The sequence below is a fragment of the Vitis riparia genome, chromosome 12 (assembly GCF_004353265.1).
Source record: "Vitis riparia cultivar Riparia Gloire de Montpellier isolate 1030 chromosome 12, EGFV_Vit.rip_1.0, whole genome shotgun sequence".
Lineage (NCBI taxonomy): Eukaryota > Viridiplantae > Streptophyta > Magnoliopsida > Vitales > Vitaceae > Vitis > Vitis riparia.
The window spans coordinates 9,026,341-9,098,429 of NC_048442.1; the positions used below are offsets into that span (position 1 = coordinate 9,026,341).

The following is a 72,089-nucleotide window of genomic DNA, read 5'->3' on the forward strand; positions in this document are numbered from 1 at the left end:
GACATGCTCAAAAGATGCTCAGCAATATGCTTCCATTAGAGATGAATTTCGCCTCTATGAATTCTTGATGTCACTTCACAAGGACTTTGAGCCCATTCGTGGTCAGCTACTCAATCGTAGTCCTGCTCCCTCTCTTGATACTACTGTAAATGAGTTGGTTAGAGAAGAAGCTCGTCTTGCAACCCTTCAAGCCCAGAATAAGCTCAATGTTTTGGCTATTACTCCATCTACTCCACTCATAGAGCAACCCCAGCAATCAGGTGATTCTTATGGCTCTAGCAATCGTCGCAAGCAAACCAACAAAAAGTTCTGCAACTATTGCAAGCGTCCTGGCCACACCATTGAGACTTGTTACCGTCGTAACAAATCTACTGCTGCTGTTGCTAATATTGAGCCTACTCCGCCAATGGCTTCCACCTTAGTTGAGTCCAAGTCTTCTGGATGTACTATCAACCTCTCCTCCACTGAACTACAGGAGATCATAGTTCAAGTTGTTCGTATGGCTGGTAATGCATCTCTTTCCACTGCCTTATCTGTTCTATCTGATAAGTCTCAAACTTGGCTTTTTGATTCTGCCTGCTGCAATCACATGACACCTCACTCATCCCTATTCTCCAAACTTGACCCTGCACCACATCCTCTAAATATTCATATAGCTACTGGTTCCACCATGCATGGGAATAGTCTAGGTTTTGTTTCAACCTCTAATCTTTCTATTCCTGGAGTCTTCCATGTTCCTGACCTATCCTATAATTTGTGCTCTGTGGGACAATTAGCTGAACTAGGTTATCGCCTTATTTTTTACTATTCTGGGTGTATTGTGCAGGATCCGAGGACCGGGCAGGAGCTTGGGACCGGTCCTAGAGTTGGGCGTATGTTTCCCGTGAGCAATCTTCATCTTCCACCTGTTGCTCCTGTTTCTATTGCTAATGCAGCTGCTGCAGTTTCTTCCTTACCTTCTCTTGCACTTTGACATTCTCATCTTGGTCATGCATCATCTTCTCGGGTACAACAGTTAGTGTCTAGGGGTCTGTTGGGTTCTGTGTCTAAAGACATTTTGTATTGTACTTCTTGTCAGTTAGGAAAACAGCCAGCTTTGCCTTTTAATAACAGTGAATCCATTTCTAATAGTATTTTTGAGTTAATTCATTCTGATGTTTGGGGACCTTCTCCTGTTGCTAGTATTGGTGGATCTCGATACTTTGTTGTTTTTATTGATGATTATTCTCGTTATAGTTGGATTTTCCCTATGAAATCTCGTTCCGAAATTTTATCAATATATAGCAATTTTGCAAAAATGATTGAAACACAATTCTCCAAATGTATCAAAACTTTTCGATCTGATAATGCTCTTGAATATACTCAACATGCGTTTCAAGCTCTGTTACATTCCTATGGCACTATACATCATCTAACTTGTCCAGGTACCTCTCAGCAAAATGGTCGAGCCGAAAGAAAACTTCGTCATATTCTTGACACTGTTCGTGCTCTGCTTCTTTCTGCCAAAATTCCTGCCCCATTTTAGGGTGAAGCGGCTCTTCATGCTGTTCATGCAATTAACCGTATTCCAAGTGTTGTTATCCATAATCAAACTCCGTATGAGCGTCTCTTTGGGTCACCCCCTGTCTATCATCACCTTCGCTCATTTGGATCTGCTTGTTTTGTTCTTCTTCAGTCTCATGAGCACAACAAACTTGAGCCTCGCTCTAAACTCTGTTGTTTCCTTGGTTGTGGTGAAACTCAAAAGGGGTATAGGTGTTATGATCCTGTCTCTCATCGTCTTCGTGTTTCTCGTAATGTTGTCTTTTGGGAACATCGATTGTTTGTTGAACTCTCTCACTTTCGTTCTTCCTTGACTAACTCCTTTGGTTTAGAAATCTTTCCAGATGAGTCTCTTGTTCATTCTACAAATACTTTTGATCCTCCTTTGGACTTCTCTCCAGATATTTTTTATGCTTCTCCTAGACAGGTTGCAGATGAACAGATTGATGACGAGCTACCCCACTTTGAGACTGGGTCCCCTGCTCCTACTCTGCCTAAAGATCCTCCACAAGACATTCCACCTCGCCACTCAACCCAGGTAAGATCCATTCCTCCACACCTACTTGACTATCATTGTTACACTGCCCTTGCTACACTTCACGAGCCTCAAACCTATCGTGAGGCCTCTACTGACCCTTTATGGCAGATTGCTATGAAAGAGGAACTTGATGCATTAACCAAAAACCATACTTGGGACCTGGTTCCTCTCCCTCCTGGACAGTCTGTGGTTGGTTGTAAGTGGATCTATAAGATCAAGACTCGCTCTGATGGATCCGTTGAGTGCTACGAGGCTCGTCTTGTTGCCAAAGGCTTTACACAGGAATATGGGATTGATTATGAAGAGACTTTTGCTCCAGTTGCTCGTATTTCATCTGTTCGTGCTCTCTTAGCTGTTGCTGCTGCTCGTCAATGGGACCTTTTTCAGATGGATGTTAAAAATGCCTTCCTTAATGGGGATTTGAGTGAAACAGTCTATATGCAACCTCCTCCTGGTCTCTCTGTTGAATCAAACAAGGTTTGTCATCTTCGACGTGCACTTTATGGTCTTAAACAAGCCCCACGAGCTTGGTTTGCCAAGTTCAGCTCCACTATTTTTCGCTTGGGTTACACTGCCAGTCCGTATGATTCTGCCTTATTTCTTCGTCGTACTGATAAAGACACTATTTTGCTTCTTCTATATGTGGATGATATGATCATAACTGGTAATGACCTTAGTGGCATTCAAGAACTCAAGGATTTTCTCAGTCAGCAATTTGAGATGAAAGATCTTGGACATCTCAGCTATTTCCTAGGTCTTAAAATTACTCATTCCACAGATGGTCTTTATATTACTCAAGCCAGGTATGCTTCTGATCTACTGTCTCAAGCCGGACTCACTGACAGTAAAAATGTTGACACTCCAGTCGAACTTAATGCGCATCTGACACCCTCCGAGGGGAAACCATTGTCCAATCCTTCTCTTTACAGACGATTGGTTGGCAGCTTAGTTTATCTCACAGTTACTCGTCCAAACACTTCCTATGCTGTTCATCAGGTGAGCCAGTATTTGTCTGCTCCACGATCAACTCACTATGCTGTTGTTCTGCGCATTCTTCGATACCTGAAGGGTACCATTTTTCATGGCCTTTTCTACTCAGCTCAATCTCCTCTTGTACTCCGTGCATTCTCTGATGCTGATTGGGCAGGAGATCCTACTGATCACAGGTCCACTACAGGTTACTGCTTCTTTCTTGGTTCTTCTTTGATTTCTTGGAGAAGTAAGAAACAAACTTTTGTGGCCCGCTCCAGTACTGAAGCAAAATATCGTGCCCTTGCTGATACCACATCTGAGCTTATTTGGCTAAGATGGCTTCTTAAGGATTTGAGTGTGTCCACCTCCTCTGCTACTCCCCTTTATTGTGACAACCAGAGTGCCATTCATATTGCTCACAATGATGTCTTTCATGAACGGACTAAACACATCGAGATTGATTGTCATTTTATCCGTTATCATCTTGTCCATGGTGCTCTTAAGCTTTTCTCCGTCTCCTCCAAAGATCAGCTTGTAGATATCTTCACCAAGTCACTTCCTACAAGACGCACTTGTGATTTAATTGACAACCTCAAGTTGGTCTCACATCCACCTTGAGTTTGAGGGGGGCTGTTAATGTATATTATGGGTATATTATATGGGTATATTATGTTATGGGCTTTAGGCCCAGTTAGGTTACTTGTACCTCACACATATGCCTCCTATATAAAGGCACTGGTGTATATTCTTTTTCCCAGGAAATACAATACAATCTTTCAGTATTTCTAACACACAACATCACATTGGATTTAGGTACACTTCCGATTTATTTTTCTTAATGACCTAATATGATCTTAATTTTGGGATAAAACACATCATCTTGATTTTGGGTTATAACTTGATCTTGTTGTAGTTGGACTATTAATATGAGATTTTGAATAGGTTATAACATGAGATATAATGTTTAGGTATTCTTATAAGTAATTTGGGTAATCCCTACACATTTTTCTATATATTTTCAAATTAGTGATCAAAACTCACTTTTTTTACTTTTTTTTTCTTGTAAAATTAAAATTTACACATAAATAATCATAATATTGGAGAACATTTATATTAAAAATTAATTACTTTCAAATTCAAATATACGAAAAGTTAAATTTACAAATTTAGGATAAGTTGGCCCTCTTAATTGATTAATTCTTTCTTTTGGACCTTTCCATTCCAGTTTCTTTTACCTTTTCTTTGTCTTTTTCCTTCCATTTTTATTGTATGTTGTAACAATATTTAAAATTTATATAATTGAATTTTTAATGTTCTTTTAAATTTTTAAAGTGTTAAAAATGTTAGAAACATTTCCTAAAATTACTAGCAAACAGACTCTAAAACCATTGATACAAACACCATCAGACACACTTAAAATCCAAACTTTTGCAATTATGTTACAACATTAGAAAAAGAAATAGAGATAGAAATTTCATTTCATTTCATTTCATATTCATTATTGTGGTTATTGGAAATGAGAATATATATATATATATATATATATATATATATATATATATATATATATATATAAGTAATGTTTATGTAAACTAAAATGATTTTTATCAAAATTATGAGGTTATTTAGCTATATGAGTAACAAATAATTTTTTACTATTTGGGAAAAATTGTTTTTAAAAATTCATAAGACTATTTGTATTTTGTTTTTGTTTTTGTTTATAGTTTTTAAAGATAAAATGAAATAGAGAAAATTTTTAGAGAATAAGTAGAAATTGTTTTCAGTAATTTTTAAAAACAATAGGAAAACATAGAGAAATTTATAAAAAAAAAACATCAAAAAGCAAATAAAATTGAATATGATATCATTCTTCTTCTCTTTCCATGATCCTATATTGAAAATCTTCAAATATGATATTCATTTAAATTACATTTGTTTTTATGTATTTCCTTTTAACTTAATAAAAAAATTTATTAATCAAATAAATTTCAAAATTAAATCATACTTTATATATAAAATTGTAGACCACTTTTTTTGGACCAGTAGACACTTGTTTTTTTTTTATTATTATTTATTGTATTTTATTATATTTTTTCTATCTCTTACCACTTTCTTGCCACTTGGAAGTTTTATTTACTTTTGCAGGATAGTGGAGACCTTCTCTACAGAGGGGAGTGGCGACCAAAAAGCAAAGAGGAGTGGCGACCTTACAAGGAGGATTCCTTTTTAGTTTAGTTAGGGAGAGAGAATGAGGACCATGGAGAGGAGGACACGTGGAAAAGTTTTAGTGAGTCATTTCTTTAGAGAGAAAGAGTGAGGTGCAAAGTAGGGGTATCAATGGGTGTTCGTAGTAGGAAAATGAGAAAAAAAAAAAACAGAAAAAGAGAGGAAGGGAGACCATTTTTTTTAAGGAGAGGGGATTGTCTTTTTTTTGGGAATAGGGATTTTGGGCTGAGTATGGTGAATGAGAGTAAGCAGGGCACATGAGAAAATTTTTAGAAAAAGAAACTGATAGAAAGCTAGAGAAGAAGATACAAAGGCATATTTTGGGTTTTAGAGAGTAGAGAGGGCTTGCATTTAAGGGTCGAAGAACAACATAAGAATAGCAAAGGAGGATGGTTTAGCTAGCTCACTAGTTTTGTTGGTTTTTGGAAGAGGACACAAGATGTTTGAAGCCCAGTAGAACCTTGTTGGAGATAAGCTCTCCCAGGTATGAATGTAATAGATTCATTTGTTCATTTGGATTTTTATTGTTCTTTTATATTTCTTGTTGATGTTTGAATATTATTGGCTTGCTTGGGAGTGGATAGTGAAGACCACTTGTTGTTTGTTGAAATATGATCCTAAATCCTTATTTGTCATTGTTATTCTCATTCTGTTTTGCCTTTACTGTGAAATGCTTGAGAATCATGTCAATATTTATATTTGACATGGTCTTTCCCACCTAGTCAACAGGCTCACTGATGACCCATGAAGTGGAGCCTCATTTGATGATATCTTTATTTGTTTTCTTTTATGCTCTATTTCCATCGTTTCTTCCTTGTTGTGGTTTCCCTTTGTTCTTGGCTTTTATCCAAATGCATGAGCTATGAGGAAGAAGACCTGAGTTTGGTTGTGAACTCCTACAAGGATAAGATGTCATCAAAGAGCAAGTTGGGTTTCTATGTAAGCTCCATAAGAAACCCTTGAGAAATGGTCTGAGAAGATCTCTTGTGAAGTTGTACAAAATTGGTTAGAAGAGCCTTAAGATATTTCAACAACTCTAGGCCTTATCATTGTTAGTTTTGAAGGAGGCTATTATGGTGGGAATGTACTAAGATTTGGTAACTAGGATTCTACTATCAGAGGTTAAGAGGGGCTCGGTTGATTCAATGGCACCTTTCAGAATTTGTTGATGCCCCACTTGTGTGTAGAAGGGTTGTCCAATGGGTCATCTTATTAGATAACACCATTACAGAACACTTGGTTGCTCGACAGTTTGAATGGTGGCACCCAGATTCCAACTACACTTCTTTTTTCCTTGGCTCCCTTAATTACTCTTGGTCGTGCATGCCAATCATAGCCTCTTCATGGGCTTGAGGCAATGACAATTTTGATACTCTTCTTGGCCACAAATTTTGTTCTCATTATTCTAGAGATGTGTCTCCAATCGTCCTTGAAATCCTCTACCTAAGAATGCATCGGGGTGTTAAGAGATGTCACATTAATGACATGAGGTTGTCATCTCTCTTCTAATGCAGTCTATTAGAGATTTTGCCAACTATGGGCTATTTAAGGATGAGACTGTGAAGATTTAGAACTATCAATCTAGTCAGTACACAAGTGTGATTATCTTAATGGAAAAATTGGTTGTATGTTTAGTAAAGGTTCATGGTTGCTTATGGGTATACCAAATGTTGTTGAAGTAAGGCACACTTAAGTTTGATGATGATGAGTTCAAACTTTGAATGGTTAAGGCAATAATTGTGAGATTAATATACTGTAAGATGGGCTAGATGAATCAAGTTGTAATTTGTGAGTCTCTATATTGAACTTGTATTTGGGTAGTAGTGGTGACAAAACTTTCAGTTGAAGTTGTTGACCTGAAGGTGAATAATTTTCTAAGATGTTTTCCCTCAGAATAATGTTTACCCTAGGATGTTTATGGTTTGAGATATCAACATCCCCAATCTTTGTGGGCAATTATTTAGATTTCCAAAAGACACCCATTGAAAATCCCATAAAGACAAACGAAACCTCTTGGCAAGTATTAGAATAAGCAGGAAAAGGAGTTAGAAAATGGAAAGGGATTCACTCTTCAGTCTTGCATAGGTAGTATTGTAATGACTGGGTATTTTAGGTCATGTTGGAATTTCAAGTTTGAAAAGTCTTCTATTAGAAGATGGTTGAAAAGTCAAAAAGACAATTTGAGAACACGTGTCAATTTTGGATTGAAGGAATTCGAAATAATTTATAGGTCAATTAAGCGAGTTGAATTTTTTTTGTGCCATGTCAACTTTATGGTAGAAAATTTCTTAGGATCGTAGAAATTGAAAATTTTTGAAAACGAAAAGTGAAAAAAAAAAACGGAAACGAAAAATGAAAAATGAATTAATTAAAATTAATTAGAATTAATTAAGTGAAAATTAAATTAAATTGCTTAATAATACATTTGAGAAATTAAAATTTTTGTGTTGGTGTTTGATAATTTATTTTATGTGTTTTTAAAAAAATGAATTAAGAAAGAAAAACAAATTGAATTGAAGAAAAAAAATAATAATATAACATAATATGTTATATTAGTGGTCATTTGGTCTATGGAGGGATTAAAAAACAAGGAAAAGAAAAATAAATAAAAAATGAGAGAGGAAGCTTGCAGATTGCGTCGACGACTATGAGAGGAGAACATGTCGTTGTTCTATGATCGACCATTTTGACGGCCAAACGTGCTCCTTTTTGCGTGAAATTTTGAGGGAACACTCTACTCGACACAAAAAACATTCATACGATGTCAGATTTCGTTTTCAACAATTGGATTGTTAGATCTGTGGTAGAAAGACTTAATCCTAAAACTTTTATTTTTAATATCTTTTTCTTTAAAAAAATATATATATAAATCTCGTTGTTGGAAGTTAAATATGCAATATTTATGATACAAGAATTTTTATTGGGTGATTTAGGAATTTTCCTTAGAATTTTTGTGTGATAATGGAAGTGTTTAATTGTGGAAAAATAATTGCATTTGGTTGTTGACTTTATTGAGGTTGTTGAGAAATAATGGAATTTTGGTATAAATTATGTTTAATTGATATTTGAATTATGGAGAATTTATTTGGTTGTTTTTGGTAATTTAATTGTGGAGAAATAATTATATTTGATTATTGGAATTATTGGGATTGTTGAGAAATAATGGAATTTTGGTACACATTATGTTTAATTGATATTTGAATTATTGAGAATTTATTTGGTTGTTTTTGGTAATTTAATTGTGGATAATAATTGTATTTGGTTGTTGAAATTGTTGGGATTGTTGAGGAACAATGAAATCATGGTATAAATTATAATTTTATTGATATTTGGATTAATGAAAATTTTATTTGATATTTATGGTACTTGTGAATGAGGATAATTAATCTCATTGTATTTCATATGCATCATGGTTGTGAGAAGGGGAAAAAAAACAGTGAAAGGTGCATGAAATGGAAAAATAAAATAAAATAGTAATGAAAATTAAAGGTCCGTGAGAGGCAAATCAAGAAGATAGTGAGATCACTAGGGTGAAAGACCCAAAAATCTTCCCCAAAAAGACTCTGAATGGAGAGTGTATTTGGGTACAAATGCGTATCATTTGGTGAAACCCCGATAACAACAGTGCATTGTATGACTGTGTCATATTCTCATATGCATTTTATTTAATTGTTGAGAATTGTTGAAGTGGTGTAATGTGACTAAATGAAATGTTTAGAGTTATTTATTCTATGGTTGAATGCTTAGTTTGTGTTTTTGTTTTCCTTTTTTAAACTTAGTAATCCTAATTGACCCCCTTTGATGTAAGGCACCCTATTGAGCAATGTGGAATATTCATCCCTTCATTCTTAAATCTTTTTAGAGGCATATGTAGCTCTTGATGATCAGTAGATGAGACAGGAAGGACTTGAGGATGCCCCAAGAGATTTTGGAGCAACTTAGAGGATTTTGTTATCCTTGGTTGTGTTGGATTAGTGGAACATGTTCTAATAGATTTTTAAATTATGTAATCGTTTATGGATTGTATTTTGAATTAAATTCGCTCTATTGTGGACACTTTTGTTAGACTTTGGTTAGATCTTATTGATATTAAATTGCTTGTTGCTCTTGAGTAGTTGTTGTATTTTGATAAGTTAGAATGTTAGTTGGAGGAAGCTTTGCTGTGATTTATGTTTAGAAAAAAAAAATTCAAGGCATTTTAGTTAACTACCAATTTGGATTAGGAGGAACCCTTAGGGTCAAACCTTTGACTTGGGGTCATGGGTTAGATTCTAGGTCCCCCAGAATTTGGGTCATGACAATGTGGTATTAGAACTCAAGGTTGTGATAGTACCTGAGCTTGTGTGTTATGTGTGCTTACTTTCTTATGTTTTCCTCATTTGATGCTTGATATTGTATATTAGTTGTTAGTGGATTCCAATTTATTTGTTGAAGAAATAGTGTTAGAATAAGTATTAAAAAAAGCTTAAGCATGCAAATTACATGTTATGGATGCGTAAATTGCTTGTAATTAATATTGTTGATAATGATTGAATAGAGCATGGATTGATGTTGTTATTATTTGTTGAAATTAAATTGCAATCATATTGCTATGTCTTATTGCAATTTTGATTATATTATGGTAGATTGGTCTAAATATTTCATTAATCTTAAGTAGAATGATTGAAGTAAGTGAATTGTTTGGACATGGGATTGGGATGTCTCGAAGACTTAGATGAAGTGATATGATGTGAGAAAAAAAAAAGAGTAAAATTGCATCTCAAAACCTTTGAATGATTTTGGAGTTTTCCAAATATGAGTAGTATTGTAATTGCTTACATAGTTGTTCTTATATGCTCCAGATTATAGTTGTTACGATTTTAGTACTATTTATTGGGTTAATGGTTGTTGAATTCAAAAGCGACACATATTATGTATTAATCGGGAAGCATGTTTGTACATGATATAAATAGTTGCTTCGGTTGAAGTGAGATGTGATTGGATTCGAGATGGAGTTGAAGATGGAGTTTCTTTCGATCCCTGAGTAGTCAACTAGTAGGCCAACTAGTTTACCAGCTAGGGATTGTGAGACCTTGTTTTTGTTTAATCTCGTTTATCACATCTCTCTTGCCTTATTATTGTGACATTTAGTGTGATTGTTTATATTATATGCATCTTAGAGAGATGTATGGTGTGTTGTTGAATGACAAGGAAATTTTTTTATAAAAATGAAGTGTTGAAGGTGACATAGGGGATTTAATTGACTGAGAGTATTGAAATGATATAATGCATTTGAACTAAGGGGTTCTAATAGGAAAAAAATAAAATAAAATCAAACGATATTATAATTATTAGGACATTTGGGATTGCATAACTGGAATATTTAAAAATATTAGTGCATTTAAGTTATAAGATATGCGACAATAGTAAATTATGAGTCCATCGAATGCAAGAAAAACAAAAAGAAAACGAATAAACTCTGTAAGTATTAGTGAGAAATCTTTTTAGAGAATGATCTTGTTAGTAAATTGAGTAGGAAACATGCATCTTGCTAAAGGGAAAAACGACGACAATTAGAAAAAGAAACTATAAACTTTTTTTAGAGAAATTATGATAATATTTTGTTTGCCAGATGAATTTGAAATTTGTTTTGGTTGGAGGGGAGTGTGTTAGTTTATTTTTTTCACAATTCAATCTATGGTATCAATCTATGTTGAGGAAGGGATCGATAAAGTTCCTAGCTTGCCTTCACAATAAAGAAGAAGCCTAGAAAGGACATTATAGAAATCCTAATGGTGAGGAAGTTTCAAGATGTATTTCCAGATGAGCTATCAATTTTATTACCACATAAAGAGTTTGATTTCTCTATTGAAGTATATTCAGGAACAAATCCTATTTCAGTAGCCCCCTATAGGATGACCCCTCTTGAGTTGAAGGAGTTGAAAACCCCAGTTGGAAGAATTGTTAGGTAAGGGTTTTATTTGTCCCAATATATCGTCATGGGAAGCCTCAGTGTTGTTTGTGAAGAAAAATGATGACACGTTAAGTTTGTTTATTGACTATAGGAATTTGAATAGAGTTACTATGAAGAATAAGTATCATCTTCCAAGGATAGATGACTTGTTTGATCAGTTGAAGGGTGCGAAGTATTTTAGTAAGATTGACTTGAGAACTAGGTATCATCAATTGAGGGCTAGAGAATAAGATATCCTTAAGATTGCTTTTAGAACGAGATATGGGCATTATGCATTCTTAGTCATGCCTTTTGGGTTAACTAATGTACTCGTTACTTTCATGGATTTAATTAACAAAATATTTTGTGGTTACTTGGATCAGTTTGTGATTGTGTTTGTGGATGATATCTTGATTTACTCAAGGAGTTTGGATGAACATAAACAACATTTGGTGACCGTCCTTAAAACTTTAAGAGGACACCAGTTGTATGGAAAGTTGGACAAAAATGAGTTTTGGCTTACTAAAGTGAATTTTTTAGGCCATGTGGTTTCTGAGGCAGGAATAGCAATGGACCATTCGAAGGTGGAAGCTGTGCAAGAGTGGCAAATGCCTATTAATGTGTTCAAAGTTAGAAGTTTCTTGCGTTTGGTTAGATGCTATAGGAGGCTTGTGGAAGACTTCTCTAGAATTGCGGTATTGATGACTTGATTGACTAGAAAAATAGTGAAGTTCGAATGGAATGAGGAGTGTCAGAATGCTTTCCAAGAGTTGAAGCAAAAATTGACCAGCGCTCCAATGTTAACTACTTTTATTAGTAGAGAGTTGTTTACGGTTTATTGTGATGCTTCTACAGTGGGGCTAAAGTGTGTGCTAATGTAGCAAGGCCATGTGATAGCTTATGCCTAAGCAATTAAAGTCGCATGAGCGGAACTATCCAGCACATGATTTGGAGCTTGTAGCAGTGGTGTTTACCCTTAAGACTTGGAGACACTATTTGTATGGAGAGAAGTTTGAGGTGTACTCTGATCATAAGAATTTGAAATACATTTTCACTCAAAAGGATTTGAACTCTAGGCATAGAAGATGGATGGAGACATTGGAAGATTATGATTTTGCTCTTTATTACCATCTTGGAAAGGCGAATATTGTAGCAGATGCCTTAAGTAGGAAGCGATATGGCCAGTTGTCTAGCTTGTGGTTAAGAGAGTTTGATATGCATATAGTTATTGAGGATTTTTGAGTTATGTATTGGTTAGGAAGGACATGGTCCATGCTTGTACAATATATTGGCTAGACCAGTGATTATCCAAAGAATAGTGGAGGGTCAAATTCATTATGAGGTTTTAGAAAAGGTTAAAACCCAGTTGGTATAAGGTGAAGTAGATGAAAATTGGTCTATGCATGTAGATGGGAGTGGGAGATTTAAAGGAAGATTGTGTGTGCCAAGGGATGTGAAGTTAAGGAATGAACTTCTAGTAGATACTCATAGGGCAAAGTATACCATCCACCATAGGAGTACCAAAATGTATCAAGACTTAAAGAAATGATTCTAATGGAGTGGGATGAAGAGAGACATTGTTCAATTTGTAGCAAATTGTTAAACTTATCAACAAGTAAAAACTAAACACCAGAAGCCTGCAAGGATGTTGCAACCTTTACCTATACCTGAGTGGAAGTGGGATCATATCACTATGGACTTTGTGGTAGGGTTGCCAAGAACTAGAAGCAAGAAAAATGGAGTTTGGGTAATTGTGGAACGCTTAACCAAGTCAACCCATTTTCTAGCCATGAAGACTATTGACTCCATGAACTCTCTTGCTAAGTTGTATAAATAAGAGATTGCGGGGTTGCATGTGATACCTTTGTCTATAATGTCTGACAAGGACCTTAAGTTTACTTCTTAGTTTTGCCAGTGTTTACAAAAGGCTATGGGCACTCAATTGAATTTTAACACTGTTTTTCACCCTTAGACAGATGGTCAATCAGAAAGAGTAATCTAGATTTTAGATGACATGTTAAGGGCTTGTGTTTTGGACTTTTGAGGGAATTGGGCAGACTACTTACCTTTGTCAGAGTTTGCTTATAACACTAGTTACCAATCTAGCATTGACATGACACCTTATAAAGCACTGTATGGGAGACCTTGTAGATCGCCCTTGTGTTGGACAGAGTTGGGTGAGAGTCATTTGTCAGGACCTAAGATTGTCTAATAGACTACAAAAAAGAAACAACTCATCAAAGAAAAGCCTAAGATTGCTTAAGATAAACAGAAAAGTTATGCATACCAAAGAAGAAAGGCTTTGGAGTTTGAAGAAGGGGATTGGGTTTTTATTAAGGTGTCCCTCGAAGAGGCATATTTCGATTTGGGAAAAAAGGGAAGTTAGCCCCTAGATTTGTGTGACTGTTTTAGATCGATAAGAGAGTTGGCCTAGTGGCATACAAGTTAATATTGCCTCAACAGTTGTCCCACGTTCATGATGCCTTCCATGTGTCGATGCCTGGTGTACTCCAGATCCAAGTTGGGTAGTTGACTTGCAAGATGTTCAGATTAGCAAAGATACTTCTTATGTGGAGGAACCTTTTCAAATTCTAGAAGTTGGAGAGCATAGGTTCAGGAACAAGGTGATTCCCGCAATCAAAGTGTGGTGGCAACACCATGGGATGAAATAAGCCACTTAGGAACCTGAGGAAAAATGAGGCAACACTATCCGCAACTCTTTTATAATTTTTTAGCTAAACTCGTTTAAATTTCGGGACGAATTTTATTTTAAGGGGGTAGGATGTAATGACCGAGTATTTTAGGTCACATTGGAATTTAAAGTTTGAAAAGTCTTCTATTAGACAGTGGTTGAAAAGTAAAAAAAAAAAAAAAACAATTTGAAAACTCATGTCAATTTTGGATTGAAGGAATTCAAAATATTTTATTTGTCAATTAAGTGAGTTGAATTTTTTTGTGCCATGTCAGCTTTATGATAGAAAATTTCTTAGGATCATAGAAATTGAAAATTTCCGAAAACGAAAAGCGAAAAAAAACGAAAAACAAAATAATTAAAATTAATTAGAACTAATTAAGTAAAAATTAAATTAAATTACTTAATAATAAATTTGAGAAAATTAAAATTTTTGTGTTGGTGTTTGATAATTTATTTTGTGCATTGTTAAAAAAAATGAACTAAGAAAGAAAAACGAATTGAATTGAAGAAAAAAAAAACAATATAATATAATATGTTATATTTGTGGTCGTTTGGTTTCTCGAGGGATTAAAAAGCAAGAAAAAGAAAAGGAAATAAAAAAATGAGAGAGCAAGCTTGTAGAGGGCATCGGCGATTGTGAGAAGAGAACACACTGTCGTTCTTTGACTAACCATTTCGACAACCAAACATGGTCCTTTTTGTGTGAAATTTTGAGAGAACACTCTACTCAACACAAAAAACATTCGTACAGTGTCAGATTTCGTTTTCAATAGTTGGATTGTTAGATTTGTGGTAGGGAGACGTAAACCTAAAACTTTTATTTTTAATGTCTTTTTCTTTAAAAAAAAAAAACTACGAATCTCGTTATTGGAAGTTAAATAGGTAATACTTATAATACGATAATTTTTATTGGGTGATTTAGGCATTTTTCTTAGAATTTTTGTGTGATAATGGAAGTGTTTAATTGTGGAAAAATAATTGCATTTAGTTGTTGACTTTATTGGGGTTGTTGAGAAATAATGGAATTTTGGTAGAAATTATGTTTAATTGATATTTGAATTATGGAGAATTTATTTGGTTGTTTTTGGTAATTTAATTGTGGAGAAATAATTATATTTGATTATTAGAATTATTGGGATTGTTGAGAAATAATGAAATTTTGATATACATTATGTTTAATTGATATTTGAATTATTGAGAATTTATTTGGTTTTTTTTGTAATTTAATTGTGGATAATAATTGTATTTGGTTGTTGAAATTGTTGGGATTGTAGAGGAATAATGAAATCATGGTATAAATTATAATTTTATTGATATTTGGATTAATGGAAATTTTATTTGATAATTGTAATACTTGTGAATGAGGATAATTAATCTCAATGCATTTCATATACATCATGGTTGTGTGAAAGAAAAAAAAAAACAATGAAAGGTGTCTGAAATGGAAAAAAAAAATAAAATAGTAATGAAAAGTAAAGGTCCGTGAGAGGCAAATCAAGAAGAGAGTGAGATCCCTAGGGTGAAAGACCCAAAAATCTACCCGGGGAAAACTCCGAATGGATAGTTTATTTGGGTACGAATGCATATCCTTCGGTGAAAGCCCGAGAATAACAGTACATTGTATGACTGTATGTCACATCCTCATATGCATTTTATTTAATTGTTGAAAATTGTTGAAGTGATGTAATATGACTACATGAAATGCTTGGAGTTGTTTATTCTATGGTTGAATGCTTAGTTTGTGTATGTTTTTTTTTTTTTAACCTTAGTAATCCTAATTAACCCTCTTGGGCATAAGGCACCCTACTGAGTAATGTGGAATGCTCACCCATTCTTTCTTAAATCTTTTTAGATGCAGATGTAGCTTCTGATGATTAGTAGACGGGATAGGGAAGGCTTGAGGATGCCCCAAGAGATTTTGGAGCAGTCTAGAGGATTTTGTTGTCCTTGGTTGTGTTAGGTTATTGGAACATGTTCTAATAGATTTTTAAATTATGTAATCGTTTATGGATTGTATTTTGAATTAAACTTGCTCTATTGTGGACACTTTTGTTAGACTTTGGTTAAAGATCTTATTGATATTAAATTGTTTGTTACTCTTGAGTAGTTGTTGTATTTTGATAAGTTGGAATGTTAGTTGGAGGAAGCTTTGATGTGATTTATGTTTAGAAAAAAAAAAATTAAGGCATTTTAGTTAACTACCAGTTTGGATTAGGAGGAACCCTTAGGGTCAAACCTTTGACTTGGGGTCATAAGTCAGATTCTGGGTCACCGAGAATTTGGGTCATGACAATATGCTCAAGATCATCAATGGTCTTCGTCTAAGAAATCAATGGAGACTTTGAAATCTAAGCAAGTGAGGATTGGGACACATCAATTGACAACATCGCCCAAGTTCAAAGAGGTTGTTTTGAAGCTGAGCAAGTCGTTGTGTTTAAGCGAAGAGAAATAATGTCCTTGGACCATGTCATCATGAATCAGAATTACTTACTATCGGCAACAACTCTCTTTCAGAGTTTGGTGCCTTCAAATTTGAATTGGGTTTTTCAGTGGCAAATCCAAATGCTTTGGTAATGTGGCTACTTAGAGCTGGAAACTATAGATCATTAAAGCTAATGATCTTGATATTCTTTTTCAGGTGTTGAAGTCAGGAAATCTCCATCATGGGTTATTGCTTTTTTAGGGATAAGTTGTCTCATTTATGAGCTTTTCTTTGGCATGAGATTAAATAAATAAATAAATAACACCAAGCTAAAGAGCTATGTAACATTGTTTCCATTCCAAAGTTCTTATCTCCAGATTATGCAGAGTCTATTGTGAGGGCATGCATAACTTCAAAAGTTAACCACAATGACTGATGAGCAAGATGCATTAGGGCTCATTTCTCCCATTACTCGACCACTCACTTCCTCACAACTTTTTTTCTATCCTACCCATGTGCATGTGACCCATGCGTGCATGGCTACCCAAGGCCTTTGCAAAGTCCTCCATCAAAAATTGTCATCTATCAAATCCAATCTCAAGCAAACAATTCCATGCATAAAACCTTAAGACAAACCCACCATTTTCTTAACCTTCACACCCACTAAGCTCATAACCATACCACCACCATCAGTTGGTCCCTCATCACCATGCCCACCAAGCACTCCTCATTCCTACACGATATTGACCACTGTTTGACATGTGCTCAATCTGAGTTTTGAAGGTTTGCTTGAGAATACATCAACGGAGATGGATGCATACTTAGTCAGTCTAATTGAGTACACATCTGCAATGAAGAATGTTACAACGCCAGCTGTATGGAGATTTTTGTCAATGGCAAGAGGGTCTCTATTTGTTTCATTTGATCTGGGAGTACATTCAAAGTCTTCAACAACCAATTCTGATAAGTAAGTGCCCATAAATGAGTATCTTGATGGGTATTTAATGGCAAGAAGAAGCAAATATGGGAGAATGATGAAAAAATCGAGTACCAATTTCTTCTCCAAGTTATGACAAAGTTGAATTGAATCCTCACCTCATGGCTACCTTTGTAGCACTAAGCGATCTGATGACACCATTGTGAAACTATCATAGTATTTCCTGAACATGCTTATAGAGGTCATTTAACACTCGTGTTTTAATGAAACATCAGATTCAAGGATTAGAAAAGTTTTCATAAAATTGCTAGTCAAATGGTAAAAAAGAATGGTGAAGATCCACGTATTAATATTTAATTGGGAGAGATTTTGGAAAAGTTGGTCAAAAGTTAATAGTTTGAAAATTTGTCACGTCGGATGCAAAGAGTAGGAATTTCAAAAATTAAATTTAAATTTGGAGAAAAATTTAACCATCAAATAATTGAAATTATATTTTGAAAAATTGAATATTAAATATATTATGAGCATTAATTTAATTATTATTGGATAATTATTAGAGAATCATAGTGAGAAAAACTTGGTAAAAATGTATGTTATATCAAATTGTTATAATGGATAATTAAAAAGGAATTGAATTTAAATTTATAACGAATCAATTTAATTTTTATAATTGGAATTAAACCTTATAGAATTACAAAACATCAAACAAAATTGAATTGAAATTAAATTAAGAGTAAATTATGATATGTGAATTTAAAAAGATACACAAAAAGGTAAATTAATTAAATGTGAATTTTGTGAATTTAACTTTTGAAAGTTTGATGCAATCGAAGAATTTGATAAATGAAGTAAATTAAATAAAAGTTATACTAAAGCGTTGAGAATTTGAGTATTATAAATTGAATGACTAAATAATTGATGGAATTAAATTTTAGAATAATGCTTAAATTTTTGTTGGTAAATAAATATTGCTAAAATTAACAGGTTAAATGTTATTATGAATTTCAATTTCTTGGATGCCGAAAAAATTATTTTATGTTTCAAACATTTTATGAAATTGATTTTTTTTAATAGTTAATTAAATCATATCCTAAATGAATTTCAGAGTAAAAATATTTCAGGTAATTACAGTCAAATTATATTTTTTTGAAGAGCATGTTTGTAATAAACTTAATTAAGACTACGATGGTATTTTTTGTAATGTAGAAAAACATAAGTTGAGTTTGATTTATAATTGTATAATGTGAATTAAAGAATAATGGTTTTAATTTATTGAGAAAGGGACGTACGTGGTATTTTAGAATTTATATATATAATTGACCTACCAAACGAATTCCATTTTGCGTGAGATTTTAGGAGGATACTCTATTCAATACGAGAAACATTCCTACGGAGCCTATTTTTGTTTTAATGGTTAGATTTTTGGATATGAGGTGGTTTAATCCTAAAACTTTGATTTAATATTTTTCTCTGGAAAAAAAAAATTATATATTGTGTTTTTAGGATATAACAAGTGTTATTTATATTATTTGGAGTGTGATTATGGTTATTGATAATTTTATTTTGTAATTTATGAATTGTTTTGAAATTTTGGTAATTTTTTAGATGATTTAAATATAGAAAAAAGTTGTATTGAGTGTTAGGAATTATTGAGATTGTTGTATATAAGTAAAACTATGGTATAAATTGTGTTTTTATTGATATTTGAATTATTTAAAATTTTCTTGAATTTTTTGGTAATTTAAATGTGGAAAAATAATTGTATTGTGTGTTAAAAAGATTATTGAGATTGTTGGGAATAAATAAAATTAACATATAAATTATGTTTTGTTGATATTTGGATTATTATGAATTTTCTTTAATAATTGGGATGATATTGTTGAAGAAAAATTGTTATATTGGTGAAGAAAAATTGTTATATCGATGGTTGGAAATTATTAAGCATGTTGGAAATAAATAAAATTCATGTGGCTAAGGTTTAAAATATGTTTTGATGATATACAAATTATTGGTGAATTTTCTTTGATGTTTGTGGTGATTAAAGTGAAGAAGAAATCGTTGTGTGAATTGTTGGAAATCATGAAACATAACGGGAATAAACAGAATTATGTCTTGGAAAATTGTGGATGTTAAAATATGATTTTGATTGCACTTCATATGCATCATGGTTGTGTGAAGAAAAAGAAAAATAGGAGAAATGGTTGTGTGAAATGGAAATGAGAATGAAAAGCCCTCGAAAATAGCAAAAATGAAAAGAAAAGAGAAATAAAAGGGCCTTAGAGATGACAAATTAAAAAGGGAGTGAGATCCTTAGGGTGAAAGACTCAAAAGTTTACCTCGGGAAGACTCCGAATGGAAGTGTATTTGGGTACGGACGCATATCCTTCGATGAGCCCATGAACAATAGTGCATTACGTGATTGTGTGTAAGCATTTGCATCATATTGTATTTGGAAGAAGGATTTGTATTATTTATCAATTGTATATTTGAATATATTATTCGAGACTAAAATGACTTGTTTATTTTGTAAATTTAGAATTGTTGATACACTAGGCATATGATTGAATAAGAGAAGTGATAATTTTGATTGGTTTAAATATGTAAGTTGTAGTTGATTTAATGTATACAATGTAGATGTAATATTATATTTTGACATGTGATTGTATTTTATTGACCTAAAATTTCAAAACCATTTGGGGTGTAAAACACCTTACTAAACAATGTGGAAATGCTCACCCCTTTATTTTCTAAAATTTTTAGATGCGGATGTAGTTTGTGGAACTACAGGAAGATCGGAAAGTTTTCTAGAAAGTCCTAGAGAGTAAAATAACCATAATGATGGTTGTTTTTCAGTTGTATTACGTTTTGGCATGTAATAATTTGAATTGCAAGGACTTTTGTAACTTAAATTATATTTTATTAGTTTGTTAAACTTTTTTTCTAAATATTTGGGTTATCACCTTGGGTGGTGAGCGGACGGATTTATTATACTTGTGAACATGTGATAGTGTGATGGTTGTTTTTTGGAAAAAATAAAATAAAATAATATGATATGGTAAATCTTAGCTCGATAAATTTATTGGGGGAAAAAAAAAGGTTATTAGGTTTCACTGCCAGCTTGGATAGGTGTAACCCTTAGGGTTAAACCTTTGACTTGAGGTCATTAGTCAAGTTCTGGGTTGCCCAGAATTTGGGTAATGACAGGTCATAGGTTCGATCGTAATATTGTTGATTACCATTCACTTACTAGAAAGTCTACCCAACTCTACATTAGTGATATTGGTGACTTTGGATTCCTATCCGAAAGCTTCAAGTCATTTAAGCCTAATGCAGTCAGACTCAATGCTATCATTATTGGGGTTGTTCTACACACCATGAAGAAATCCAATAACTTGCAAAGTGGACTCACTATTGAGTGGTTACATCTCTCATGTGGCCTTGTAATACTATGGCTTCTCGATACATCAATGGTTAGAAGCAAGATGATTTATGCAAGCTCCAAGGACAAATTTAAGAGAGAGGTCAATGGGAATAAAGTTTCATAATTAATTTTCTTCAAGATGATCTAGACCAGATTTTAATAAATTTTCCTGCTATTTTTCTGCATCTTTTACAAATTTCCTTGATTTTTAATAAATTTCTAACTTTCTCAATTTTTGATAAACATGAATAAAGTTTCACAATTAAAAAAAAAAAAGAATTCATGGAAATAATTCATACAAAAAAAACACTTTATTTTATATTTTTAAGAATAAAAAATTATTTTCTAGTTAATGAATGTGGTGTTTTATTTTTTTGTTTTAAAAAACAAAAAACAGCTTTTGAAAACAACTACAAAACAATGACTAAATATTTTGGAATATAAGTATAATATTAAAAATATTTTATATATGGATAAAGATGTAAACTTGTAAATAAAGTAGTGTAAATTTGACATAATATCAATTTACATTATTTCGAGATAGACTTAATTAACTTAATTATATAAATTAATATATTAATATGGATTAAACAAATAAATTATTTATTAGATTTGTGAAAACGAAATTGACTTGGATCGAAAACTGTAATAAATTAGGGTTATTTGTCGGGGAGAGGCATAGGATGCATTATTAGAAATCAGCGCATATGCGCCAGGATAGTCCAAGAACCGAACTCACGTTCAACACGGTTTGCTGGCAGCACAAGAAGCCCCCCATCTCTCTTTGCTCGACAGAGTCCGATCATTCCTTCTCCAAACGCTGCTTTTCGGTCGATCTCCGAGTTCAAGCATTCAAGGTACTCTTCCAATCTCTATTCCCAATTATTTCAATAGGCTGCTAGATTGTATTCAATCGTTTGGGTTCTGAGAAAATAATGAGAACGTGAAAGAAAAGTTTGAATCCTAATTTTTTAATCATCTAGGGCTCGCTCGAGGCAGTAATCAGAATACGTTCTTAATTTTGATTTTTGATTTGTTTTTCTTCATTTTGTTGGTAATCCGAACAGAGGGAGGGATTTCACTCTCAGTGCTTTATAAATTGGGAATGCTATTGCTGTGGGTTTTGAATTCTAGGGTTTCTCTTTGGACATCCGTGGAACTACTGCTAGTTTGGATTACAGATGACGCTGAAATTTTTGTTAGATTAACGGTCTTCATTAGTTGGGAATGTTTTCTTGTTTAAAAAGATTCAGTTTTGATACAGAGAAAGTATGAAAAAGGTATTAAATTTTTGAATTGTAATTTTTTCTCCAACGATGGTTCGGAAATACAGAAAAATGCCACCTAAAATTGACACTGCTGAGGGGCTTTTTCTTTTCGTTCTTTTCTTTTTTCTTTTTCAAAATAACCTAGGAATGAAAATGTTCGTTTCCTTCATTTGTGCATTTTTTTTGGAAACCAAACAGAGAGCTAGGTTTCTCTTGGAATGCTTTTAACCTGTCAATGCTATTGTTGAAAATTTTGTACTCTAGGAATTCATTCTGGATTACATGGAAAATGCCAAATGATCAATGGAGCATCATTTCCCTCATCATGCTAAAACCGTTTTTAGTTTATATGGCTGAATTCCTGTGAAAATAACCAAGGAGAATTTCTCACCTAGATGAGGAGATATTAGAATAATTGACTAATTCTGGAAAGGAATTTGAGAGAGAGAGAGGAATTTGCAGAAAGTGTCATTTGGATTGACAAATATAATTGGTTCAGCCACTGATTTGAAAATCCATTATTTGTAAAGTGGAATGGTTTGCAAAGGCAATCCTTTTTCATAATTTCTTATGCATTTAGCTTATAAAAAGGGAAGAAATTCTTGGGCAGTTTCTATAATTAATCTTACATGAGTGTATATTATCCTTTTTTGATGGAGAAAATTTCATCTTACCTGTTCTTTTATTCTAAGAATTTCAGGCCTCTTTCTTTCAGCTGTAGTGAGGCCTATATTGGACTCCTTTGAAACATCCAAGCAAGTTCATCAACCAGCCCTAAGTCATGTAAGTATCAAATTTTGCAAAATGTTCATCTTGGTAATTAATTAATTTTGCCTTGGTGTTGAATTGTTATATATTTTAACCTATTTTTAGAGTCTGAGCACATCTTCATTTTTCAGATAATAGGTAATATGGAAAGTATGTGAGGTTTGAAATCTCTCTTAAATCACACTATTTCACTGGCATCTGGCTAAGTATGAAGAGAACATTTTAATGCCATCAATGAATATACCTGGAGATGAATATCTTATCATCTATATATGGTATTATTATTTTTTTTTCTAGTTGGATGGATTTGTTGGCAATAGAGTGTCTATGTTTTGTTATGTTTTATCCTTTCATCCTTTGGTTTAACTATTTAATGGGGCAGATTTTGAGTCTTAACAATTTTAAAGTGCAAAATAAGTAAAGTGGATTTTATACCTTGGGTCACTCTTTTGGTGGCCCTTTTTATCTTATTTACCTTTTTATGAAGTGAATTTAATTTTATCAGCTATAACTGATAAATAATAAAAAGGTGAATTTATTATGGTCTTTAAAGTGAGGTTATTATGGTTGTTATAGTTAAATGATAAATAAATGAGATATGAGAAAATGAGTGATATAATTAGGGTACTTTAGAAAGAAAAAGTCTACAAACTCTTTGTACTTTTATGCACAATTTAGATATGGATATAGATTTCATATTCATTATTGTGAGTATTAGAAATGGGATCATACATAAAAAAAAATGTTATGCTTATGTAAACTAAAATGATTTTTATCATGATTTTGATTTCTCTCTTCAATATGATGTTGCGATTTTCTTCCATTCCTATTTTATTTATATGTACCAAACATACTCTTAAGGAAAAAAGCCGATAAAATTAGTATGTAAACTAAAATGATTTTTATCATGATTTTGATTTCTCTTTTGAATATGATATTGCGATTTTCTTTTGTTCTCATTTTATTTATATGTACCAAACATACTAAGGAAAAAAAATCTGAATACAAATTATATTTCTTAAAAATCCTCAAAAATAGGTATGGTAGGAGGTTTTGAAATTAAGAAAAAACCATCCATTATTATTCACATGGGAAAATTAAAAATGTAATAATGATTAACTTATAATCATATTTTTCTCTTTTAACATTAATATATACATCTCTTGATTCCGATAAGAAAAAAAAAATATTAATCATATTTTTTAAACTCAATATGATCTATCTTAAGTTTTTGAAATATTGTAGGAACCTCTCAAGTATGGCAGCATTAGCCGATCTGGTACATCAATACATGTTCCTATTCCCATTCCAATCTTGTCTAACTTTGCTAACTCCCCCTTCTCAACCCGTATCTTGTTCGTTCTGGAAACACTTCTTCCTATTCCTTCTTTTCCCGAATCTTGTTTAACAGAAGAAATAGAAGCTCTAGAAGGAATACCAAAACCTAGTTCACTTGTTGAGTCTCTTTGCATCCATGGTTGAATGGTTAGAGCGCCCAACCTATACCAACCTAATAAAGGGGCAAATTTGTAGGTTCGATTCCTGCTGTTTTTATTTATTTATCTTTTATGTAGTATTGTTCAAAATCTTCAAGATTTAATCCTAAATATTATTCTAGTGCAAAATCTCTTAATCACCTTTTCTTCAAAATCTTTTAAATATGGTTTTGAATTATTTCATCCTCTTCAAAATACCCACTAGACCACCAGTTGTTCTTATTCACATATCAAATTCTAATTCTAGATATTAGCATTCCACAAAATGTTTTCATATTCACCTCTTCTTTCCAAACATAATTTTAAATACAATTTTTAATTTCCAAAATATCTATCATTTTCTTTATTATTTCACTTATTAATTATTATTTCCAAATATTGATATTATACAAAAACCTCTTCACATTCACTTTAAGTATAATTTTTTTAATTATTTTATTAATTTTAAAATAATTATTAGTACCTAAATTAAGAAGGTTTGATTTATTGGCAAGCATGACTAAATAATTAAATTTATTTGATTATTGTGGCTGATAAAAAATGGGTGAAATGCATCTACTTTGTAATTTCATGTATTATCGTGAATTTAATTATAATGTCAAACACACTTTTTTTCTTTTAATTTTTTAAAGTTATTTTCAAATTTGTTGTTGAGATCAAAATGTGATGATAGAAGATGACATATGGAAATTACATGGAAACATAATCGGTCTATTGTGTTATAACGTCATACTAATTCTTTTTCATTTTGGTACCTAATGTGTGACAGTATTACTAATCAATATTCGACATTATTTTGTACCAGCTTATTATTTTTTTTTTGTCTTTTTGATATTTACTAAAGAAATATTTGATTAAAAGGGTAAAACATATGGCCTTGTTGTGCGAAAATGACTTCCATTTTTTCAAAACAAGAAGAATAACATTTTTTTTAGATGAAAATAGTCTCCATCAAACTTTTTATACCCATTTCACATTAAAACACTTTTTATAAAGGTAATATCGGGGTATTTTGGTCTATTTGAGGTTATATTACAATTTTGAACACATGAAGGTTTGGTTTTCAAAGTGGGGAATGTTTTTACCCTTTGCACAAATATTTCTTCATTAAAAATATAGCCTACTCTTATCAAAGCGCACCTTGGAGCAAGTTAAATATTTTAATGAATAGAAATGAATACAAAGAGCACCTTAGCCCTAAGTCCAATTCTTCAGATCCATCAGACCCTACCTCTTCTATCCTCCAATCATTTCCCTTCTCAGGTTTGCTGGTGACACCGCACTGCCGCTTTCATGGTTCCAGTTTTTTTTTTAAGGTTCATCTCCTCTTTCCTTCCATTGCAATCGTTCAATGAACGTGGTTCCTTTTTGCATTTCCTTGGTTCCTTTGTGTCTTGGTCAAATTTATTCATCTGTGGGTGTTCTGTTGAGAACTATGATGTGTTTTGGTGATTTAAGAATGAAGAAGATTCATGAAGAATATATTTCCAAAATTTTGTGTTATTTCTTTTTTGGAGAATATTAATTGTTCTCTATTTGCTTGTGAACCTTTAAATTGGTGAGTTTTTGTTATGTATTTGCTCTATTGAGTTGTGATCATGTTGTTTGTGTATCAATCCCACAGAACAGAACACGGAGAGAGGCTTAAGCTTCGGAAGGCTGTGCCAGATCGATACAATAGCAAATTAAGATGGGGAATATATTTGTGAAGAAGCCTAAGATCACAGATGTGGACAGAGCAATTCTGTCTCTGAAGACCCAGAGACGAAAGCTTGCCCAATATCAGCAACAGGTCTCCCATTTTTCTGTCAAATTTTTATTCTTTAATTTCTGTTATTCAATTTTTTTAATACACCCCAACTGATGATAAGTAATGATAAGAATGCTTATTTGTGATTGGTTATGTTTGATTATTCACAGTCGAAACATGAGCTGGTTAAACCCATTTCTCATGCATTGTTTTTATTTTTTATTTTTTTTTTATCATATCATAATTGGTTTTCTTAATAATTAATGTCTGAGGACTTGCTTATCTGTTGTGTTGAGTCATTGGTGAGTATCTTCTTTTGGTTTTTACAAGTGGTTATCTACTGTTTATTTGGTTCTGGGCTGGCTTTCATTTATTTTGTTTTTTGTTATATTTTTGGGTGCTAGTTGATTAGGTAAATTATTCTGAAAATATAATTATTGTTTTGTGAATTCTCTCTTTATACCTTTTCTCTTTTGGAAATAGATAAGGCATCTAAAGAGTATGTGCTTTGAGAATTTGCCTTGGTGTTAAATATGGAAGTTAGTTCTTTGACATGGGTTTCAAACTATCAGTTTAAATACTGAACTAAACGCCTCGTTGATCCCAACAACATTGGGCTGCCATATGCCTCATATAGAACTAGACATTGTATTGATGCATTCTTTTTTCTCTCTTCAATTGGTGCAACCTCTGCCTGCTCATGTATGCACCTATTTGTTATTTTATTTTTTATTTGGTGCTGAACTATTTGGAACTTCTAAAAGATTTAACCTTGTGGTTAATAACTAAATTTCTAACTTGTTTAAGGAATTGGCATGGTGATAATGTAATTTGGAATATAATGTTAACTTCATGTCTTGTAATTCATGTGATAGTTACCCTTTGTCATCTGATATTTTTCCAGCTTGATGCTGTCATTGAAGCTGAAAAACAAGCTGCAAGGGACCTGATTCGTGAAAAGAAAAAGGACAGGGCCTTGCTAGCATTGAAAAAGAAGAAGGCACAAGAGGAATTGCTCAAGCAAGTTGATGCTTGGGTCATTAATGTTGAACAACAAGTAAGCACCGCTATTATGAAATAATCTTTTGTTCTATGTTCTTCAAATTCTCCACATTGATGGACTAGTGGATGGTTTATTTTTACTTGTTGGTACTTTCCTGTAAGCACGCTTTATAGTTCCAAAAGACACTTCCATTTACATTTTCAATTTAGTTGGCAGATATTGAACTAGCAAGCAAGCAGAAGGCTGTGTTTGATAGTTTGAAGGCAGGAAATAATGCAATTAAAGCAATACAAAGTGAAATCAACTTGGAGGATGTTCAGAAACTGATGGATGATTCAGCTGAAGCAAAAGCTTATCAAGATGTGAGTTCGACTAATGATTATTTCCCCTTGAAGCTCTTTGATGTTATGACTGGATTTAGTCATGCTTTTTTTGTTTTTATTGCATGCTTGAATGATTTTATATCTACCAAAAGATTAAAAAAAAGAAGATATAAAAAAATTGATATAACTTCTTGTTTGGGGTAAGGTAAAGGATTTGTTTTGGTTCTTGTAAGAAACGGTGCAGATCCATTATGTGCAAGGACTGTTTTGGCTTTAATTGACCTTGCATCTTGGCTCCTCCCCCTCCCCTCATTACTCTTTCGCACCCATCCCTCCCCCCCTACCCCTCTTTTTCATTTATTGCTTATAGAAAAGGCAATGCCCATGTAAACAAGAGGTATGCATGAAGAAAAACAGACATGACATGTAAAATAGAAGTCATTTACCAGGTCAACCACGGGGGAAGCCCCTTTATGCTTGATTAAGGGATTTTATAAGATTCTAGCAAAAGTCTTGGTTAATAGAGTAAAAAAAGGAGTGGAAAAATTGGTTTCAGAATATTATCATGCCTTTGTTGAAGATAGATAAATTTTGGATGCTGTGTTTATTGCTAATGAAGCCATTGACTCAAGGTTGAAGAGTACTGACAATGAGGTCATTTGCAAGATGGATATTGTGAAGGCGTATGACCATGTCAATTGGGACTTCCTGATTTCGGTGTTGATTAAAATAGGTTTAGGCGATAGGTGGGTTTGGCAGATAAATGGTGTATAACTATTGCTAGATTTTCAGTTCTAGTCATCGGATCATCGTTTGAGTGTTTTTTAGAGCTCTAGGATGTGTAAGGCTGGGGATCCCCTTTCTACCTACTTAGTCATGTTGGCTGTGGAAGCTCTTAGCTGAATTTTGAGTAGGGCTAGGGAAGGGGGCTTTATTTCGAGTTTCAAGGTGGGTGGAAGAAGAAGGGAGGGGATGGAAGTGTTTCATATTTTGTTTGTTAATGACACTGTAATTCTTTGTGACGTCAATCAAGAACACTTGGAGCATTTAAGTTGGTCTTTCATGTGGTTTGAGATGATATCCAACTTAAAGATAAATATGGAGAAAAGCAAGCTAATTCCAATTAGAGAAGTTGCAGATGTAGAGGGCTTAGCTTCTTGCTGGGTTATAGGGTGGGGAAGGACCCATTACTTACTTAAGTCTCCCCCTTGAGGAGCTCCTCATAAATTGACCAAGGCATGGGGTTTGATGGAAGAGAAATTTCAAAAGAAGCTTGCTATGTGAAGAGACGATACCTCTCAAAAGGAGGTAGATTTACTTTGACTAAAAGCACATTGTTAGGCCTCCAAATGTATTTCTTGTCTCTCTTCACCATTCTGAGAAGGGTAAATTTAAGACTAGAAAATATTTATAGAGGCTTCCTTTGTGGTGGTGGTGGGCTTGAGAAGAGGCCTCATTTGGCAAATTGGTCCATTGGTTGTTTGGACAAGAAGTATGGGTATTAGAAAACTTTCCTCTTAACAAGGGCCTATGTGGCAAGTGGAATTGGAGATTTGTAATTGACAATTAGTCCTTATAGAACCAAGTTATAGTAGGAAAGTTTGGAGAATAGGTAGGGAATGGTGTTCAAGAGAAGTGTGGAATGGTTATGGAGTGGGGTGCGGAAGGCTATTAGAAATGAGTTTTGGGAAGACATATGGTTTGGTTAAATGACTTTGGAAGAGGCTTTCCCAATGCTGTTTTCTGTAACTGTCTCCATAGAAGAATGGGTAGCAATGGTGTGGGAGGTGGATGGAAGGGAGGCCGATGGAGTTCCTGCATTTTAAGACAACTCCATGATTGGGAACTTGGAGGAGTGGAGCTTTTTAAGGAATTTGCACATGACCTTAATTAGAGGCAATGAGGAGGATAGGATGAGTTGGAAGGAAACCAAAAGTGGCATCTCCTCTGTCAAATCTCTCTTAAGTTTCTTAGCTAGAGGAGTTAGAGGACCTTTTCCTATTAACATAGTTTGGAATCATTGGGTGCCAATGAAAGTAGGTTTTTTTTTTTGCATGGGAAGCCATTTGGGGAAAGATTCTGAAGATTGATCAACTCAACAGGAGGGTTGGAGCATGCTGAATAGATACTACATGTGTCAAGGTGATGATGAATCAAATGATCACTCTCCTCCAGTGTGCAAAAGCAAGATTGTTGTAGCAGCTAGTTTTTTCTTTGTTTCATGTCTCATGGGTTATTTGCTCCCTGTTAGAGAGGATCTTTAAAGCTTGCATGGTTCTTTTGTGGGGAAGAAACGGAGGAAAGCTTGGAAGGCCACTCCTTTGTACTTGTTTTGGACTCTTTGGAAGGAAAGAAATAGAAGGTTGTTTGAAAATACTGTGCAGTTGGATCAAACAACTAAAATATTCCTTTATGACTATTTTGTTTGGAATGGGTTTCATCAATCAATATTTATGATAGGTTTTGTCAATTGACTAAACTTGAAGTAAGGGGAGGGAGGTTTTTTTTTTGTTTTTTTCTCTTTCCTTGTTGACTAGCGTTTAGGCACATATTGTATACATCAAGTGTACTTTGGTGCCCCCTTTCTAAGGCACTATTAATATATTCTTTTTTATTGCCTATATAATATTATATGTATATTCCAAATGATTAGCAAGTTAGATTTTCCCATACCCTTTAGGGACTCAACCATATCCTATTTCTGATCATGGTCTGTTTAAATGAGTTCCGGCTTCATTTTTTGGTTTTGGAATATGTATCTTCTTGATTCTGTCTTTAAAGATTCTGTGAGTGAATGGTGGAGGGAATTCTCATGTTGAAGGTTGGAGATCATAAGTTCATGCAGATGCTGCAGCCTATTAAAATTAAACTGAAGTTTTGAAATAAAGTTACTTTTGGGGATAAGGAAAGTAGAACTCTAGTGAATGGCAGGCTACTTATCAAATGATCTTATAGCTCTTAGAGCCTCTAAGAAAGTGGAAAGAGAAGCTCTATTATGAAAGGAGGTGTTTTTGGGGCTAAAATCAGTAGTTAAATGGGTTTAGGGGGTTAGAATTTCAAGCTTTTTGATGGTAAAAGGGGAAAAAAAGGCTAATAAAATCCTTGATGTATAAGAATAGGTGATGTTACCATGATCTTATTTCCAAGATCTTGATTTTTTTTTTTTTTTTTCAGTTGAATTTACAAGAGGCTCCATGGACACTTGGAGGTTGAGGGTTTGGCCTGGTCTCTCCTCTTCAAGGAGAGTGTGTTGGTTGTAGTGCCCTTTATCTAGATAATTTAGAAAAACAGCGTTTGTGAAGGATAAGGTAAATTGGCCTCTAGAAGGTTGAGGGTTTGGGCTGGTCTTTCATCTCCAAGGAGAGTATTAGTTGGGTGGGCCGCCCTTTGAAAAAGAAATTAGAAAAACAGCATTTGACAAGAGCAAGAAAAAGCATCAAATCCAGAATTTATTTTTGTATTTTAAGCATTTTACTGGGAATTTTGGATTACTACAAGGGAGAATATGTTGAGAGTTTTCTTGAAGTTCTATAATAGTGGGGGTGTTCATAAGAACACCAATCCCACCTTTATGGTCTTTGTTACTTAGAAACTCTTTGCCGATTTCTAATTTCAGGCCCATAGGTTTGGTGACCAGTCCCTACAAAATAATTGCCAGGTTCTATAGCAGGTAGTATATTTACTATCCTTTTGGTGGTCTAGCTTAGATGAATTCCAAAATATTTGTAGAGAGGTGGAGGACTAGAATCACTATGGGTGCTATATGCCTTTTTTCCCATCTTTGGTATGAAGTACTTTTGCTTTCTCAAGTACTACTTTGAGAGTTTGAGTGTGATCTTGTTAAATTGGAGCTTTGCTTGTTCTACTTGTAGGAGAATTGTGGAGGTTAGCATAGAGTGGTAATCTCTTCCCATGGGTTTCCTGAAGCTTGATTTTAATGGATGCTTGTTTGGTTAGGGATTGGTTGTGTTTGCAAGGATCATTGTGGAGAGGGATTAGAGCCTTTTCCAAACTTGGTGGGGTGCAGTTGGCCATAGAGGTAGAGATCCTATCCTTTTAGAATGCTTGCATCAAACAAGTTCTTTGGGCCTTAATAATCTCTTTGGAGGATGGAGATTTGACCATTGTTAGATCATGGGTGTTAGAAAAGGAGCGAGTCCATGGAAGTTTGATGATTGGGTGAGCAAAATCATCAATGTTGTTAGGAGTATTTTTATTTTTTTGATAAGTATCAATGTTGTTAGAATATTAGGTTACTATTTTGCATGAATTCCTTGTTTGACTAACTAGATGGTGGATTAGTTGGGTAAGCAAGGTGTGCAATGGTTAAACCCTATTTAGGAGAGCTCCTTAAATGCTTAAAGTAGAATTTGAAGGTCAAAGACAACCTTCTTAAGAGCATTAGGATGGAACTCTCAAACATGGGTCCCACATCTTTAACATGATTTCTTCATGTTTTAGAAAAGCAAAGGGACTCATACTTGACCCATGTTTGAGAGAATGAGCCACCTTACAATGAAGAAGAATAAGTTAGCTGATTCCTCTGCATGCTGTTATTGAATGAAGCTTCTCCAAAAAAAAAATAAAAAAATAAAAATAAAAATAAAAAGGAAAAAAAGAAAAAGAAAAGAAAGGGAATCCCTTTCCCAATTGTAAAATTTCCTGAAAACTAGTTTTTTATTCTTCCCAAAATTTTCTTTACAAAGACAAATTGGCAGTAGATCCTTTTAATATGAAGGTTAAACCTTTATATTTTATATAATGGTTTGTCACCTTATTGTCCAAGTGCATGTTTTTCTTTACTTTGAAAAATTGAGTCACTTTAGTCTTGTTGCATACTCATCATCTGGGACATTCATAGAAATGAGGTAGGATGGGAGCATTGAGCATCCTTTTAGAAGGTAGAGGGCAAGAAAAGAGTTGCTTCAAAGGGTTCTGATGTTCTTGGAAGTGGTAAGGACAAAGATGTAGGCATAGAATCAAGCTTTTCATTTCAACTATTTAGATTTGTCCACTATTTTAACTTTTTAGATAATTTCTTTTTTTTTTAATTCATGTATTTAATCGTGTTCTATTTGATCTGCAAGTATGTGGAATATGAGAAGATTCTATATGTTAACAGATAGGTTCCCAATAAAGTAGAGATAATTTGTATATGAATGTGGCTTCCCTCAGTCCTTGAAATGGGGCTAGTGGCTTTTCGTGTTATCAAAAAATAAAAAAAAATGTAGAAAATTTCATTGCCTTCTTTTGTTTTGTTATTTTCATTAAGATTGACTAGTTCTTTCTTTTCTATTTCTGCGTCTTCTCTATGGCTTTGTATTATAATCCCAGTGTCAATTTAGTGTGGGAGTGTGGTCAGCTTTTACTGTTCAACTTCTTTCTTCACTGCACCTTTCTCTCTACTTGCATTGTTCTTCCCCTTTTTAATTTCTAAAAAGATTCTCCTGTCTTTATAATGGATTTGAAGGAAATTAATGCAATCTTGGGCGAGAAGTTATCAGCAGAAGATGAAGAGGAAATTTTAGCAGAATTGGAAAATCTGGAAACACAGGTGTGCATCTTTTCTATTTAAACAATTAGCTTATAAGATTTATTGTTTCTGTTGGTAGCAAATATCGTGGTATCTTTCCCAGTGTTTTATCTATGTTACTAATAATATATCCTGCTGACTTCCCCCGTTGTTTAATTCTAAATCGTCAATGTTAATGCTCATTTGGTTTGTATTGAACTAGCTGTAGTTTCAATTATTATTTGGCATGCAGTAAGGTACATTATTTTGTTTGTTTAATAGGTTTCAGAAATTTGATTTTGAAGCGAGGAATATCTGTTTTAGTCGTAAATTTTTCTTATCAAATTGAGCAATTCCCTTTTATTTGTCTAGATCACCCTCCAAGATCTACCGGCAGTTCCTGCAGCAGTGCCGCCTCCAGAAGAAAATGAGAAATTGGACCTTCCTGATGTACCCACCAAAGCACCAGTTGCTCCCCAGGCGGTTGCTGATGAGGCTGAAGATGCTTCAACTGGAGTTTCCACAAGGAGAAAAGGTCTCTCTCTCCTTCCCTTACCCCCTCATTCCCTATCTTTTTCTGAGCCTGTTCTTTTCTAAAATTGCTTGACAAATTTTTTATCTCACAGTTATGGAAGAACCATTGCCTGCATGATTGGGCAGAGTATTGGGCCTGGTTACATACACAAATGCGTATGAAAATGACATGATATTGCTATATCCGGGAGCTGTTTGTGATCCAAATTGGACCATCTTCTGGTAGGGATGTGCTTTACAGATTTTTGTGTGTACAGATTGGTTCTGATGTTCTGCAATCACTGATATTCCAATATCCGATATCGTATGTACAGATTTGGTCACATAAGCTTATGCGATTGTGTACATTTGCTTCAGTTTCTGAGATCACCAACAGATTTGCTCTTTATGTAATGGTCTTGCATAATAAGTTACTATCCCAAATGAAAGATGGATCCTGTCATACAGTTTATTTATTTACTTCTTGTGTTGTTATTGAAAGCTGGACTAATGGGAACTTTGGGTGTTCATTTAAGTTTGGTTAAAAAAAACCGAAATAAAGTTAAGTTCTCAGTCATAATGATAATTTGAACTATTATTGTGTTAACAAGTCTAATAAGTAAAAATTATGTTAATAAGTTATTTATCGACAATTCATATAAAATTAATTCAACTCATTTATTAAATTAATTAAACATATTGTGTCATATTTTGTGTAATAAACTAATCCTTTCTGAGTAAGGTGAATCTGATATGATTATTTAATGGGTTGTATCCAACTTGAGTCAATTTTCAGTATTTCTTGCTTCAACATGATACAAAACCGATACAACATTGACTCATTGGCACCTTAGGATTCCTTAGGCTTAACTGAACCATCAGTTGCTTTTTTAGAGATGAAGTTGAGATCTAAACGATGCTCATAAGTAGAGAATGATCCTTGTTTGCCTACTTTGGGAAAAGCTTCTTGCACTAGATAATAATTATTTAGGCTGATGACTACATGGGAGCAGTAGGAAAGCCTAATTGTGCAAAGGTGAACAATCCTTAGAACAATAGCAAACGACCTATTTATAGCCATGCTTCTTCCACTTAACCGGAATGGGCGTTAGTTACAAACTTGTAATCTAATAGGAAAAAATATATTTCCATACTCATAATTTTTTAACCAAATATGCATCTCACATGGCATTCTTCTAAATATTCATAAAGCTATAACTCACTACACCATTTCAAGAATCCCATCTTGTTTCAAATATTCAATGTATACGTAGTTGACAAAATTCTTGTTTTGCATTATTAATGATACAAGGAATAAAAATTAAATTGCATAAAAATCAATGCTTTAAAAATTGGAGTGATTATTAAAACAGAAAAGTTACCGATTTATGATTCAATGGTCGAATTGGTGGTTGAATTACAATTGAATCAATAATTTCATAAATATATAATTTATATTTTATTAAAATTTAAAATAATTTTTTTAAAGTTTTAAAATATATATACAATTAAAAATCAATAATATTTATTTCTTTATCTTTTATATAAATGTATTAATATTTTAAATTTTATTAAATAAAATATGTATACTTTTTAAATATGAAAATGTTTAAAAATGAAAGAAAAATCATATTATGTAATCATATATATATATATATATATATATATATATATATATATATATATATATATATATATATTATTTTTTGAAATAATATATGTAATTTATTTGTTTTTTGTTTTGTGTTGTTTTTTTTTTTTTAACACTTACTTTTCTTGAACCTATGGTCTGTGGTTCAATCTTGAACCTATGGTCTGTGGTTCAAGTACAAACAATCTAAACCCAATTCTTAGAATTAGAGGAACTCTTTTTGGACAAAATGATAAAGGAATGCCCGGAAACCATCTACAAAAGCTTTGCATGAGAATCCACAAACAAATGGTCCTTCTACAAAAACATAAAAAAAAAAAAAAAGAGTTATGAAGGGAGTGAGCTTTGAATCATTGAAGAACTAGACCGGAAAGACCACCGATTGAGAGTTGAACAGGTAATAGACCGGAAAGACCATCGATCGAGAGTTGGACCAATAGGTATAGTCCAATTTTCAAAATATTGATAAAAAGTAAATTTGTATAAAATATTCAATAGGGGTAAGGTGATTTGTTAAATTATGATTAGGTAATTAATGCCGGATGGGTGAAATTAAAAAATTACATCACTCTATTTCAGTTACTTTAGCACCATTAGAAATAATATATATGTTTGATTTACATTATTGGCTTTGGCAAACATGCAGTAAAATAAAAGCATTACGAGAAAACATGCCGTAAAACAGAAGTCTTATGGGAAAATTGAAATGATAAGGTACCCTATAAGAAACAAAAGGCAATAATTACGCTTTTTAGGTGTCAAGAAATGTATCAATGACACTTTCGAAAGTTTTACGGTTTTTTTTTCTTAATGTAAACATAACTTAATTTAACTTAAATATAAATAAAATTTAATGATATTAAATATCAAATTGTATGTTTCTATTAATGTTTATTTTTTTTATTAATATTTTAATGATGTTATGCACTAGATAAATCAATTTTCTTATTTTATATAATTGCAATAATTTGAAAAAATAGTGGTTTAATATATTTTTCACATTCTAAAATACCAAAATTTGTTACATTGCTATTTATATAATTAAAAACTAATAATTCAAAAGAAAAATTATAATTTTAACATATTTCCTGAGATCGCAAAATAAAAAAAAATTATAATAAAAAAATTTATAATGACTAATTAGGTAATAAGTTAGAAAATTAGTAATTAAGTTGTAATTAGGTTTTTCATTTATGTTTGGTTGTTGAGAAAATGTTAGAATTTTTTTAGACTAAATCCTCTTTTCATTACACACAATTGTTTTTTTTTTTTTTTTTTTTTTTTTCTTTTTGCCTCTAATATTTAGTATTTATATTTTCTCAATAACAACCCCAACTCCAAACTCACAAACACAGAAGAACAAAACATAGAAACCATGCATCATAGTTGACAATTCCTACAATGGATCAACTATTGATTATTTTTGTTGATATCACTATTGCATGATATTATTTTAAACAAACCTAATATTAGCATATTTAATATGTGGATTAGTTTGTTTCTTCTGCCAAGTCCATTAACACTTGGACCTATTAACAAATTTAACTACAATCATATACCCAATATTAGGAAGTGTTTTTGAAAGCAGTTTTGAAAAACAGTTTTTAAGAATAATTTTTAAGAATAGTTGGTGTTTTGAAAAACAAAATTGCGTTTAAAAACTGAATTTAAAAAAATTAATAAACATGTTTGGTTGAATTGATAAAAATAATTTTATAGAATAAATGAAAAAAAAAATTTATTTTGAAACTCTTTTTCAAATTGAATGTTTTCTTGGACTGACATTGTAAATATAAATAAATTTTAAATTTACACTTCATTAAACTAAAAATATTATATTCATTTTTTAAATTACTTGCATAATTTTATTTTATTTTTATAATAATTTGTTTACACTTCAATTGTTAGTTAGCCTAAAATGCAAATCATGATAGCAAAAAGAACAACTCATTCAATTAAAAATAATACATGAAAGGTATGTGAAAGAAAAGAAAAGTCTTCTTCAAGCTAGTTTCTGCATATCATCAATCTCACCATATGACACACCCAATACAAGGATCAAGGTGCCCATTTCTTAATCCTTTTTTAGTATTCCAACGAGTCTTTTTCCCCTTCCTATCTTTGGATTGGCATTGTAAATGCATTTTTTTTTCTTATGCTTCCAAATCACATTGAAGTTGGGTTTTTGGGTACAATAACTTCCTCCAAATCCCTAGCCCATAAAATTAGTAGATTAAGGAGACAACCCTTTACCATTTTTTTTTCGATATTGTTTATCACACACAAATGGGAGGCAAATTCCATGTGAAAGGTTCCAAATTTGCTCTTACTCTGCTCTCAAATCCAATGAATTAGAGGTTTGATTTTAGAGGGTTCTTACCCGTAATCAGATGTAACAACATCAAGTTGATAAGGAGAGACACAAGAACATAGAGAATACCCTTTTAAATGTACAAAAAAATAACCCTTTTTTTTTCTTCTAAATAGTGCAAAAAGCATGTAAAGATACCTTCAAATTGTTATTAGAAAATAAGATTTTGAAAATAAGGAAAACACAGAGAACATGAATACCATTCCTTATCAAATATGTTTTAGTGTTTTTTTTTTTGGTTCTAAAAAACAGAAGCAGTTCCTAAAAGCATTTCCCAAATAGGCCTAAGTTACATTCGATATTACATTTTGTTATTCAAATTCAACACTATATATAATCATTCTAATATACATAAATGTAACAAAGAAAAAAAAATAAAAAATCCCACGTCACGACAAATTAGTCACTAGTTGTAAAGGAGAAGGCACGTTCATGCCACGTAACTTGTGCCTTATTTTAGGCTCAATGCTAATTATTCAGAACAAATCACTACTTCAAGCTTAAAATCGAGTTGCCCTTGTCATCGTACTAAAAGTTTAGTTATGAACCTAAAAACATTATTGACTATAAAATTAGAGTAATGCTATATGTTTAGGAATTTTTTGGCAGTATTTTTTATTTTATTTTGAAATATTTTCTTGAACGTTGTGTTGACTATAATTGGCATCTATCTTGTGGAGTCTTAGGTGGTGTTTATTTATTACTTAATTATAAATAGAACTTTAATATTTAATAGTGTTAAATATTATGTTATTTATTTTTATAGTATTTTATTTTTATTAAGTATTAAAAAGTAAAAAATCAATATATTATTTTTCTATTTAGAAAAAGTTGCATATTTTGACTTTTTCTATTTAGTAAAAAGTTTATAATAAGTAATGAAAAAGTAGAAAAACAATCAACCTAAATTCTGAAAACAAATTGCTTTCAGTAAAAAGCAAAAAAAAAAAAACAAACACTACCTTAATTAAATTCTTTCTGTTGTAAAACAAGGACAAATACAATACGAATCAAAGTAGTAAAGATGAAATATATCTTACTTTGATATATAATAGGGAAGAAGAAATCAGAGAGGAGAGTTGAGAAAGTTGAGAGAATGAAAAACAGAGAGAATGAGAGAAGGAGAATTTCTTTCTTTTTTCGGGATGTATATTACAGGAGACGGGAAGCCCTTTTATAGGCTTTCCAAATGGCTTCCATTAATATCCCCATTAATGAATATTAATGAAACTCATAAATAACATTAATGGTTTCCATTAATAAGTATTAATGGAAATCATAAATAATACTTAATTAACATTAATGTGGTGGCATTCATTACTACAATTATAACACTCCCCCTTGAATGTCCACCACATTGAAAGAATATGCCTCATTAAAACCTTGCTAGTAAAAAACCCTACAGGAAAAACCTAGCGAAGGAAAAAGACTACAACATTCTTTTCTTGGTATATTAGGACTGCCTTGTTAAAAACCTTGCCAGTAAAACCTAGTAGGGTAAAACCTGGACGAAGGAAAAAAGAGTACAGTACACTAACACCCTTTACAAGCATACTCCCCCTCATGTCGATATGCTTGAGTTAACGCATTCTAATCATGTGTATTAACTTCTTGAATGTTGAGGTTGACAATGATTTTGTGAATAAATATGCTAGATTATCACTAAAGCGTATTTGTTGCACATCAATTTCACCACTCTTCTAGAGTTCATGTGTATAAAAGAATTTTGGTGAAATGTGTTTAGTTCTATCTCCTTTAATATAACCCCCTGTTATTTGTGCAATGCATGCAACATTATCTTCAAATAATATTGTCGGGTCACCTTTGATAGAGGAGAGAGTCCACATGATTCCCGAATATGTTGGATCATAGATCTTAGCCATATACATTCGCGACTTGGTTCATGAATTGCTAGTATTTCTGAATGATTTGATGATGTAGCCACCATTGTTTGTTTGACAAATCTCCATGAAATAGCAGTACCATTGCAATTAAACACATACCCTGTTTGTGACCTACCTTTTTGTAGATCTGAAAGATATCCTGCATCTGCATATCCAAGCAATTGTTGCTTTGATTCCCTTGAGTAAAATAAATCCATATCAGTAGTTCCGTGAAGATAACGCAATATATGTTTAATACCATTCCAATGTCTTCGAGTTGGAGCGGAACTGTATCTTGCTAATAAATTGAAAGAAAAAGCAATGTTTGGACGTGTACAATTGGCAAGATACATAAGTGCACCAATAACATTAAGATATGGTACTTCAGGACCAAGTAACCTTCATTTTTTTCGCAAGGACAAAATGGGTCCTTTTTCACATCAAGTGATCAGACAACTATTGGAGAACTTAAAGGATACGCTTTATCCGTATAAAAACGCTTCAAAACTTTCTTAATGTATGTTGATTGGTGTACTAAAACATCATTTGAAAAATGCTCGATCTGCAGGCCGAGACAAAATTTTGTTTTTCTAAGATCTTTCATCTCAAATTCCTTTTTCAAGTAATTTGTTGTTCTTGTGAGCTTTTCAGGAGTTCCAACAAGATTTAAGTCATCAACATACACTGCAATAATTGCAAATCTGGTTTCTGATTTCTTAATGAAGATGCATGGGCATATAGGGTTATTCACATACCCTTCTTTTAGCAAGTATTCACTAAGGCGATTGTATCACATGCGTCCAGATTGCTTTAATCCATACAAGGATCGTTGTAACTTGATTGAGTACATGCTACGAGGCTTTGTACTATTTGCTTCAAACAATTTAAATCCTTAAGGGATTTTCATGTATATATCATTATCTATGGATTCGTATAAATATGCTGTAATAACATCCATGAGATGCATATCCAGTCCTTCTGAGACTGCTAAACTAATTAAGAAACGAAATGTGATTGCGTCTATGACGGGAGAATATGTTTCCTCGTAGTCAATACCAGGTCTCTACGAGAAACTTTGTGCTACTAATCACGCTTTATATCTTATGATCTCATTATTTTCATTGCGCTTTCGTACAAATACCCATTTGTAACCAACAGGTTTTACATCTTCAAGTGTTTGGACCGCAGGTCCAAAAACTTCTCATTTTGTTAATGAGTTTAACTCTGCTTGTATAGCTTCTTTCCATTTTGGCCAATCATTTCTATGTCGACATTCTTCCACATTTCGTGGTTCGGGATCTTCATCATTTCTTATGACTTCAAAGGCCACTTGGAAAGCAAAAATATTGTTAATAACAATATTATTTCGATCCCATTTTTCTCCCGTGTGTACATAACTTACTGAGATCTCACAATTTTCAGGTACCTATGCCTCTTTAGGGGCTTCTTGTTCAATATGTGCCTCTTCGGGGGCTTCTTGTTCAATATGTGTCTCTTTAGGGGCTTTTTGCATTATTTGTGCCTCTTCTAGGGCTATAGATTTATCAATTTTAAACTGATCAGTCATTTTGATGGCCTCTTCTAGAGTGTCAAGTTTTTCTTGGGTTCTCCTCTTCCGGGGAGTTACATCCTTTGAGCCGACAGGTCTACCACGCTTCAGGCATATCTTAGATTCATTTGTTAACTGTCCTACAGGGACATCAATCCGTGCTGGAGTATTTGCAGCTGGGATATGTGACTGTCACTTTCTTTGTATCAATGAATGCATCTGGTGATTGATTTGCGAGATTTTGCAAATGAATGATCATTTGAACTTCTAGTTCACCTTGATTTGTACGAGGATCAAGATGGGTCATAGTAGATGCCTTCCAACTAATTTCTCGTCGTTCTTCAAGAATCGACTTTTCTCCCTTGATGACAGGAAAACACTCTCATTAAAATGACAATTCGCAAAGCGGGCTGTAAAAACATCGCCTGTCAAAGGATCAAGATATCTTATGATAGATGGAGAATCAAAACCTACATAAATCCCAAGTCTTCGTTGGGGACCCATTTTAGTGCGTTGTGTAGGTGCAATTGGTACATATACTGCACAACCAAAGATTCGTAAGTGAGAGATATTTGGTTGTTTTCCAAGCACAAGTTGTGAAGGGGAGTATTCATGGTAAGTTGTAGGTCGTATACGGACTAAAGCTGCAGCATGCATAATAGCATGTCCCCAGGTGGAAGTAGGTAATTTGGTTTTCATTAGTAATGGTCGAGTTATTAATTGGAGGCGTTTGATGAAGGATTCTGTTAAACCATTTGGGTATGAGTATGAGCAACAGGATGCTCAATCCCTACTGACATGCAATAGTCAATGGATGTTTGAGAAGTAAATTTGCCAGCATTATCAAGATGTATTGTCTTAATTGGATAATCTGGAAATTGTGCTCGTAATCTGATTATTTGTGCAAGGAGTCTAGCAAAGGCAACGTTACGTGTAGAAAGGAGACAAACATGTGACCACCTAGTAGAAGCATCTATTAAGATCATAAAATAACGGAATAGTCCACATGGTGGATGGATAGGCCCACATATGTCCCCATGTATTCTTTCTAAAAAGACTGGTGACTTATGTATGACTTTAGTAAAAGATGGTCTGATTATCAATTTACCTTGTGAGCAGGCAGCACATAAGTATTCATTCGGCGAAAGAATCTTCTGGTTCTTTAGTGGATGCCCATGTGAGTGTTCGATTATTCGACGTATCATTGAAGACCCTGGGTGACCTAGCCTGTCATGCCAAAGGACAAAAACTTTTGGGTCATTGACCTTCTAGTTTAGGACAACATATGATTCAATAGGCTTTATAGTTGTATGATACAACCTAGAGGAGAAAGCCAGGAGTTTTTCCATTATAAGCTTCTGGCTAGTTATAATGGAAGTAATGTAAAGATATTCTACATTATCTTCATTCATAGTTTCAATATGATATCCATTTCTGCGGATATCTTTAAAACCGAGCAAATTTCTTATGGATTTGTTAGAATATAAAGCGTCATTTATATGGAATCTAGTTCCATTTGGCAACGTTATGTTTGCTCTTCCAGAGCCTTCAACTAAGTTTGTAGTACCAGATATGGTACTTACATTAGTTTTTATTAATGTCAATTCGAGGAAATATCTTTTATCTAGAAGAATTGTGTGCGTGGTTGCACAGTCTGTGAGACATACATCATCCTCATTCATCTTGAGACCAAATAACACATGAATTTTAAATATAACTAAAAAAACAAGGTATAATGTAAATAACAACAGAAAATCAAATGTAAATATAAGACATAATAATATATTATTTCATATATAAAGTAACATCAATTAATGTTAATTTTCTCATCATTTATCAAATGGCCTGTTTTTTCATTGGGACCTCCAAAGAAATCAATGTCATAGTAGGTTAGGTCTACTCCATCACCATCGGTAAAGTTCATCTCTATCTATTTTCCTTTTGCTTTTATTGATGCTTAGTAAAGGTCGACCAAATGTTTGGGCGTACGACAGGTACGTGACCAATGCCCCTTCATACCACATCTATAACAATTATTCTCATGGTTCTTAGGAGGTTTATCTTGTAAACACTTCCCATTTTCTTGTTTTGCCTCAGTATTGTTTCATTTCGCATTGTTCCACTTTTGGTGGTGTAATGAGGCTTTCATTTTCTGAGAATTATTATTATAAGAACCATGGTTTCGGGGATTTCTTCCACGACCACAACCACGTTCTCATCCGCGTCCACGAATTTGAGACAATATTGCATTCACTTCAAGGAATGATTCAAATCTAATTGGATGAGACTAGTGATTTTTCATCAAAAGCTTTTTTTTTTTTAAACCTTCATGAAGATGATGACGAAGGAAAATCAGTGTTTTTGTGCGATCCTGCAGGGATGCTTGATTTCCTTCTTTAATCATAACTCCAAGATTATTGCATCAAGATGTATTTCAACATCAAGGATCCAAGATAGAGAGTTCTTTCTCGAAATGTCCAATGCCACAAATTTGAGTTTTGTGAGATTTGACATTGTCAAATAATTTCAAATATATGACAAAACAACATTATTAGAATCAATTATAATAAATTGATAGTATTGGTATAACTTTGATTATAAACAGAATCAAATAATTTGTTTATAATTTTTAAGAATATGTAATAAAACAAATCAACAATAATATAAATATGTAAAATTTTATTCTATATAAATAACTTCAAGTTTAAGATACGAGAATTACCTTCAGAGCAATTCGTGCTAATAACGTGTTGTAAAACAAGGACAAATACAATGCCAATCAAAGTAGTAAAGATGAAATATATCTTACTTTGATATATAATAGGGAAGAAGAAATCAGAGAAGAGAGTTGAGAAAGTTGAGAGAATGAAAAATAGAGAGAATGAGAGGAAGAGAATTTCTTTCTTTTTTCGGGATGTATATTACAGGAGATGGGAAGCCCTTTTATAGGCTTTCCAAATGGTTTCCATTAATATCTCCATTAATGAATATTAATGAAACTCATAAATAACATTAATGGTTTTCATTAATGAGTATTAATGGAAATCATAAATAATACTTAATTAACATTAATGTGGTGACATTCATGACTACAATTATAACACTTTCTCTTTTTTTTTTTTTTTTTTTGCCTAAAATTAGGATAAAAATATAATAAAAAAGAAAAAAATTAAGAAGGCGATGATGATCATTAAGTTTTGAGATCAATGGAAGCTAGCCAGCAAGCCTCGAACTATTAATTACAATATCATCTATGGAGACGGACTTATACAGTTCTCCCCTACCAAAAGCATGGACATTATGGCAAAAATGAATTATAATTGACCCAAATTCCTCTTCAATAGCTGTGTGTGTATCCTCCATTGTTGTACGGACTTCCTTGAAACTTTGGAATTCCAAGATGTCCTGGCATCCCATCCCTTGCATACTGTTGCCACAGAAACTGCTCCTCCATCAACAGCTTCTGCTTCTTCTCCATCTCCGACATCTGAACATACGTCGGTGGTGCCACTGCCAGTGATGCTGCAAACGGGTCTACGCTTCTTGTTGATGCCCCATCATTGGATGTTGGAGGGGCCGGCAACGCCAGCATCGCAGGCCTTCCAATCGATCCAAAGGCCACGCTGCTAGCGCTTCCGCTGGCTCCAAACGTTCCTCCCGTTGTCGCTTGCGCCATTGTTGCTTGCTGATACATGCCGTCCAGCAACAACATGTCGAAACCGCCGCCTAAGTTGGTCTTCTGCTGAGACAAACCGCTTGCGGATTGGACCAGGGCTGTTTCCCAATCTGCTGCATCGTCGGTTGTGAAGGCTTCCCAGGCTGGAGCCGCTGGATTTGCTACTGCACCTCCATCGAATAATGCTAAGGCCAGTTGGCTTCCGTGTTCTTGAGTCGTCACTGCATCGTCTCCCAGGTTCAAAAGGTCGCCTTCTTCTTGGACATTAATCTCCTTCTTCTCCTTCTTCTCCTCTTCCTTGGGCTCCTCCTTTTCTTCCTCCACCGGGACTTCCCAGCCCTCGGGCGCTGGTAGTGCTTTTATTGCATTAATGTTTTCTTCAACGGGTTCTGGCTCTTTGGCTTCCACCACGGGTTCCTCCGGTCCAACAATCCTATTCTTCCTGCTTTGGGCAAGGGCCGCCTTGTCACGGATAAACTCATCCATGAGATCAAGCTTCTTCAGTGCAATTTTCTCTACTTCTGGATACTCCGACGAGCGTGCTATTCCAGTACTCCTGCACCAGGTGTAGAAAGAGTCGAGCTCATCGAATTGCTTTAAGACCCGGTAGAAGATCTCATGGACCTTAACACAGTCCTGGACTTCAAGCTCCATGAACCGTTCAATCAGTATACCCATTATTTCTGTTATGTCGTAGTATATCTGAAAACTTTCTTTTACGATTGGGTAGAGAGCAACAAGCACAACACGATTGCTCTTTGCCTCACCTGTATCATTTACAAGGGGTTAGTGTGAATGAATTATAAATAGTTTTTTGGGAGAACTGGGAAAGTTACCTACCTGTTGGCCTGCAAGCTAGGAATCGCTCCAGCAGCTGCTGCAAGTGGTTAATCCTGGAAAATATGTCAACCGTTTTCATGTCACAGACGGGAGTGTTCCTTGCCTGGACAGCTGCACTGCCCTCCTCCTCATCTTCTTCGTATTCAAATGCGCTGCGCTTCCCCCTCTTCCCTTGCATACGGAACTCAAGCCGCTCGTCGAGGTAGAGCGCATAGGTGCGCACGAAGGCAGAGTAGTCCCATGAGTTAGACTGCGAGCTGTGGTCGCGAAAATCAGACATGTTGAGGATGCGAGTGCCGCGCCTTGTGGAGAAGAAGATCTCCTGCTCATACGAGGGGTCTCCATCGGCGAGCAGACGATGAATCAACATGAGGGTCTTCAGGGCGACTGTCCAGTTCTTGGTCTTGTTGAGGCGCCTGGCGAGGGTATTTACGCAGGCACTGACGAAGGCACGGGAGTAGCAGGTCAAGCTGAGGATCTCCCGGATATGCCTCTCCTCCGCAGGGTACTCTTCATGCCTGGTAGCCTTCACAATGGCCACATCGAGATCGGCTAGGGAGTTGCTGCTGCCAACTTTTGCTAGGCCTATGCTGGTCTGGTCCTTCACTGCTCCAAGAGCTCTTCTGATCTTGCTCGGCGCCATGGAGATGTGAGACTAAAAATCTGTGTCAACCTCAGAATTCAGTACAAATCTGTTATAAATTATCAAGCATGCATGTAGAAGATTGACCAGGAAACAATCCCAGTCTTTGATGATGGAACATGATAGTTTTCTTCCCTTTTTATTCGGAGCCATTCAACTATTTTGATAAAAAAATCATCCTATCTTCAATACACATTTTCCGGAATGAGAATGAAAGCTAATAACAATATCATACCAAAACAAAATCAATTTTCTATCTCTATTTTTCATCCCAACATTGAAAATATGTATTCAAAGTTGCATGAATAGAAAGAAAGAAATGCAGGAAGGAAAAAGTGAAGAAGACCCCACCAGTCTTCCAAATCACCTTGGGCACGTACAATTCAATCTTCAAGGTGAGTGTTCCAAATAGTTTTGTGAGACACACACGTAGGTATTGAATTATCTTCTTCTTCCACCAATGTTTGGAGATCTCTCTCTCACCACGACTAATAAAAAAGAAGTGGGTATATTAATTATTATTGAGAGGAAATAATTAGAAGAGAAGAAAGACAGCTAGTTTTTTCGTGTTTGCCGCTCTTTCTCTCTCTCTTCCCCTCTTCTCCTCTCTTCCTTTTTGTTTTGTCTTTCTATTGATTTTTCAAAGGAGTCAACCAACCATACAATACCCTTTATTGTAGCATGGAATTAAGGAAACCTAGTGAAAGGGGATGAGCCACTTGTCACATTTCATGTTGATGCCATCCATTTTATTTGAATTGATTGGAGGGGTGTAGTTTCAAGTTTCAACACCCTTTTACCATTTCAAAGGTCTTCAAAGGTCCAAGAGCCTCTAATAAATTCTTTAAAGAAGTACTTCAAAATAAACTAATCACCTCCTCCCTAATTTCTAATAATTAAGAATATTTTTATTTCAATTTTAAACAAACATAAATAAAAAATAATATTTTCTTTATATAAATAAAAAAACTTTAAATCGAAGATAACATGTCTAAATTCACTTTTTAAAGTTTTCTAATAGTACGTCAAGGGCATGGTGATCATTTCACACCTCAAACTTGAAGTTTAAAGTTTAAAATTTGAGATGTAAAATGATCATCATGCTCTTCATGGGTCTTGGAGTATGAAATTTGAACTTTTTATTTATTTATATATTTATTTATTTTTCAAAGTATTTGGGAAAAAAGAATAAAAAATACTATCCTATTACCATCAATTTAATATACGAAACCTTAAGTTAAGATACATTTTCGTTAACATGAATTTCTTTGTACTTAATCTAAACTTCTTAAGGCAAAATGATTTATAAAGGATAAGAAAGATTTTGCAGCTCCAAGAGATGTTAGTAGAAAATATCTATATCTATATCTATATTTACTTGGTTCTCATAAATTTACTATTTTAAATGTACTTAATTTCCAGTATTCCATGCACGACAACCAAGTAACATCCTCCAAACACCTCAAGGGGTTTTTTTTTTTCCAAATAATTGGTTATTATTATCATCGGCTTTTAGAAATAAAAACAAAGAAATGTATCCAAACTATACTTTAGATTTGAAATAATTAGTTTTGATAGGTCAAAATTATGGTAATTTGTTGTTGGAACAATCTCATGGTAAATGAAAGATGATAGGAGAGAAAGGATATCAATTGGTTAATTTTCAAGAGAATTTTTGTTTTTTTCATGTTGGAGTTTTTTTTACCAGAGTTTCCAAGACAGGCAAACCGAAGTCTTCCTCATCCAAGCTCAAGAAATTTTTGATATTCCATGAGATTTGCGACATTATCTAGAGGAAATTGCTCAAACAAATACATGAATAAAGCACATATCTTGAATGGCTGATGGATGTTGCGGTGTACATGGGGCATACCTCGTCTACACACTCCATGATCCCGACCATGCTCTTGGTTGGCCATTTTTGAAATTAATTCAACACTAGAATGATGAAGCCCAACTATATCATCGTCATATTCCCTGGAAAGATGTAGGCTGTTGCAATTCAAGAATCTTTTTAATGCATGGTACGATCGACCAAAAAATACTTATTGGATTTGATCTTGATGAAATTTATTGGATTACTATTTCCTAGTTATTTTATTGCCTTTTAGGAAATACTTACAATCTTGGTCTATTTTAGGCTTATATATATTCCCCATCCAAGAATAATAATAAACATAGATACATAAATTTTGGTTAGCACTCTGTCTTCTATTAATTGCAAAAATTTTCTTTGAAAAGTAAGAAAATTCTAATTAATTAATCAGTGTGAAGCAAATGATGCATTAATTAATTTTCTGCTTGCAGTAGTAATGGCCAACACTTGCCTTATGCATGCACACATGTATTGAAATGCCTTATCGATCAAAAGTCATGCATGCATGCATCGACCATAACTCAAATTTTCACTTTCTTCACTGTAGTTTTAGGGTTGATCTACCTGTACTGCACTCCAGTAGAAGCAATGTCACAAGGCACGAATTCCAAGTAAATAAAATAATATATGATTGACACAATCAACTGTAAGGACAGTAGAAGAAACTTTGTGCAGAAAGGATGAAAAGAACTTCGGACATCAGTAAACATAAATAATCTTTTATTTCCCATATATGCGGTTGCATATGTAAGTAGACTTTAGGAACTGATCACTTGAGTTTACAGAATAGGAAGTTTATTCGCTATTATTCCAGCACAAAAACAATTATATTGTAACAAAGGAGACAAGCAGTTACCACTTATACCAATCTTAAACCAGAACTTCATGCGACGCACGCAGAACGAGCAAAAGGATGAAAGAGGAGAAGGAACAGTGATTTGTTTAGGCACACTGGAAACCAGGTGGGACCTTCTTTGAGCAGACATTGAGAAGCAAGCTAAGAGAAAGGGGGATATTGAGGTTGATGCCCAAAACATTGGCTTTAATAGCAGTGCAAAGGCAAACAGCAGCCTCGAGATCAGCAAGGCCTTGGATGAGAGAGCAGCATGGGGTTTTTGGAGGGGTACCCACAACAGCTCCGATCAGCCCGCCAAGCAAATTGGCACATACTCCCAACTTAAGGGTATCTTTAGGGCAAGTGGCCTTAGCAGGACTGGGGCTAGGAGTTGGCTTGGGCTTGTTCTTTGACTTAGGAGGGTTAGGGCAAGTGCCACATGCAGAGACAATGGCAAAGAAGAGAAGGTTAACTAAAAGGAAGAAAGCCACTGATGCAGAGCTCTTGGAAGCCATATCCCAAGCCCTAATTTTTCTCTTTTTTGCAATAGTAATAATGTGGTGGCAACTATAGAAGTGTTTGGGATGAAGAGATTGGAGTGAGTGATCACATTTTATAGAGTTCAAGGAGGGGAAATTTTTTCGATTGAGGTACACACAAATTAATAAAAAAATATATAAGTAAATCTACGCAGTGGCCATGTGTGGCCTTGGGACGTTAGCTGGCACCGAAGGCAGATTGTAGGCTAACTTTTGGCTGCTTCTGTGGTGGGGATTGACAAATTGCTAAATTTCTTGCTCTTGCGTCAATCTAATGTTTTATTCAGTAATTTGACCTAGCTTATGGCTTGCACTGTACCAATCCTCATATTCTAGTTAGTACACCCATGGAGGATGGGCTTCGAAGAGTATGGACGTCTCCTAATCCTTTTTAAGTGTACTACATTTTATAGCAGTATGTACCCAGTAGCATATAAACAGTTCTGAATTTCTAGAGCACAAAGTCAAGTATCCATTCCATTGGAGTGCTGAACATTTTTAATACTTATTTTGATTTAACAAGCAAAATCTTCTTATTTTCCAAACATGAAAATCTTGTTCTAGAAGGCTATACTTTCCACCCCTGTACAAATGCCCTCGCCGCAAACAAATAATTTTTGTGAACTTTGACTTTAAAGCTAATATGCACCACTTCATTTCCAGCTTGCTTGAGAACCATGGAAAATCTATAAGTACTTGCTAGCTGGAATTGGATCCTGCACATGACAAGATTTTTCATTGATTCTTTCCCATTCTTGACTTGGTATGATTCAAAGAGATAAGCCTTTGGGGTAGAATACAAAATTATTAGAAATGAATATTTGAGTGTATAATTAATAAATGTTGTTCTCAATAGCTTCTGCGGTGATCATGGTCTTTCATTTTGGCATGTTCTTGGTGCAAGTTGCTTGCTGGATGGAAGTGTCACGAGCATCACCAGAACCTCCACGGGCTCCACTGAACCTTTAAATGAAAAATTTGTGTCCGGAAGATAATCCCACGTCAAATCATGTATAATATTCTTTTCTCCATTCGAATTCACACTGGGGGAGATGGCACTTGTTTACACATCTTTGGACCTTAATGGGACTATATGGTTTGATTCTACTGTGAAGATGGATTTTTATGGATCATCCTTGAACCGCGTGGAGCCATTTGCGCATCAATTTTTTCGCCATGTCCGATTTTAATATTTATTATAGATCAGTTTATGAATCTTTGTACCGTGTGGAGCCATGTCTGGTTCTACAATATATAGCTGATGGTGATATAAAGACTTGGATTAACCCAGAGTCGGATGAAGGATCAACTGAAAATATGGCCTCATGTTTGCTCTATATTGTCATGAGCATAGGCGTTTGCCCGTGAATTCAAAGTAACTGATATCAGAGTATAAGTACGTGCGTAGCACCAATTAATGGTGAGAGGTTCACCACCATTGTCTTGACGCGTCGACATAGGTATTCATAGCATATCTTCTCAGATAGATCCAATTCTGGTCTGTGGACAAATGAGGCAAAAGAATGGGGAGGCCAATCTTAATTTGTTTCATAAAAGGACGTGACATTTCAGAAAAATCCATACATGTCACAAAGACAAGCCGTAATTAATTTGTCTCTTCTATTTGGTTTTCTTACTGGAAGGGAATGCCTTCATACCTAGTCCCTGATGAAATAAAGAATGCATGAATAGAGGCCAATAATTTTGTGATCATGTTTGGAGATCTCTCTCTCACCACAACTAATAAAAAAGAAGTGGGTATATTAATTATTTATGAGAGGAAATGAAAGAAGAAATGATTAGAAGACAAAAAAGACAGCTAGCTTTTTCGTGTTTGGCCCCCCCCTCCTCTCTCTCTCTCTCTCTCTCTCTCTTCCCCTCTTCTCCTCTCCTCCTCTCCTCTCTACCCCTTATTGTAGCATGGAATTAAGGAAACCTAGGGAAAGGGGATGAGCCACTTGTCACATTTGATGTTGATGCCACCCATTTCATTTGAATTGATTGGAGGGATGTAGTTTCAAGTTTCAACACCCTTTTACCATGTCAAAGGTCCAGGAGCCTCTAATAAATTCTTTAAAGAAGTACTTCAAAATCAACTAATCACCTCCTCCCTAATTTCTAATAATTAAGAATATTTTTATTTCAATTTTAAAAAAACATAAATAAAAAAATATTATTTTCTTCTTATAAATAAAAAACTTTAAATTGAACATAACATACGTATATAGATTCACTTTTTAAAGTTTTCTAACAATTATATAATATAGTACCCAGAGACCCACCTCAAGGACATGATGATCATTTCACACCTCCAACTTGAAGTTTAAAGTTTTAAGTTTGAGATATAAAATAACCATCATATCCTTGGTGGGTCTTGGAGTGTGAAATATGAAATTTTTTTTTGTCAAAGTATTATGAAAAAAAAAAATATATACTATCCTATTACCATCGATTTAATATATGAAATCTTAAGTTAGATATATTTTTGTTAACATAAATTTCTTTGTACTTAATCTAAACTCCTTGAGGCAAAATGATTTGTAAAGTATAAGAAATATTTTGAAGAGAATTGATAAAGCTCAAAGAGATGCCATTAGAAAATGTTTAAATTTACTATTTTAAATGTACTTAATTTCCAATATTCCATGCACGACAACCAGGTAACATCCTCCCCAAAACACCTCAAGTTTTTATTTTATTTTAATAATTGGTTATTATCATTGTCGGTTTTTAGAAATAAAAACAAAGAAATGAATCCAAACTATACTTTAAATTTGAAATAATTAGTTTTGATAGGCCAAAATTATGGTAATTTGTTGTTGGAACAATCTCATGGTAAATGAAAGATGATAGGAAAGAAAGGATATCAATTGGTTAATTTTCAAGAGAATTTTTGTTTTTTTTTTTTCATGTTGGAGTCTGGTACCAGAGCTTCCAAGACAGGCAAACCGAAGTCTTCCTCATCTAAGCTCAAGAAATTTTTGATATTCCATGAAATTTGCGACACTATCAAGAGGAAATTGCTCAAACAAATACAGATCCTCTATGGGTACTCTCTCATTTAGTTTTGAAAGGGCTGCCATAACTTGAGAGAAGCATAATGACATGCCTGCAGCAAACGCTGAAGAAGTGGTATCAACTTTAGACTTGAGTTATAAGAATTGATTCCTAGATTTAATGGAACAAATTCATTAGATTGGACATCATGGGAAGAATGCTTCTTTTGTTCTCATTGAACTCCGAATCCCAAATGCCTGAAATAGCTACATTCCATTGAGAAAGGGATGCCACCCCATGATTTGATTACCTTGAGCAGAAAGATTTGTGTGAAGCATGTTTCCCGAAGTGATTTTGTTTCACTTTGGACCTGCTAAATATGAAGATATTAAGGGAATGTCAACTGACTTGCGAGAAACTACCTCAGTCATGGACTATCATTGTCACGGCCCAAAACCCACTCTAGGGGTATGCCGGTCATTTCACACCTTAAGTCTGAAGGCTCAAAGTGGAAATGATACAAACATTCATCTTATAACTAAAAATGACCAATTGTCAAATTCCTGTTCAGAGTAGTAAAATAAAAATTCTAAAATCTTCAATTCTCAACTTTTAAACCAACATATCAACCATGGTGTTATTATCCAAATAATTCCAAATTCAAATAATTCAAACAAGAATTAAATTTTAACATATAAACAATGTCCAAAATAAAGTTGTATAAAAAACCAAACAAAGAAAAAAAACTTCCCCACCTCAGCCATCACTCCTCACCTGAACTAATAGTACTTGAAAATTTTTCAATGAAATGGCATGAGCTTAAAGCTCAATAAAGAACATCAATACAGTTTCATGGATAAAACATTTTCAATTATAATTACAAACAAGAGATATAACATATATTCATTTTTATAAAAACTTTTGAGTTAAACTATTAATACATTCAAAACTTTTTAATAAAACTTTCTCATGTCCATTTCAAAACAATTTCTCTTCAAAACCAAATCAAATACATTCAAAATATCTTTACTTTGGTTATTGAATAACATATGTGCACAATTAGGTGGGACTTCACAAACGAGTGACTAGTTTTAAATTTGTTCAATTTAAGGTGAACAAAATTAAAAGTCAACAATTATAACCCGTTGACTAGGGCCATTAGGTCAACTATTAATTATAACCCATTGACTAGGGTCATATAATATCAACTATTATAACTCGTTGATTAGGGCTATGTATGTCAACAATTATAACCCGTTGACAAGGGCCATATAAACCAGAGTCAAACACTTCCTTTCATTAATTCAAACTTACAAAACAAAATATCATATCTCCACAATTTTCATTTTTCATAAACAAAGAAAATGCTTAAACATATTTTTCATACAAAATATATATTTGATCCGTGCATAGAAATAAAAATAATATTTTTGCACATTTCAAAATACAATATAAAAAGAAAATTATTTCATTTTACAAAATTTGCATTAATTTTCCTTACCTTAAAGAAGCACTAAAAAATATTGGAGAAATAATCCTGAGAGTCTACTCTTCACCTAACATAATATCAAATACAACTATTACTATTGTTTATTTATCTAAAAGTATAAATTTGACAATCTTTAAAATATTTTATTTAGTATTAAAAATCCTAACTAATTTCCTATGTCAATGTTATTAACCTTATTATTATATCCAACTTCCTAAACATTAATAATTTAAATTAATAAGTTCTCAAATTTTAAGAAACTCATATTTCTTTCTAATCTTATTCTAACCATTTATTTCTTTTATATATTTAAACTAAATTAAACTTTTATTAAAAGTTATTATTATTATTATTATTATTATTATCTAACTGTCACTTAACCACAATTCCTACCCCCATTATTATTATTATTATTATTATTATTATTATACCGATACCTTTTTTTTAAACAAATGTCATGCACTTGAATTTTTTTTTCCAACTACTCTACACCAACTCCATCCTTTACTATTATTCTTTTGTTTCCCCAACATTTGACCTCCTTCTCCGTCTACACATTTATTTATTTATTTATTTATTTTTGTTGAACCCTACAATACACTACGACACACATTTACACTATTTTTTTTTCCTACAACCAAAATATATATAATATATATATTTTATTCCATATCCAAAACTATAATTTATTTTCTTCAGTATTTTTTTATTAATTATAATATTAAAAACTTTTTGATCTTTATTAATAACTCTATTCATATGCATAAATTTTAATCTTTTTGATCTAAAAATAATTTAAGAAACCCTAATCTAGATTGAAATATTTCAAAACAAAATAAAAAAAAATCTAAAGTGTTCAAAACTAATTAATGAATATAAAATACTAATTTAAGGATTAAAATTTTACCCAAAAAAATTGATTTTCAACCCTAAGCCTTCAAATCTTTAGCCTTATGCTCTCTCATCTCTCTTATCTTTGTGTAAAAGGATTTTTTGAATAGAGAAGATAAGAAAAACCTAATTTATACCTAGAGGTTTTAAATACCAAAAGACCTTTTTACCCTTATTAAATTAATTTAATTAATTACTTAATTAATTAATTTCTAAATTACAGTTTTACCTCTAAATTGGGTTTGAGGCATTACATCCTCCTCTCCTTAACAGAAGTTTAGTCCTCTAAACTTGGCATACATGAATCTTGAAATAAATGAAGATGTTTTTCTCTTATCTCTTCATCTAATTCCTAAGTCTCAAATACTAAGATTGCTTCACTAGACTTTTATCAATCGGACAATAATAGAACAAAGTTCTTTTCCATCTCGTACCACATTGGCATAAAACCCTTAACAACCTTTCCTAAGCAAGGAACTAGCCCATAAAGCCAAGATCATACACAACGATCGAACCACATGCTTTCCCTTAAAACTAAACTTATATTGGTCAGGAATATAGAAATCACTTTTTTACCAAAATAATTAACAGAAGCATAATACAAAGCTAACAAATCTATTCCCAAAATCACATCAACAATTTGAAGGTTAGAGAGTACTAAGTCAATTTACATCTCTCTATAACCAATCATCACAAACAACCTCTAAACATTATATTGTCCACAATAGAATGTCCCATAGGAATAGCAACCATCAAATCAAAGTCCAAGCTACCAACAAACATACCTAACAAACCAACAAAAGGTATTGAAACAAAGAGTGTGTTGAGTTTGGGTCAATCAGGGCTCTAGCAAATAAAGTGCACATTTGAATAGTACTTGTCACCACATCATAAGTGGTTTGAGCATCTTGATGAGTCATAGCAAACATCCGCCCTTGAACTCTGGGTTTTTGTTTATCCTCCCTATTCTCCTCCTTAGGCTTCCCAATTATAAACTTCTTATTCTTTGGACAATCTCTAATCATATGTCCATGCTTCCCATAACCAAAGCAAGCTTTAGTCTCTTTATAGCAAGGCTTACCCCAATGTTTCTTACCACAAATAGAACAAGTCAAATCTAAATTTTGCAATGTTCCCCTTTATTCTGATTCTCAGTTGAAATGAACCTTTTTAGTTCTTGGTTATCATGGGCACCATCACTCCTACTTCTCTTCCTTTGTTGTTCTCTATATTGTTGAAGCTCTTTATTATCCTTCTTCGCAATAAGGGATTTATCTACAACCTCTGAATAGACACTAAGCTTCAAAATAGATATCTTATTCTTCAAATAGGGCTTCAATCTATCCTGAAACTTTAATGACTTTTCATTCTCTGTAGAAATCAACTATGGAGCAAAAAGTGACAACTTTATAAATTTGGCCTCATATTGGGCCACTGTCATATTCTCCTGTTCCAAACGAACAAACTTTCCTACCTTTTGTCGTCTAACACTGTTAGGGAAGTACTTTTTGTAGAATGTCTCCTTAAATTGTCTCCAAACTATAGGTCCTTAATTCTCTAAAAGCCTTTTGGTCATACACCACCAATGATCCTGCTTCTTTATCTAACATAAATGCTGCATAAGAGGCTTTTTGCTCCTTAGAGCAATCTATAACATCAACGAATTTTTCTATCTTAAGAATCTAAGCCTCTACTTCTGTTGGATCTAGAGTGCCAGAAAAATAAGGAGGACCTAACTTCTCAAAGTCATCAAATTAGCTACCCTTAGAAGATGAAGATTGTCCCTAAACATTAGTCTTAACAGCTTTAGCCTGACGTTCAACCAAACTAGCCAAAGTCCCAAGATACCTATAAAGCTCTTCTACATTCATGGGAGGCAAACCCTCAACTAGAAGAGGTATATCATCATTACCCTGACTGTTTTGGGAAGATGCTATAGTCTTCTTGGTGGCATGTTGCAGTCGTATAAAACATTAGGTATAACTAAATTAGTCATTAAGAAACCAATTAGACAATTTAGATTTATAAGGGAGAATAAGAATTTATACAAGATGAAGCTTAAACTTAAACTCTCATTTATCCCCAAAGTAAACTAAAATAAGTTCCCAACAAGATCATAACCTAGTGCTTTGATACCACTCTATCACGCCCCAAAACCCACTCTAAGGGCTGATGGTCATTTCACACCTCAAGTCTGAAGGTTCAAAGTGGAAACGATACAAGTATTCATCCTATAATTGGAAATTACCAATTACCAAATTCTTGTTTAGAGTAGAAAAATAAAAATTCTAAAATCTTCAATTCTCAACTTTTAAACCAACATATCAACCGTAGTGTTATTGTCTAAATAGTTTCAAACTCAAATAATTCAAACGAAAATTAAATTTTAACATCTAAACAATGTCCGAAATAAAGTTACACCAAAAACCTAACAAAGAAAAAAAATTCCTCAGCCTAGCCATCATTCCTCGCTTGAACTGAGAGTACCTGAAAAATTATCAACAAAGAGGCATGAACTTAAAGCTCAATAAGGAACATCAATACAATTTCATGGATCAAAACATTTTCATTATAATTACAAATAGGAGATATAACATATATTTATTTTCATAAAAACTTTTGAGTTAAACATGCTAATACATTCAAAACTTTTCAACAAAACTTTCTCATATCCATTTCAAAATGATTTCTCTTCAAAACAAAATCAAATACATTCAACATATTTTTACTCTAGTTATCAAATAAAAAATGATGCTCGATTAGGTGGGACTTCACAAATGAGTGACTAGTTTCAAATTTGTTCCATTTAAGGTGAACAAAACCAAAGGTCAATAATTATAACCCATTAACTAAGGCCATAAGGTCAACTATTATAACCCATTGACTAGGGCCATATAATATCAACTATTATAACTCGTTAATTAGAGCCATATATGTCAATAATTATAACTCGTTGATTAGGGCCATAAAAACTAGAGTCAAACACTTCATTTCATTAATTCAAACTTACAAAACAAAATATCATCTCTCTACAATCCTCATTTTCATAAACAAAGAAAATGCTCAAACATATTTTTCATACAAAACATTTATTTGATCCATGCATAGAAATAAAAATAATATTTTTACACATTTCAAAATACAATATAAAAAGAAAATTATTTCCTTTTACAAAATATGCATTAATTTCCCTTACCTTAAAGAAGCACTAAAAAAATATTGGAGAAATAATCCTGAGAGTCTATTCCTCACCCAACATAATATTGAACACAACTATTACTATTTTTTATTTATCTAAAAGTATAAATTTGACAATCTTAAAAATATTTTATTTAGTATTAAAAATCCTAACTAATTTCCTATGTCAATATTATTAACCTTATTATTATATCCAACTTCCTAAACATTAATAATTTAAATTAATAAGTTCTCTTAGAAACTCATATTTCTATCTAATCTTATTCTAACCATTTATTTCTTTTATATATTTAAACTAAATTAAAACTTTTATTAAAAACAATTATTATTATTATTATCCAACTGTCACTTAACCACAATTCCTATACCATTATTATTATTATACTAATACCTTTTTCTTTTCCACTTTTAAATATTTGTCATGCACTTGAATTTTTTTTTTCCAACAACTCTACACCAATTCCATCCTTTACTATTATTTTTTTTTTGTTTCCCCAACATTTAACCTCCTTCTCCGTCCACACACATTTATCTTTTTTTTTTTTTGAACCCTACAGTACACTACGACACACATCTACACTATTTTTTTTTTTTTGTTTTTTTTTCTACAACCAAAATATATATATATATATATATATTTTATTCCATATCCAAAACTATAATTTATTTTCTTCTATATTTTTTTTATTAATTATAATATTCAAAACTTTATGATCTTTATTAATAACTCTATTCATATTCATAAATTTTTAATCTTTTTGATCTAAAAATTAATTTAAGAAACCCTAATCTAGATTGAAATCTTCTAAAAAAAAATATCTAAAGTGTTCAAAACTAATTAATGAATATAAAATATTGATTTAAGGATTAAAATCTTACTTGGAAAAATTGATCTTCAACCCTAAGCCTTCAAATCTTCAGGCTTATGCTCTATGATCTTTCTTATCTTTGTGTAAAAGGATTTTTTGAATAGAGAAAATAGGAAAAATCTAATTTATACATAGGGGTTTTAAATACGAAAAGACTTTTTTTACCCTTATTAAATTAATTACTTAATTTCTAAATTACGATTTTACCCCTAAACTGGGTTTGGGGCATTACATCCTCCCCTCCTTAATGGAAGTTTAGTTCTCTAAACTTCAATACCTTCATTAATTAAATGCCCCACACTTCAAGGAGTCGGAGTGCATTTGGTAGTGATTCTAGGAGTTAACGTTTTAACCTTTTACCACTTGAAATTTTTTATCTTTCAAGACTTAAAAATGTTAGAAACACTTCTTATAATCATTGCCTAACCAACTCTTAAGTATTGTTGTTTGAAGGCCTTATGATTCAATTGTGATGGGCATTTAGATCGACTAGTGAAATGTTATGTTTTTCCAAATAAACGAGGCTGAAAGTATCTCACCACCCTACCTACTCTAATCACTTCCCATTCCATCTTAAGTGTGGAACACATCTCTATGGTATTTTTTTCTCGATGGGTTACCATTATCCAATCGCAAAAAGATATACCATCTTGGTTATCATCACTTGATCCTAACCATTTTGTGGCTTGATTGATGGATTTTATCATTTATCATATCAAGACAAAATTTTTAACCTAATTCAACTATGTTAAGATTGTTCTTACTCAATCAAAATTTGTTTTTAACAAAAGTTATGATAGGGTAAGGGTTTAGTTGTCGCCCACTAGGATGAATTAATTGTGATAATTAAGACATAAATGGGAAGTAAAGAAATGAGTGTGATCAAGTGAAAATGTGACAAATCATAATAATAATAATAATAATAATAATAATAATAAAAACGACAATGACTTCAAATTGAGAAAAACAATTCAAGTTAAAACAATCAATATTTTAAAGAATATTAATATGGAAAAAAAAAACCTTTTGAGTTAGGATTCTCTAAGAAATAATTTTTATGGTGAATAGGAGTTCAGATCTATTCTTCATCAAGTTAAATTAAAAACATAAATTTTATCTAAACTGATTTTTTATTTAGCTTTAAGTCTATATCTATTTTTTCTTCAAATTAAATAATTTAATCCAAAAGATCAATTCAATTCATATATTCAATTAATCTAAAATCATTTTCCAATAATTCAAACAATGAAACTATGCATTCTCAATAAATCTAGATTTTAGGTGTTAATAAATCTACTTAGTTTGCATAGTAATAATCATTCAAGACAATTTGAAGAGAAAAAAAACTCCAAAATTCAATTAATCAACCAATTGGATCAAAATACCTTCATAATTCAAGTTTTATTTTCATAAATCACCATAGATCTTGCTTCTAGATACTTCTTCCAAGAAAAATTAAATTTAGTTATTCATATTTGGAGATTTGACCTCACAATACATGTTTGAGTAGTGAGAAAATGAAAGAAAGTTGTATTTGATAAAAAAAATATTTCCAATATAAAACACCTAAAATTGATTAAAAGATCAAAAAGTCCTAACTGAGAGTCTCCAACTCTTTATATCTCCATGGTCAATAAATATATGGCAACATCCTAAATAGCATATAAAACCTTCCTTTAAAATCAAAGGCCTCAATTTGAGTTACAATCAAATCTCACATAAGAGCTTGTTTCGCATGGGTATGCTAATTGCTAAGAACTATAAAAATGGTTTCCAAAAATTTGTAAAGTGCACCTTTCTAGTCATGTTAGCACGGGCATGCAAACTTGACTTTCTACATGTGAAAATTTTATTAAAAAAAAAACACAAGCCATGTGAGATCACTTCTTCCTCATTCAAAAAAGTCTTTTTAAAACCCATCTTTGATTATGCATTTGGCATAACTGCGCAAACTTCATAAAGTATGCGAAATTCAAACACAAAGCTCTTTATAAATGTAGCCTTATTGGTCATATTCGCATGACTATGCGAACTTAACTTCCTTCATGCGAGAAAAGAATACTAACATTGCTTAAACATGTTCATTTTTATCAAGACCATTTCCACTTCAACAATCCATCTTCCTTTGAATGACTCCCTTATGAAACGACCTCATTTCACTCCTCTTTCCACAAAAGGCTACTCCAAATATTCTTGTCAATTTCACTTAAATTTATCCTTAAAAATCACTTCACAACTCAAAAAATTTGTTAGTGAAATTGCAAGAGTACTACCAATATGCCAATTGAGTAAAAATGATATGATTACTATCCAAAAGATGTAACATATATCATATTTTATCATCCAAACTATGTATACTTTTTGAATAATGATCATTTCCCCCCCTTCCCCCAACCAACACATTACTAGACCCTTAGTGATAAAAGAAAAAGACTACAAAAAACACAAATCACCATAATCCATATGAAAAAAATCAAAGGAAAGATTTCATAAATGATTCATAGTATACATGGTTGATAATCAAGCAACTTCACTACCTAAAAAATATCATTAGAACTCCAACATATTTAGCATTTATAATGGAAATCCATCATGTGAATCAAGGACTCAACAACATATCCATTTCCAATCCCTAAACAGTTTTACCATGTAAGTCTTGTGTGTAATTGAGCTAGTTCTCGAGTATACTACTCAAAATTAGTCCTTTCCTCCAATCTAGCTCAAATCATTTAAGCAACACAAACCACTATGTCAAAGGTATCTAACAACCTATTTTTATTCTTCATCATTTTGTTTTGTATTTTTGTTTTTTGTTTTTTTCAAATGACCTATTATAGGGGCACAATGCTAAAGGTATATCTCAAGTATTTGGTCCATGTAGAAGGGATCCAACAATGACTCCCAACTATAAGGCATAGGGCACTGAATTTATAAGATTGTTTCACTAGTCACTAACTCCTCAAATTTTACCTTAGAGTCACAAAATAGTGTCTAATGTCTTAGCACCTACAATTGAGCTCATACTTTACCCATCCACCCATGTAGCGAGCATTGAGGTTGGTAGCTCCCAACCAAAATGGCTTAGGGTGCTGGGCTTCAAAGACCTTTAGGCCATATATTCTTTGGATGTAAGTTATGTTTCAAGATAAGCATAACTCACATTTTTTATTCATAATTTTTTCTTTTTGTCGAGTGATAGTTTATATTTTCTTTTTCTAGATGAATTTATTCCTTCTACAATACTTATGTTTTGGTCCTATACCTTGACAATGATGCCATTTTTGATCGATTGATTTTGTCATTTATCATATCAAACAAAAATTTTAACCTAATTCAACTATGCTAACATAGTTTTCCCATAGTTTCTTTATTTTCATTGGAAGTTTAGGTGGCTGCCCAAACACTCATTTTCTTTTTTCTATAACTGATGCTTGTGTGTAGTAAGATTTCTTTTGATGGCCTTGGTTTTAGTTAATTTGGATAGGGATTCGTGAATGACAACTATTGTAGTAACAAGATCTACTATAGGCACTAAACTTTCAATTTCCTCATCATGTCCAACCACCTCTTCATTTTGTATTTCAATAGTTTTTTGTTTTCTTACTACCGTCTATAGCAAAAAAAAAAAAAAAAAAAGAAAAAGAAATTTAGACTTTATAAATTGGAACATATGGCAACTTATATTAGAAAATTTCTAGAAAAGATTAAGATAAATGTCCTTTAGAGATTAAGCACAAATATAGCTCTATGAGATTAAAAAATTACTCAAAATGGTCTTTAGATTACAAAAGGAATTAGTATTTTAGATTTTTAATTTAATTTCCAATAGATCATAAACCAAAGAACCTAGTGAATAATATCAAATCAATTATGACATTGAGCTAAATCAACATTGCATCCTAAAGAAATTTCAACAATGAGACATAATATCCTGATTTTTCAAATATTTCATTTAAGGGAGAAATTTCACCCACCCTGTTCAAAATTGCAATGAAGAGAAAATTTCAAAAAATAAATCTCATACCATCAATTTATGAGCTTTAAAAAAAGGAAAAAAAGAAACTTTGTGTAATGAAATGGTGAGTGGGAGAGTTTTTATCAAATTTTTGTCGTTTAGGGCAAAAAAAAGCCTTTAACAAATGACTTATAATTGTTTCCCACTGCGGACTCGCATTCTTCACATGCGTCCCCACTCGATGGCGAGACTCACTTTTGATTATGAAAAAAATTAGTTTTAGTAAAAGCAGAGTCACCACTTATTTTATTTTATTTTAAAAAGAAAAATAAAAAAAAGAAAGAAAACCCTAAAAAAAATGTAACTGCATAGTTTTGGAAAAACATGTCTTCGAAAAGCCTGAGTTTAGGTTCAAGGATTAGGTTACCTATTGAGAAGGTCTCTACTAGCTAGGTTGAGGGAAATATGACAATTAATTGATTGACTTAAGGTACCAAGAAGAGCTAAGGTGATTTAAAAAATTTACAAACACACTAGCATGTCAAACAAGAATTCAAATCATAATCATAAAGAAGAGTTAGGGTATGTATCTTAATTGCTTCTGCGTTATCATAAGACATAAAAGTCAATTAAAGTAATAAAGCACACAACATGCCGAAAAATAGATATACTTGTAGAATTTTGAAATTTAAAGGATAGGAAACATACCTGGGTAGCAAGTTGAGTGCTTCAATGGGATATACAGTTAGTTCATCAACAAGAATAAAACAATCTCATATGTATCTTGAAGTGGATCAATGTCAATCAAATTCAAACAATCATATCATTTGAATCATTATCGAAGAAAATATTATGGATGTCGGTCCCCCATCAAGACCCAATTATTTTTGCATGAATTAATGCTATGAATCCAATTATTTTTTGGGATCTTAAAGTTTATTCATGCTAATGAGCATTTAAAACCTTCCTTTAAAATCAACGACTTCAATTTGAGTTACAATAAAATCTCACACAAGAACTTCCTATTTTGCATGGGTATGTGAAATTGATTAGAACTATACAAAATAACTTCCAAAAATCTATAGGGTGAACCTTTTTGGTCATGTTGGCATGGGCATGTGAACTTGACCTTCTTTATGTGAAAATTTCATTATAAAACCTCATTTCCCTTTTTCTACGAAAGATAGAAGGGAGCTTGACTGCAAGACCCACCTGTCGAGCAGAGATGAAAATCGGCCTTAGTGATTTGACGGTGCCGAGTGGAAGGGCCGTCGCTCAACGGATAAAAGTTACTCTAGGGATAACAGGCTGATCTTCCCCAAGAGCTCACATCGACGGGAAGGTTTGGCACCTCGATGTCGGCTCTTCGCCACCTGGGGCTGTAGTATGTTCCAAGGGTTGGGCTGTTCGCCCATTAAAGCGGTACGTGAGCTAAGTTCAGAACGTCATGCGACAGTTCAATCTTCCTAATTTGAGGGATGACTTGTTTTGACAATTAAGATGGTTTTCCCATGGTGAGTACACTATTATATGTGATGCATATCGAATAGGACCTATGGTGAATTATGACATAAGGGTATCGATTGTCATGATTCACCAAGCTACTATACAGTATGGACTCTCAACCTTAAGAGGATATCAAGGTAGTCATATATCCATGGATTGGGTCACTATTGATAAAACTTAGTGGCAATAGGTATTTTCAATAAAGACACCGTGATATCTCATAAGATTAAGACAGTATGTCCCTTTAGGTGATCTAAAGGACATGTGATCTAGAAGACTATGACCATAATATTTCCTTTAGTGGAAATTTGAAATTAGCTCATTGGAGGTAGAATATATCAATTGATCACATAATAAATGGGATCTGTAACTCAAGGATTGAAGAAGCAATCTTGATAAGTGATAACACTACTTTGTTAAATTATGAACACTAATTTATGGGGGTCTACATGCAATGGATAGTGAGTTGTGAACCTGAGTTTCATCTCAATGTTATTTACATAGGGTACAGGAGTGCAGTTAATTTTCTTTAGCAGAATATTGAATCAACTTTAGAATTGAATTATAAGGGAGCCAATATTCTTATGGGTTTCAATGGTCCTCATTCTGAGCTCATACACCATGATGATACAGTTTATGAGGGTTGGATTGGCTCTAAGTTCACTTTTATACATAAAGGCATTTTGGTAATTGTAGACCCGCATTTTTCACGTGCTTCCCCACTCAATGGCAAGGTTCGTTTTTATTGATGAAAAATTAGTTTTGGAAAAGTTGGAGTTGCCACTTATTTTATTTTATTTTAAAAAGGAAAATAAAATAAGAAAAAATACCCTAAAGAAATGACTCCATAGTTTTGGAAAAACAAGTCTTGAAAAACTCGAGTCTTGGTTTGAGGATTAGGTTACCTATTGGGAAGGTACCTCTAAGAGGTCTCTAATGACTAAGTTAAGGTAAAAGTGACAATTAATCAATTGATTGAAGGTACCTAGGTACGTTAAGGTGATTTCAAAACTAGCATGCAAAAAAAGAAATTAAATCACAATTGCAAAGGAGGGTTAGGATGTGTACCTGGACTGCCTCTCAAGCGCTCTCATAAGACATTAAAGTTAGCACAGAAATATAGCACACGACATGTATTTAATCATAGAAAATCAAACATACATCTAGGCACCTAAGGGTGGAATCAAACATAGATATAGCTCACAATAATATGCATATTCATAAAATTCTAAAAAGTAAGTGGTAGAGAGTGTACCTGGATAACATGCATAATTTATAAGATTCCTCCAAAAAGGCTAGAGTGGTTAGGACAAGTATAAATTATATAAAATATTCATTATGTCTAATATACAACATCAAAGCCAAAATTGAGCCAAGATAAGTCAAATGACTCAAAAAAATAAATAACAAATTTAAGCAAAGTACAAGATTATCAGCATGCAATTAGTAAAGGGAGTATCACAAAAAAAAATTCTAGAAAAAGGTCTTGGAATGGAATTTAATCACAAAAAATTTCAGGAAACAACTCCTACACATCTAGAACAACATTTCAAAAACCAGATACTCATTCGAGTGATAGATTGTAGCAAAGACACCCAAAAGTTCTAAAAGGTTCATATTAGGTAAAAAATAATAATAATGACATGCATAAATTAATTTTTTAAAAATAAAAAAGAATCACATAAAATTTTATAAAAAATCACACACATCTTTCAAAGTGTCTATATCACAGAAAAAAATAAATTCAGGTTCAAGTAGTACTCAAATTTTTTTTTTTTTTTTTAAAACATTCCAAATAAATTTAGGTTCAGGTTCAAATAGTAGGTATGATCTTGAAAAATCATATCTTCCTAAAAAATGCATAGTTTTTAATATTTTATATGTCTAAGATCAATTTCAAGAAGTATAGAATTAAGAAAAAAATAATGAATCAAATTTGAAAAGTCATTTGTTATTTTATTTTTGGAAAAAGATTTTGGGTGTGCAGAACTGGGTGAAAACAGAGCCCCCCTAAAGACTCATTTATATCTTCTATTCCAGAATTGATTTCTAACTCAAACAAAAATTTAAATATAAGTTCAAAAAGTGAGGAAAATCATACTAGTTTTGGAATTTTTTTAAAAGTATTCTGAAGTTGCTGAAATGAATTTTAAAGATAAAGGGTCAATGATTGAGTGAAAACTGGCAGAAAGGAAGAGTTTTGAAAAAATGATTTTATGTAGGGTTTCCACCAATTCCCCAATCAATATATACAAATTTAGCCTAGAATTATCCCATTTATTTGGGACCACAAGTTTGGATTCATGTCTTTCTCAAAATCATAACTTTTATTGAATACTGAGAAAAATGCAAACCGATCAAGACATGGTTGCATATTGTTTAAGAAAATGAGATTTTGATTCTAAGGACTCTAAATGAGTTTTTGAGATGCACTTTAATGAGGAACATTTGAGAAAAGTATTTTATTATAAAATAAAAGGAATTAATTTGATAACAACAAAACATAAGAAACAAAATACCAAGCAAAACAAAATAAAAAGAATTACAAAGTAAAATTTTTGACAACCGAGCAAACTAAAGAGGTGAGAATGGAGGTCAATCTTCACTATTTTTCGATGGCTTCTGAAAAGTAAATTTGACAAGGGACTACCAAAGCAATAAACTATTAAAACTTAGATAAAATAAAGTAACGAGATATCCATCAAGAATTAATGATTAAGATGCAAGAAACACATCAATTGAGAATAACAATCAAGAACTAACATAAGGTCAATTAAACACACAAACACATTTAAACTATAAAAAAAATTAAAACTAAACTAAATTGGAATTAAAAACATCAACTTTATCTAATAATATTAATTAAACTATCGGATTAAAATTACAAACACATCTAAACTAAAATAAGTAAATAAATAAGTAAATTAAAACTAAACTAAATCAGAATTAAAAACAAGATCTTTACCTAAGAGGTTTAATTAAACAATTGAATTAAAATCACAAACACATCCAAACTATAGAATAAATTATACTAAACTAAGTTGAAATTAAAAATATTAACTTTATCTAACATGATTAATTAAACTAATGAATTAAAATCAACAACAATTCCAAACTAAAAAGATAGATTAAAACCAAACTAAATCGAAATAAAATAAAAAACAAAAAAAGAAAAAAGAAAAAAAAATTAATTAATGAAAATCATGGGATTGATAAATAAAATAAAAGAAGATTAAAAAAGAAAAGAAAAGGAAAAAAGAAATACCATTTAATAAGGCAACCACATGCATATTGAAAGTCAAAACAATTCAAGCAATTTTCTATTAAGTAAGTAAATAAATAAAAAAGTAAACAAAATAAATATAATTATTAAATGCATGTAATAATAATAAAAAGATTTTAAAAAAACCAAATGTTAAACTAACAAAATAACCAAATACTGAAAATCGAAACACCGAACTCATATAATTAAATATCAAAAATTTACCTCACGCAATCAAAAATCAAAATTAAAGCTAATACTTGCCTCAAACTCAGAAATCATGCAATCAAAATCAAGAACAAGCCTAAGTGAACTAAGCCCAATGAAGTGTCTAAGTGGGCCTAAGGTGTTTAGGACAGTGCCTAAGTGTGCTATCCTAAAGGTGCATCTAAAAGCTACCTTAAAAAGAAAGGAAAAACCTAAGTCTAAATTAGGGTTGTTAAGAGTCACAATGGGGTTAGATAAATCCCTCAACCAAAGTCTCCAATGTGACTAAAAAAAGGTAAGTAGTATGAGTAGCAATGGGCCACCAAGGAACTACTGTGGAGCATTGGAAGTGAACTTAAAGACATGTGCTAAAATGAAAAAATGGAAGGTCTATAGTAATTAATTAGCTAAGGTTGTACAATGGATAGTGAACAAGTTCTTTGGATTGGGCTAATTGATTAATTAAATGACCCTATGTGGTTAATTAATAAATTATAACCGTTTTTGGTTGGATTAAGTAGCGCAAGCCTTGGTGGGCTCAAGTCATTTAAGCTTAGTTGGGGAACCTTATAAAATATCCTCTTAGGGGTTAGGGTTTCTATAACTTTTGGTATGAGAGCTAGTTTTCACTTTCATATATATATAGATAGGTAGATAGATAGATAGATAGATAGATAGATAGATAGATAGAAAGAGAAAGAGAGAAAGAGAGGAAAGGGGGGGAGGGGGGGGGGGGGGGTGGGGGAGAACGTAGGACTCCTTCCTTCTAAAGCCCACTTTTTCGAGTGTCGAGATCGTTGTTTGAGTTATCAGGTGGAAGACCTTTGGTGTATGAGATCCCCAAACTCTTTAGGCTTCATCTTCACTATGTGGAACCGATTTAGGAATGTTCGAATTGGAGGTAAAGTCTTCTAATGCCTTGAATTTAGATCCTAGAATGATAAAAATGATAATTTTCACTTTTTTCATAGGATCTAAAGGCCTAAGGTAGTTAGCATGTACCTATTCAATCCAAGGTATGAGAATAAAGAAATCCAAGGTTCCCTGCATAAGACACTTTACAATGCTTTAGAAAGTTCAAGTGCTTGGTGTCTTAGTCAATTGAGGCCATCCTCTATGTATAGTCACGTAAAGGAACTCTCTAGAACCCTTAAAGGTTCTCCACTACTCTAGAACTCTCTAGAGTATACAAAAACTATGTATAAGGTATGTACAATAGTTCTTGTGAACTCTTTAAGATCCTTAATAGTTTTCCATTATCTTCTACTCATATGTGGAGATGTGTGGATGTCTCTAGAGTCTACGAAGCTTCTTGCTTATCTATAAAACTCAAGTAAGGGGTCACTTTGAGCAAGTTAGGACACTCTTTCCTACCAATGCCATAGATGTCTTGATCATCCTTGTTGCCCATAATCATTTGATTTGTTTTTTTTGAACTATCATAAAGCATCTACAGGATCTTTACTAGCCTTGCTTTTTTATAGTCCTTTTTTCACTTGACTAAGTACTCCATTATGGGAGGCACACCTTGTCCCCTTATGACTTGGTCTGCTAAGATGTATTCTACTTCCTTGTTGTACAAGTAACTTGCATGGGAGACATAATGGATCTTTAACCTTTATGGGTAACTCCACTTTATAAAATACCTTGTTGAATCTTCTAAGTATAAGGAAGGGACCTTCATATCTTCTCAGGATGCCTTTAGGGATTTGAAATACTGAGGAGGTAGCTTGACAACTAAGTCTCCAACTTGATACTTAATGTGTCACATTTTCTTATTACCCCACTTTTTCATTTTCTAAGTGGCCTTATCTAAGTATGAGAAGGTGATAAAAACTTATTCTTGACATCCTTTAGCAAACTTGAATGTCGTTGGAATCCTCCCCGTGTAGCCCACTACTAGTATGTAAGGAGTAAATGGTTTCTATTTTGTAGCTAGCTCGAAAGGCTCTTGTTGGTTACTTTACTTTTTTTTGTAGGATTGTAAGAGAATTGGGCCATATCTAGCAACTTTGCCCAATCCCTTTGATTGGCACTCACAAAGTACATCAAGTATAGCTCTAGCAAGGCATTAACCTATTCAGTTTGCCCATCCATATATGTGTAAAAACTTATAGAGAAGTGGAGCTCTAACCCCATCATCTTAAAAAGCTCCGTTTGGAACTTTCTAGTGAAACATAGGTTATGATCATTAATGATGAGCTTAGGTAACCCATAGTACTTGACAATGTGCTTTAAGAATAACCTTGCTATTTTCTTTGCGGTATAGTCTATAGGAGCTACTATAAAAGTTGCCTACTTAAAGAACCTGTACACTAATATGATGATGGAATCACATCTTTTCGACTTAGGCAACCTAATGATGAAGTTGTAAACCTAAAATTGGTCCTAAGGCATTTAAAAAAAATAAAATAAAATAAAAAAAGAAGTCCACTCTTATTTTTATTCTTTAGGTTTATCATATATGAGTCTTCAACCCATTCTTTAGGCCTAACCCATTAGGTACTGATATAAATAAAGACAATCTTTGGTTTTAAGGGTTTTTTTTTCCTTCCCCACAGTCATGTAATCACTTACTTTCTTTTTTTCTCTCTTCATTTTTCCTTATTTTCTCTTCCCCTAGACACCTTTTCCCTCTATATTCTTCACCATTTTTCCCCATTTCTTTTTCCTTCTCCCTCCATTTTTCATCCAAATCATGCCACCCGCGCACTACCACCAACCACCCTCCATAACACCACTATCACATTGTCAGCCAATTGTCACCCACACCCTTCGACTAGCGTGACATTTCCCTCTCTTACCTTTATCTCTCTCTCTCTCTCTCTCTCTCTCTTTCTGTCCATTTCCCCTTCCTCTTTCTCATCACTTTCTCCGCTAAATTCGTCTCCTCCCACCATCACTTACCTTACCCACACTACTGCTACAATCTTCATCCTCCATTCCATGCACTAGGTGTACCCACTGCTCCCTTCATGTTCTCCTCCCCGCATCCACTATATCCACCGACACCATCATCACCATCGCACCACCTATCGATGCCACCATCGCACCACCTATCGATGCCACCATCACACCATCTATTGATGCCACCATTGCACCACCTATTGATGCCACCACCACCCTACAGATCCAACATCACCACTCATTCTCATTGCTACCACATGGACTCTCCCCTTACCGTCATCTCTAGAAAAGTTATCGTTGTCAATGTCATCTTCAAGCCTATGATTTCAAGAACATGGGAAAGTTGCCACTTGAGTCTTTAATTTTTTATTTTTTTTTTTTTGAGAACTTAGGCCTTTTTGTAGGTTGTAATTTCTACTTCCATTATTTGATTCATTGATCTATATTTATTGATATTAGACTTGGCTTAAATTTGACATTGGGCTTGGGCTTAAGTTTTCATTCAATTTGGGCTTGGTTTAATTGTTTATGTAGGTTTTGGGCTTTCATCTTAGTTAATATTTAGGTTGGGCCTTTTCACTTAAATATTAGTTTAGGTCTATTTGTAAGTCATTCATTTAGCCTTACTTGCTATTGGGCTTTGGACTGCATTTAATCTTTGATTTATATGGTTAATTAACTCTCTGCATGGGAGAGGAAGAACAATAATTTAAATACAATGTCGAAGAAGACTCAAATGATGGTAAATTATCAAAAGTTTAGACCTCATTCTTGATTCTTTTTGGAGTTTACCTTTGTGCTTGAACTTTGAGTGCAAAGGTAGGGTTATGTTTATGAGCCCATATCTCTAAGAAAGAGAGAGTAAGCCATCTTCCATCCCATTAATTGCACCAATCTTCTCCTGAGTTCACAAACTATCATTGAATTTTTTAAGGCAACCGCACTTGTCTCTTTGTCAGACAGTAATGAACTATTGAAGAGCGAGATGAACTTGAGCTTTATACCAAACCCAAGATCCAGCTAGCAAGTGCCATCTTTTCGATATCACTAGCAAACATGTTTCTTGTCAACAAGGAAGCAAGGTGGTTACGTTAATATATAATAATATGAACTACTTTTATATGATATCATGAACATATGATTTTCTAGAAACTTACATTGGAAGCTAGGTCCTAAACTTAAGGCTAAAGAATTGAAGACTAGAGTCATTGAGGAACATACATTGAATAAAAAAAAATTAAGACTTGCAAGAATGGTTTATGTATGTACCTTGAGTGGAGTTGAGAGAGTTGGAAAGTTAAACTTGATTTAAAAAGTTTCTAAAAATTAGAATTAGTTTTATTCCCTAAATGTCAAAGATAATAGTTAAGTGTGAGTATTTATAAATAAGAGATTATGTAATATTTGAACAAAAAGAAAGAGTGGTGGAAAACAATAAAATTTTTAATTCTCCCTAATTTTTATCTTCTTTTGTAATTGTTTGTGTTTCTCTTTCAACCTTGTTACTCCAACAAGTATCAAAGCCGTACAAAAAAAAAGAGAAGTAAAATGAATCTATTTCAAGTTTCCCAACTCAACAAAGATAATTTCAATTATTGAAGTATCAAGATGAAGGCTTTACTTAGTT

At 33.0% G+C, this 72,089-nt stretch overlaps 3 protein-coding genes across 9 annotated transcripts; 1 reads left to right on the forward strand and 2 right to left on the reverse strand.

Moving 5' to 3' along the window:
* The first annotated feature begins 21,378 nt into the window (after window positions 1–21,378).
* LOC117927202 (vacuolar protein sorting-associated protein 20 homolog 2) lies at window positions 21,379–33,819 on the forward strand. 5 transcript variants are annotated; one of them, XM_034846644.1, is made up of 8 exons: window positions 21,380–21,542; window positions 22,646–22,736; window positions 25,842–26,009; window positions 26,872–27,024; window positions 27,180–27,332; window positions 32,764–32,847; window positions 33,178–33,340; window positions 33,432–33,819. In XM_034846644.1, exons 3-8 carry the CDS (start codon window positions 25,908–25,910, stop codon window positions 33,455–33,457), a joined length of 681 nt encoding a protein of 226 aa, XP_034702535.1. In that variant the 5' UTR covers window positions 21,380–21,542; window positions 22,646–22,736; window positions 25,842–25,907; the 3' UTR covers window positions 33,458–33,819. The 5 variants fall into 5 exon arrangements, with proteins under 5 accessions (XP_034702537.1, XP_034702535.1, XP_034702533.1 ...); XM_034846642.1 differs by having other exon boundaries at window positions 22,654–22,736; XM_034846641.1 differs by having other exon boundaries at window positions 22,669–22,736.
* Window positions 33,820–43,941: 10,122 nt separating this feature from the next.
* LOC117926482 (putative clathrin assembly protein At1g03050) lies at window positions 43,942–46,517 on the reverse strand. Of its 3 annotated transcripts, none has more exons than XM_034845579.1 (3): window positions 46,312–46,517; window positions 45,289–45,951; window positions 43,942–45,215 (listed from the first exon to the last, which is right to left on the reverse strand). In XM_034845579.1, the coding sequence occupies exons 2-3, from the start codon at window positions 45,929–45,931 to the stop codon at window positions 44,110–44,112; spliced, it is 1,749 nt and encodes a 582-aa protein (XP_034701470.1). In that variant the 5' UTR covers window positions 45,932–45,951; window positions 46,312–46,517; the 3' UTR covers window positions 43,942–44,109. The 3 variants fall into 3 exon arrangements, with proteins under 3 accessions (XP_034701470.1, XP_034701471.1, XP_034701469.1); XM_034845580.1 differs by having other exon boundaries at window positions 46,299–46,517; XM_034845578.1 differs by having other exon boundaries at window positions 46,283–46,517.
* A 1,993-nt stretch (window positions 46,518–48,510) lies between these two features.
* On the reverse strand, window positions 48,511–49,194 carry LOC117926947 (14 kDa proline-rich protein DC2.15-like). Its single transcript, XM_034846282.1, has one exon. The coding sequence runs from the start codon at window positions 49,155–49,157 to the stop codon at window positions 48,750–48,752; it is 408 nt and encodes a 135-aa protein (XP_034702173.1). The 5' UTR covers window positions 49,158–49,194; the 3' UTR covers window positions 48,511–48,749.
* Window positions 49,195–72,089: the final 22,895 nt, after the last annotated feature.

What these genes read in the sequence shown, in the direction of transcription:
- LOC117927202 (XM_034846646.1), top strand. Translation starts at nt 25,908, where the DNA reads ATGGGGAATATATTTGTGAAGAAGCCTAAGATCACAGATGTGGACAGA. An exon ending in TTGCCCAATATCAGCAACAG is followed by an intron (nt 26,010 to 26,871) that starts GTCTCCCATTTT and finishes ATATTTTTCCAG; the next exon opens with CTTGATGCTGTCATTGAAGC. An exon ending in AAGCAAAAGCTTATCAAGAT is followed by an intron (nt 27,333 to 32,763) that starts GTGAGTTCGACT and finishes ATGGATTTGAAG; the next exon opens with GAAATTAATGCAATCTTGGG.
- LOC117926482 (XM_034845579.1), bottom strand. Translation starts at nt 45,931, where the DNA reads ATGGCGCCGAGCAAGATCAGAAGAGCTCTTGGAGCAGTGAAGGACCAG. An exon ending in CCTAGCTTGCAGGCCAACAG is followed by an intron (nt 45,216 to 45,288) that starts GTAGGTAACTTT and finishes TAAATGATACAG; the next exon opens with GTGAGGCAAAGAGCAATCGT.
- LOC117926947 (XM_034846282.1), bottom strand. Translation starts at nt 49,157, where the DNA reads ATGGCTTCCAAGAGCTCTGCATCAGTGGCTTTCTTCCTTTTAGTTAAC.